General features: G+C 36.8%; 6 protein-coding genes across 16 annotated transcripts; 4 read left to right on the top strand and 2 right to left on the bottom strand.

Annotated features, from left to right (window-relative positions):
• The first annotated feature begins 21,819 nt into the window (after positions 1–21,819).
• On the top strand, positions 21,820–24,420 carry LOC141707651 (uncharacterized protein At1g03900). Its single transcript, XM_074510946.1, has 3 exons — positions 21,820–22,503; positions 23,402–23,689; positions 24,120–24,420. Exons 1-3 carry the CDS (start codon positions 22,018–22,020, stop codon positions 24,186–24,188), a joined length of 843 nt encoding a protein of 280 aa, XP_074367047.1. The 5' UTR covers positions 21,820–22,017; the 3' UTR covers positions 24,189–24,420.
• Positions 24,421–24,857: 437 nt separating this feature from the next.
• On the bottom strand, positions 24,858–32,923 carry LOC141707649 (protein CHROMATIN REMODELING 8). Of its 5 annotated transcripts, XM_074510942.1 has the most exons (9): positions 32,755–32,922; positions 32,632–32,671; positions 31,807–31,906; positions 30,677–31,210; positions 30,143–30,548; positions 28,679–29,516; positions 27,451–28,060; positions 26,701–27,168; positions 24,858–25,984 (listed from the first exon to the last, which is right to left on the bottom strand). In XM_074510942.1, exons 3-9 carry the CDS (start codon positions 31,900–31,902, stop codon positions 25,304–25,306), a joined length of 3,633 nt encoding a protein of 1,210 aa, XP_074367043.1. In that variant the 5' UTR covers positions 31,903–31,906; positions 32,632–32,671; positions 32,755–32,922; the 3' UTR covers positions 24,858–25,303. The 5 variants fall into 5 exon arrangements, with proteins under 5 accessions (XP_074367043.1, XP_074367044.1, XP_074367042.1 ...); XM_074510943.1 differs by having other exon boundaries at positions 31,807–31,911; positions 32,632–32,923; XM_074510941.1 differs by having other exon boundaries at positions 32,632–32,922.
• A 1,920-nt stretch (positions 32,924–34,843) lies between these two features.
• Positions 34,844–38,244, top strand: LOC141707648 (ABC transporter I family member 21). Its single transcript, XM_074510940.1, has 6 exons — positions 34,844–35,006; positions 35,829–35,989; positions 36,344–36,395; positions 36,544–36,680; positions 37,204–37,290; positions 37,619–38,244. The coding sequence occupies exons 1-6, from the start codon at positions 34,862–34,864 to the stop codon at positions 37,904–37,906; spliced, it is 870 nt and encodes a 289-aa protein (XP_074367041.1). The 5' UTR covers positions 34,844–34,861; the 3' UTR covers positions 37,907–38,244.
• A 623-nt stretch (positions 38,245–38,867) lies between these two features.
• Positions 38,868–45,595, top strand: LOC141707647 (uncharacterized). 6 transcript variants are annotated; one of them, XM_074510934.1, is made up of 15 exons: positions 38,868–39,019; positions 39,150–39,197; positions 39,843–40,079; positions 40,683–40,857; positions 41,426–41,509; positions 41,603–41,844; positions 41,954–42,173; positions 42,469–42,548; positions 42,743–42,827; positions 43,260–43,391; positions 43,486–43,599; positions 43,701–43,748; positions 44,163–44,247; positions 44,375–44,431; positions 45,081–45,595. In XM_074510934.1, exons 2-15 carry the CDS (start codon positions 39,166–39,168, stop codon positions 45,197–45,199), a joined length of 1,710 nt encoding a protein of 569 aa, XP_074367035.1. In that variant the 5' UTR covers positions 38,868–39,019; positions 39,150–39,165; the 3' UTR covers positions 45,200–45,595. The 6 variants fall into 6 exon arrangements, with proteins under 6 accessions (XP_074367035.1, XP_074367039.1, XP_074367038.1 ...); XM_074510937.1 differs by having other exon boundaries at positions 38,873–39,019; positions 39,745–40,079; XM_074510936.1 differs by having other exon boundaries at positions 38,873–39,019; positions 39,725–40,079.
• Positions 45,596–50,985: 5,390 nt separating this feature from the next.
• Positions 50,986–58,031, top strand: LOC141707646 (casein kinase 1-like protein 9). 2 transcript variants are annotated; one of them, XM_074510932.1, is made up of 14 exons: positions 50,986–51,564; positions 51,667–51,707; positions 52,568–52,637; positions 52,979–53,127; positions 53,205–53,300; positions 53,970–54,040; positions 54,502–54,563; positions 54,680–54,743; positions 54,837–54,921; positions 55,422–55,548; positions 55,660–55,733; positions 55,815–55,866; positions 56,655–56,779; positions 57,498–58,031. In XM_074510932.1, the coding sequence occupies exons 1-14, from the start codon at positions 51,489–51,491 to the stop codon at positions 57,765–57,767; spliced, it is 1,362 nt and encodes a 453-aa protein (XP_074367033.1). In that variant the 5' UTR covers positions 50,986–51,488; the 3' UTR covers positions 57,768–58,031. The 2 variants fall into 2 exon arrangements, with proteins under 2 accessions (XP_074367033.1, XP_074367034.1); XM_074510933.1 differs by having other exon boundaries at positions 50,989–51,564; positions 56,658–56,779.
• Positions 58,032–66,735: 8,704 nt separating this feature from the next.
• LOC141691346 (uncharacterized) lies at positions 66,736–67,299 on the bottom strand. Its single transcript, XM_074496076.1, has one exon. The coding sequence runs from the start codon at positions 67,297–67,299 to the stop codon at positions 66,736–66,738; it is 564 nt and encodes a 187-aa protein (XP_074352177.1).
• Positions 67,300–71,086: the final 3,787 nt, after the last annotated feature.

Here is a 71,086-nt window from a genome sequence, read left to right as displayed (position 1 = left end):
GAGCTCATCATTGGTGATGCATCTTCTAGAGTTCAAATAAGGAGAGAAACTCAAGAAGAATGTCTATATAGCAGCTTCGTATCTAAGGAAGAACCAAAGAAGGTAGAAGAAGCTTTTCTGGATCCTGATTGGATTTTAGCTATGCAGGAGGAGCTAAACTAATTTGAAAGGAACAAGGTATGGAAGCTAATACCCAAACCTAAAGGAAAGAATCCAATTGACACCAAGTGGGTATTCAGAAACAAGATGGATGAAAATGGCATAGTGGTCAGGAACAAAGCTAGATTGGTTGCTAAGGGCTACTGTCAACAAGAAGGAATAGATTTTGATGAAACTTTTGCTCCTATGGCAAGACTTAAAGCCATAAGAATTGTCTTAGCCTATGCTGCTCATGCCAATTTCAAGGTCTATCAAATGGATGTCAAAAGTGCCTTTCTGAATGGAGATTTGGAGGAGGAAGTCTATGTCAGTCAACCTCCTAGTTTTGAAGATCCAAATTTTCCAGAATATATCTACTATCTTTTGAAAGCACTTTATGGACTGAAGCAAGCACCTAGAGCCTGGTATGACACTTTATCAAAGTTTCTTTTGGAAAATCACTTCACAAGAGGTATTGTTGATAAAACTTTATTCTTTAGAAATGTTAATGGCTCTAGTACACTTGTTCAAATTTATGTAGATGATATTATCTTTGGCTCTAAAGATGAAAAACTTTGCAAAAAGTTTTCCAAATTAATGCAAAGTAAGTATGAAATGAGCATGATGGGAGAACTAACTTACTTTCTTGGTTTACAAGTTAAGCAAATTAGTGATGAAATATTAATTAGTCAAACTAAATATTTTCATGATCTTTTAAAGAAGTTTGATCTAATGGATTGCAGCACATCTGCAAAAATTCCCATGGCCACTGCAACTAAACTTGAATTAAACACTACTGAAAAGTCTGTGGATATTTCAAGCTATAGGGGCATAGTTGGCTCACTTCTGTACTTAACAGCTAGTAGGCCAGATATAATGTTTGCTACTTGTCTTTGTGCTAGATTTCAGGCTGATCCTAGAGAATCTCACTTAGTAGCTATAAAGAGAATTTTCAAATATCTCAAAGGAACTCCAAAACTTGGCATTTGGTACCCTAGAAATTCTGGTTTTGATCTAACTGGTTATTCAGATGTAGATTATGCAGGTTGTAAAATAGACAGAAAAACTACAACAAGAACCTGTCAATTTCTAGGAAACAAGCTTGTGTCTGGTTCAGTAAAAAGCAAAATTTAGTTTTTACTTCTAACAGTTGAAGCTGAATATATTATTGCTGGTAGTTGCTGTGCACAGATTTTGTGGATGAAAAACCAATTGTTGGACTATGGTCTACAAGTGGATAGAATTCCCATTTTCTGTTATAACACGAGTGCAAATGCCATCACTGAAAATCCAGTATAACATTCAAGAACAAAGCACATAGACATCAAGTACCACTTCATTAGGGAACATGTGATGAATGGTACCTTGGAACTTCATTTTGTTCCAAGTGAAAAGCAACTTGCAGATATCTTCACCAAGCCACTTGATGAATCCACCTTTTCAAGGTTGGTAAGTGAGTTAGGTATGCTTAATTATCCTTGAATCATTTCAGATATTTTTGCAAGTTATAATGCAGCCAGAAACTTAATTGATTTTTCTACTTTGGATAAAATTTTGGCTAGTCAAAATTTACATCCCGACGGATGCTCATTATCCATCGAGTTTGATCATCCGTCGGAATATTATTTATTAATAAAAAATAATTACTTTTCTAGATTATTTTATAACCCAACGAATAATTATTTTACTCTCATCCGTCAAATAGTCTCAATCTTAGCCGTTAAAACTCTGAACATTATCCATCGGGTATACTTACAGTCTGTAAGTATGACATGACGGATAATTGACAGAATTTTGAAAGTTTATTTTTTTTTAAACGGCTATTTTGATTGGTTACTTTATTTCACTTTATTATTTTTGACAGTTTATTTCTGAGATAGTATAAAAGCAGAATTCATTTTTATGATATTCTTTTATCATTCTCAAATCAATTGCTCTAACTTCTTTCTTCTCCAAAGCAAATACTCTCTCTGCAAATTTCCATACTCTAACAATGGTACCAGTAGTCAAAATCATGTCCTGGTCTAGATTCATCTATGAAAAGAACAACTTTGTAGCTCTTGTGAACAAGGAGATTTCACAATCTGGAGATTTTCACAAAATGATGGACTTTGTGAAGAGCTGTAAACTCAGTTATGCTATACTGGAGTCACCCACAATCTACTGTGAAGTTGTGGAGGAGATATGGACAACTGCTGTGTACCAATCTTCTGACAAGACCATAACTTTCTCTCTTAAATGTAAGCAGTTCTGCATTAATAGTGACATTATCAAAGCATGCTTTAAAATTCCGGATAACACTACCATTGTTCCACACACTGATGTTAATTTAGTTACCATGTTAAATTCTATGGGCTATGCATTTTCTACCTCTAAGTTAAGTGAGATTAGGAGGTTAGGTCTTAGAAAGGAATGGAGCTATCTGTGTGATGTGGTAACTAAGGTATTTTCTGGTAAAGTGAGTAATTTTGATTATGTTAACATTGCTATGCTTAACATGCTTTACATGCTAGTTATTGATAAGTACTTTAACTTCAGTGACATGATCATGTTTGAGTTAGGTTATAAGTTAGGAGAACTTAATAAGAGAGGTAAAAATGTCTAATATGCTAGATTCTTTATGATGCTTGCTAACCATCTCATTGAGAACATTGTTGTTGAGAACCCAACCAACAAACTGAATTGTTGGGTTCAAGAAAGGAGAATCATTGCAGATCTCAACAGGGCAAGTCAGCACAAAGAGGTGCCCCTCTTCTACTTTCCAATCATGGAGGGTCCTCAGGTAAGTGAGGTAAGCACCACTGTCTCCACTCTCCCAACCTCACAAATTTCTTTGCCTTCAAGTGTAGCTATGGCATCTGTGTCAATGACCCAACAGATGCCTACCCAAGCTACCAAATCAATAATTTTAAAATCTAAAGCTAAGAAAGCCCCCTCTAGTTTCTTTCAAAAGAAAGCAGTTGCAAAAACTATCAAGCACAAAGAGGGGAGTGTGAAGGAGAGTGAGTTAGGTAAGGGACAGGGTGAAAATCAAAGAAACTCTAAGGATAAGGTTGGTGAGATTAGTGTACCTAAGCCTAGCCACACCACAGTTTCCCAACAAATTGTGGTTGTTAATAAGGAAATCAGCTCAATTCTAGTTTCATCCTCCCAAAAGGATGTTACTATTGAAACAAGCTCCCAACCAGGAGCACAGGCCAAGAGGGTTAGGGACATAAGCTCACCACATACTTATGCCAGAAATAAAAGATCTAAAACCCTTGGGTATGCACAGGGAACGCACACAGTGCAAACTAGAGCTAAAGACTCAGTCGCTGCACCATCTCAAAGTCAGCTTGATGTGGCTCCAATAAATGTGGAGTCACAGCCAAAATCATTAATCATTGAAGCACCTGAAACACCAAATTCACCCACACACTCACTGGATGTAGACATAATTCATACATCACTTTCAAATTCTCCATCTTTAACTCTCTTGGAGAAGCCAAAAATCCAAGCAAGTGAGCATCATCTTTTAGATGATTTGTTGGCTCACTTGCCAAATCTTTCTAAATCTATTGAGACATCCGTGCCCAAATTTTCATCAATCTGCATAGAGTCTACAATAGTCTCCACTCCAAACTCATTCATTTCTTCTATCCCGGTGGATATTATTCATCCGTCGAGTAGTGATTGTATCCCGACGGATGTGCCTAACAGCAGCCATCCGTCGGCTAGCCAAACTACTATCCCGATGGATGTTCCTCATCCGTCGGTTCTCTCTGCACAACTTCAAATCCCAACAATTGTCACAAGTGCAGATGACCTAGTAGTAGTACAATCACTCTTAGGACTGAGGGCAGGGAGTGACTTGAGTGAGAGGCTGGGTTGCTCCCAGGCAAAAGGAGTGAACCAATACAGACCATTTCTTCAGGTCTGGCAAAAGTGAGTGAGGGGAGTCACATCTTAGATGGTGAAGGTGAGGGTGGGAAGCCAAGGGGAGCACTTGATGCAAGAACAAAGAGAATATGAGAGAAATACAGGTATTGGAGACATAAGGATGTACATCATTGTTAGTGAGTCAATGAATGTCAATGATGTAGACAAAGAGAATCTATCTCAGCATGATCAAGATGTCATAGATTCCATCTCTTTGGATGTTGAGGCATTTACTCATCCTGTTCCAGCATATCAACTTTTGGCCGGACATGGCAATGAAAATGCAGAGAAGATGTTGAACTTGGTGCATACCACTCAATCAATGCAAAGAGCAAAGGATGCCATCACACCCATACCACCTAGAGTTAATGATGATGTTGACTATGGTACTGGTGAATCTGCAGATTTCTTTGGAGATGATGGTGATGATAGTGGAGAGCTCATGGACATAGGGGGAGAAGAAGGCCCCAGCTCTAGATCTGGACTGCCTTCCTAGGCATTCTCCAAGGAATGTGATGTTCAATATTTCAAAACCACTCTCATCCATCAAATTCAAGATTCAAGCTTTTCAACACAATCAGGATGTCACTTCTATCAAAACTGAGATTGACCAAGTAAAGAAGGATGTCTCTGAAAGATTGGATGCTAAACTTCCAGATGCAATAATGTTTGACATTAAAAGACAGCTCAGGAAGAATTCTGATATTGCCACTAAAGTGGATTCTCTGGATACAAGGCTGACTGCAATGGAAGTTTCTCTAACAGCTATTCATCTTCATCAAGCACAGCAGACTCAGTTGCTGCAAAAGCTGGTGGATGCACAAACTTCTACCTCCACTCTACTTGATGATAACAAAAGGGGGGAGAAAGAATCAATGATCCAAGTCAGTCAAGCAGAGCCAACTAGTGAGGGGGGGCATGTGATAAATGTTCAGATCAATCAAGTAATTGTTCCAGAAATTACTCTGCCAAAGCCACCAGTATTGGACAGCATTGATATGATCCAAATAGCAGCTGCTAAACTTGATTCAAAGACAAATCTAAAGATGCTTGATGTTGCAGCTGTTGAGAAGGAACTAGATGAGAAATGGAAGAAGATTGATGCAACTATTCAGGAGAAATTTGGTCAGCTACAGAAGCCAGACAAGACTTTTCATCATCACTCTCAAGTCAAACAACTCTCAGTGCATGAAATGAGTCTGGGCAACTTGGAAAAAGGCCAAACATCATGTATCAAATCTCTAAAAGCTGATCTGATTCTAAAGCCTAAAAGAAACTACTCTAAGTTCTCAGACAAAAATCCTGTGGATATTGTGTTTGAGACACCTAGGCTAGATGAGAAGAAGTTGTTGGCTAGGTCAATTGTATTTTTCAAAGATCCAACTGATTCATCACTTAAAAGAAGGATTGCCAAAATCTACAGAAATGGTAAGGAAATCTGTGTGGCGGCTAGACACCCTCAATTTGTAGAAGCTAAGAAGAAAGAGAAGGAAAGAATCAGGCAAGAAAAGAAGCAGGCTGCCTTAGATGCTAAGAAGCTCAAACAAAAGAAGGAGCAAGCTGCTATCTTGGCCAAACTTTAAGCTGTGAAGACTACAACTGAGATCTCTGCACAACCATCTGTGATTGCTGAACCTCAAGGTCAGAAAATGCAACGGGAACCACAACAGAAAAGAAGATTCAGATACAAGCTCCATTCCAAAAGAAAATTGGACTTTAGTGATGAGGAAATGGAAGACTACATTCCCAAAAATTCTATAACTTCAACTCAGACATCCAAGCCCTCAGTGGTACATGAAGAATTCAAGGTGGATCCAACTAAGAATTTTAATGGTGAGTGTTAGATATATTTGAGATGTCATGTCTAATCTGTTGTGTTAGTTTCAGAACTTAATATCAGGACTTACTGGAAATCAGAACTTACTGAAGTCAGAACTTATATCAGAACTTAAGTCCGTCAGGATTTATATCAGGACTTAAGTGCGGATACTTCACATAAGGAATTCAGCTGATTTACAGGAGAGGATCTGGACTAAAACAATAGAAGATATGCATGAAGAATTGGACAGATAGAAGACTTGTAGAAGATAATATCTGATTGATATATTTTAGGAGACAGAATTATATTCCATATCAATTAGAAGATATCTTGTAACTGTGTACTATATAAACACAACTTAGGGTTTACACTATATGTGTTATCATTCACAAGGAAGATTATACATTGTAACCTAGCAGCTCTTAGTGATATTGTTCATCACTGAGAGAGAACAACTGTTCTATTGTAACAGAGTTTATTATATTGAATATACTTGATTACTGTTACATACTTGTGTTGATAAATCGATTTGATTGTACAAACACTATATTCAACCCCCTTCTATAGTGTTGTGTGACCAAACAGTGAGCCTATTATTCCCAAGGATGAGCCGATAGACTGGGAAAGTCTGCCAATTCCTGAGTTGAACTTACCTATCTTCAACAAGCCAAAGAAGAAAAAGATAAGAGCTACCAAGAAAAGCAAGCCTGTAACTCTCAGAACCAAGACCCTAACCAAATCTAAATCTGCAGTCAATAAGGAAGATCTGTTATACATCTGTGACATCAAGCAGTTTTCAGATTTAAACCTCTACTTGGATGAACTGATAGAAGTAAGAGGAATTGATGCTCATAAACATCTTCATGAAAGATTGGTGTTTAAGTATAAGACAGGGAAAGATTTCATATGGCCTCTTCACAGGATTCTAGAAGAAAGCCAATCTGTACTAATAAAGATCTACTCATCTTTCAAAAAGAACTTTGAATTCAATATGACTGCAAGGAGATTGGTTCTGAAGAAGATTGAAGAGCTAAGGAGTAATAAAGCCAAAGATCTATCAATTTCTTTCACTGGGAAGAGAGTGCATTTGAGGCTTTATTGGCTGATGGAATTCATGGATGATAAGGGAGTTAGAAGATTCTTCAGACTGGATGACCAATTGAGTATCTTTAGCAATGAGACTCTATTGAAAATGCAAGAAATGATGTATTTATCTGAAGCTGATGAACTTGAATTCCACAGACAACTCTAGAATCAAATAGAGGAGAACAACAGGAAGCTTGGGAAGAAATTCAGACAATCAAGGAAATAGAAATATCTGTTCAGACTAGAGGAGCACCTTGATAATAATTGTGAGAACTCTTTGTACACTTTGTTTTGTTCAATTTTCAATAAATCTTGTAGCACTTATCAGTTTTATCTACTACTTTTTAATATGTATTTTTAGGGTGTTTTGATATCATCAAATTTCTCTTAATTTATGGCTACAATTCCAGTAGACATAAATTGGGGGAGATTGTTAGGAATATGTTGTGAACTTGATGATAAGTTAAACAAAATACCTTAGTAGATTTAACTTAGTGAAATTTGTAGCACTCGACGGATGATCAAATATAGTCCCGATGGATGAACTTTATAGTCCCGACGGATGACAAACTGACATCCATCAAGGGAGTAGCTTATGTAACAAATAAGAACTGTAGCACATTTCTGCAAACAACTTGTATTAGTCAAGTAGATTGCTTAGGGTTCTGTAATTCATGTTGACTACTAGATTGATATGCATAATAGGTTGATTAATTGTAAATATGAGATGTCTTGTAATTCTGTATAAGTGAAATAGAGTCAAGTGGCAAATAGACTCCCGATGGATGATCTACAAGACTCCCGATGGATGATTTACAAGACTCCCGACAGATGATCAACAAAGCTCCCGACGGATGACAAGCATAGTCCCGACGGATGATTAAATTCAAATAACCGTTGACAGTGACAACACAGTCACATGCGTTGGGTGTTTGCAAAAGAAATGTGTCATCCTGTTAAGCAGGAATTTGAGAACAAAGAAGTATTACCATTTTCATGCAAGTGTGAAGATATTCAAAGATGCTGGAATAGAGTAGTGAAGCAGCATGGAGTTAGACTAGATATGTTTTGTTTTATTATCTTGTCTTATTGTCATGTAAACAATGAAACATTGCGGCAACCCCTACAGCATTGTTTCATTGCAGCTAGTGCAATGAAACATTGCTGGAGGACACTGTTTGCCCGCTTTATTTTTTCGAATTTATTTTTTTTGTTAAAAATGAATTTTAAAATATTTTTTCGAACTTATATTTTGATATTTTTGAATTAATATTTTAAACTAAAATATTTAAATTTAATATTGAATTTTAAAATTAATATTAAATTTAAAATTTTTGAGTGAAAATATATTTTTTAATTATTTTTTCGAAATAGTATTTTCGAATTTTTATTATAAGGGAATATTATGAGTTTTATGTTTTTTTTAATATTGTGAGTTTTATGTTTTTTTTTTAATTTTTCTTGTACTTGTCCAATTTAATTTATCAATTTTTAATTTATAGTAAACGAATATAATGCTAAAAATTGAAAATATGGAAAACTAAAAAAAAGTGAAATTTTATCGATTTTTCGTTAGCTATAAAAAATATAAAACAACTCAGCCCCGGAATGCTAAATATTTTTTCGTAACAAATAGCCGCAATGAAACTGCAATGAAACAATGTTGGAGGACGTTGTTTTAAATGTAACGGTTCTTACCCGCTTTATTTTTTCTAATTTATTTTTTTTAAATGAATTTTTAAATATTTTTTCGAACTTATATTTTGATAATTTTGAATTAATATTTTAAACTAAAATATTTAAATTTAATATTGAATTTAAAATTTTTGAGTGAAAATGTATTTTTTAATTATTTGTTCAAAATAGTATTTTCGAATTTTTATTATAAGGGAATATTCTGAGTTTTATGTTTTTTTTAATATTGTGAGTTTTATGTTTTTTTTTTAATTTTTCTTGTACTTGTCCAATTTAATTTATCAATTTTTAATTTATAGTAAACGAATATAATGCTAAAAATTAAAAATGTGGAAAACTAAAAAAATGAATTTTTATCGATTTTTCGTTAGCTAAAAAAAAATATAAAACAACTCAGCCCCCGGAATGCTAAACATTTTTCGTAACAAATGAAAAAAATACTCTCTATCACCTACATCATTGTTTTATTGCGGCTAGTGCAATGAAACATTGCTGTAGGTGGCTACTTAACCACCCGCCGCAATATTTTATATATGTTGGGGCTAGACTGAACACCTCTCGCAATGACGCATTGCGGGAGGGATTTTTATTATTATTTTGTCCTCATTTATTTTTTTAAAATTAAAAATTATTTATAAAAAATATTTAATTCATCATTTTATATTAAGGAGTACGAATGTGTTATTATACATGATTTTGACATATTTAAAATTTAAATTAAAATAGTTTGATTAGAATTTACTCAAAAAAGTTTAGAGAAGACGACACTTCGATCAATAAACAATCATACTTGTAATACTCCATTCATACATTTCAGTTACTATCTTAGGTTTTTTATTTTCTTTCATTAAAACTAATATTTTAATTTTTTTTTCGATTATATATCTAATTTATTTTTAAATTTGTAACTCATTATACAATTGATAATAAATGGGAAGTAGTAATAAAATTAGAAAATATAGAACAAATGATTGTTAAAGTTAATTATATATTTTCTAACTCCGTTATTATCGAAAAAAATTAATTCATTAAAATATAATTTTTTGTTATTTTAGATATAAATAAAAACAGGAATCCTGCCGCATTATTTCATTGTGGTAGGTACCTCCCTCAATGTCTCATTGCTGGAGGTCTGCTGCAATTAAACAATGCGGGGCACTGGTTAGGTTGTGTACCAAAACCTCATATATATACAGAAGTTCAGTGGTGTTATGAATTAAAAACTAATATATGTAATTGTTGTATTTAGTACTAAGGAACGTGAGCTTCAAGGCTCGATTTTGACTGCTCTTGTGTTTCGTGACTCAATCTGCCTTAACAAGATGCCTACGTACCTTGCTGATTGCCAAGGATCAAGTCAAAAAACGTAGTTCTGATTTGTGGGGTGAGGCCCCTTATATAGATGTGGGAGTCCTTGAATTGGACTTGGTATAGGAGACTTGGTGGTCAAGTCTCTGAATTAGGATAGACTTAGGAGTCCTAGGAAGTAAGAAGTTGATTCCTTATCCCATGAGGTTCCTTGGAGGCCAATCTACAAGGATTTATATCCCTACTAGGACTTATCTTAATAGCTGTTTTTCTCCCTTATTTATTAATTACGAAATTAATAAATAATTAGGGATCAGGTCTGATCAACATGTTAACCTTTCTGGTCTGAATGTCATACATCTTCTTATTGGGCCTAGCAGCCCACACCTTGTATAATTAATGCAATATTTAATTATACAATCACGATTTATTTATCCCTATCATTTGCCCCCCAACTTTTGGGAAACATTGACTAGGTTTTGCAGAAGTTAAGTCCATTCGTTCCCTTACATGGTTTCGTTTTTGCGTAAAGTGTGGAGCGACCTACACCTTTACCACGATCTACTTTTATTCCTTTTATTCAGGAATTATCTTAATTTCCAGGAATTTTTCCCTTTTCCCTAATTTTCTGGATTTTTCCCTTAATTTCTGGGATTTATCCTTTATTTTCTAGATTTTTCCCTTAATTCTGGGATTTTTCCTTAATTTCCTGGACTTTTCCCTTATTTTCTGGGATTTATCATTAATTTTCCGGATTTATTCCTTATTTCTGAAAAATATTAATATTTTTCAGAAAATATTTCAAGGAATTTCCTTATTCTTGTTCCTTCTTTTTTTTTATTTATAAATTTCGACCAGGAATCCCATTCGACCAGGATCCTGGTCGAATTATCCGTCTTTGTGTCCTGGTCGACAGCATTTCGAGGAGATTCCATTCGACCAAGAATCCTGGTCGAATTTCGGTCAGGATTTCTCCCCCCTCTCCTTTTTTTTAATATTTCGACCAGGAATTTTCGACCAGGAATTTTCGGCCAGGAATTTTCGACCAGGAATTTTTTATTTTGGTTAAGATTTTCGGTCAGGATCTCCATTTTTGACCGAATTAACCATCATCTCGTGCCTTGATCGAAGCTATTTTGAGCAGAATTGATTCGACCAGGAATATATCTTGTCTCCTGGTCGACAGGGTTAAGGAACAAATACTATTCGGGCATTTTGGTCGAAGAACTATCATTTTCGACCAAGAATTTTGGTCAGAATTCCTTTCTTGACCGAATTAGCTTCTTTTATCAGCCCTGGTCGAGGGAAATTCGACCTCAGACCATTCGACCAGGATTTCTCTGTGCTTTCTGGTCGACAGGGTCAAGAACATATGCATATATATTTTTTGTACATACTTGGATTTAGGCCCCTAATGTTGGGCTAAAACTTGGGCCCATTTTAACTGGGCTTATTTTCTTACTGGGCTTCACAGGCCTTTCAATTGGGCCCCTAGTTCTGGGCTTTCAATTTGGGCCAACATTTTGGGTTCAGGCCCATTTTTTAGCTAGGCTTCTTTTCACCCTTTTTTCCTAAAAATCAAGTGGGCCTCATACAGGGTTTTTTGTTTTTGGGCCTTGGTTTTTCTGAACTGGGCTTTTATTTTCTAAGCTAAGAAGCTTCTGGAACCCTGAGGAATTTTCTCAAAACCTTCTGGATTTTTCTAGAAACTCTTCTAAATTCTTCCAATATTTTGTAGATCATTCCAGAAGGTTCATGAACTTGGGCCCAAATGGGCTTTTCTAGGCCCATTTTCCCCTCTTTCCTCCTATATAAAGGTGGGGGGGGAGTGTCCTCACTCATACTCTTCACTCCTCATTTCATACATTTCTCAAACTTTCTCCTCTCTCAACTTTCTTCCCTTAGCTTCCAGCCTTCTTCCTTTCAAAGTTTCCAGGCTTTTCCAGCTTTACTAATGGCTGACAAGAGTTCCGAGAGGGCGGCCAAGATAGCCTCGGCTTCAAAACGAGGTAAGGATATCGAGATCCGTTCTTCGTATATGTCTTTAATCGATATGATTAACACTAGGGGGGATGAATATCCCTCTACTGCACATCTCGATTCTTTTAATCATTGTAATACTTGGCACAACATAGCTTTCGATAAACTAAATGCACGTTATAATGTCCTTCCTCCTCTTAGATTAGTTCCAGTCTCTGGTGGTGACCGTACTTGCCACTGGAGACCCGATACTCTCTTTATTTATACAGATGCCCTTAATGCTGGCCTTAGGTTTCCTTTCCACCCTTTTATTCCTCACCTTTTAGCTGATTTATAAATCAACCCGTGTCAGCTTCCTCCAAACGCTTGGAGGAATATTTTATATTTTATGGTCTGCTGCCTTAGGGAGGGTTTTCCCCTTTCCGTAGCTGTTTTTAGGAAGGTCTTTCAGTGTTATAATAGCTCTTCCAGTATTTGTGGTTGGGTCTATGTCAAGCAAAGGCCCAAAAGTAAACATATTTTTAACAGCGCCTCCATTCCTGATAACAACCAAAATTGGAGGAATAGTTTCGTTGGGTTACGTTGGGAGAATGGTGACTGGGGCACACTCTTCCGATCTTTCTTCGAGAAGGTCAGTGATGGTAGCCTCAAATCCATTCACTTAACTCCTGAGGAAACTATTATTTATAATGGGCTTACTCAGGACGACGGCACTACTACCAGCTGGACTCTCTTAGAGGAGTTCTCTCTCATTCACGTAGGACTATCCTCTGTTTCTCAACAAGGTATTTTTCTTCCCTTCTCAACTTTATTTCATTTCATGCATTATTAACATCACTTATTTTGTTTTTTGCCTTATTTTGCAGCTGCTAAGGAGATTAATGAGGACAACGTTCCGCCTGTTGAAGAGACTGCTAGGATGAAGAAAGCTCGGCTCGCAGGCCTAGACACCCGAGGAAAGGCGACAGAGCTTATCTTCTTGAGAAAGCACAAGGAGCCTATGGGGGAGGCTTCAACTGAAGGAGCTGAGGGCCATAGTGCTCCTATCACTGCTGCTGCCCCTGCTGCTGCTGCTACAGGCGCCTTCCGGCCTCTCTGGGGATTCCGCCGAGGGGATACCGTGGTTGGTTCCATGAAGCATGCTTGGGATTGGTCCTACCATAGCGTGACTCCCAAGGATTTTACTGACGTGGTGGCCACCCCTGACCTTGAGAGGATTAAGCTCATGGGATCTCAGTCTCTGGCTTCGGTATGCCTTTTCTTTTTTGAACTTATCTTTCTTTCTTATAGCATTCTCTTGCCTTATACTTTGTTGATTGCTTTGTTTTAGTCTAACGCCTATTTTTAAGGCGCTGTGAGGCAAGCCGAGTCATGGAAGCGGGCTTCCGATAAGGCCGATAATGCCCTCAGGAGGCAACAGAAGAAGTATGCTACTCTGGAGAAGAAGTTCAAACGCAAGGAGGAGGAACTCGGGGAGTCTAACGCCGAGCTGGTGGTACTTCGGGCGGAGAAGGACAAAGCTATAGATAGCTACCTGGACTCGGAGGAGTTTGCCCAGTCCATGAGGATTAGGGATGACTCAGTCTTTCCCGGGTTTTTTAGGACTGGTTGGGACACGGCCCTTGGGTCCGTGAACGAGGCTTGTCCTGATATTAACCCGGCGGATTATGTCTGCCCTGATGACGAGGCTTTGCTACAGAGGTTTCGTACCCGAGTAGTTGTCTCAGATCATGTTCCTCAGGATCCGCTCCTTCCTCCTCCCGAGTCTTCTTCCAGACCTGCTGAGGATGATAGCTCCTCCTCCTCCTCCGAGACGACAGAGACATCTAGCGAGAGCGAAGGGGATGATGACATGGATGCCGAGGGCACCTCAGCTCCTTAGAGCTTCTTCAGCCCTGCGTGGCTTGTTTTCTTTATCTTATTTTCAAGACTTTATTTATCGAACTCTTGTAATATTTATCCGATCTATTTTATTTATCACATTTATGCTTGCATTCATGCAATTTGTTTTACTTGTTAGGCCATAGACATTTAAACATACTTTGAAAACCTCATGAATTTCCATAAATTGTCTGGGATTCGTCCCTTACACAAGTCTTAATAAACTTCAAAATAAAACTAGAACATATAAATCCTAAGCAAGCAAAGCTTCAAGGTGCTTTTCAACCTACTCGCCATCTTGACAAGTGAGAATCGTATCCAACTGTCCTACACATAGTAAACCTTCAGGTTTTGTGCATGCCAAGTTCTCGGGACTTCAAAACCATCCATAGTCTCTAGCTTGTAGGTTCCTCTACCTTGAACACTCTTGACTCTGTACGACCCTTCCCAATTCGGGGTAAGCTTCCCTTTTTGTCCTACACCAGATGCTTCTATCTTCCTCAAGACTAGATCATCTTGTTTGAAAAACCTTTCTTTAACCCTTAGGTTGTAGTAGAATGAAGCCTTCTTCTGGTACTCTACTATCTTTACATGTGCCCCATCTCGCACTTCGTCGATTAAGTCCAGAGCCAACCTTTGTCCTTCCTCATTTTCCTCAGCATTGAAAGCCTGAATCCTTGGAGAGGAATGTGATATCTCTACGGGAACTACTGCTTCTGCCCCATATGCCAACATGAAGGGAGTTGCTCCGGTCGTGACTCTATAGGTAGTCCTATAGGCCCATAATATGGGAAGTATCTCATCCACCCAATTATTTCTTGACTTCTCGATCCTCTTCTTTAGCCCATCCAGGATTATTCGATTTGCTACCTCAGCTTGCCCATTGGCTTGTGGGTGAGCCACAGAGGTGAACCGTAACTCAATCTCATTTTCTTCACAGTACTTCTTGAATTCCTCGTTGTTGAATTGTGTTCCATTATCGGTGACTAGGATACGGGGAATTCCATATCGGCACATAATATTTTCCCACAGGAATTGAGCAACCTGCCTAGTTGTGATCTTGGCCAAGGGTTTGGCTTCAATCCACTTGGTGGAATAATCAATGGCTACAATCAGAAACTTTCTTTGTGTCGTGGCCATGGGGAAAGGCCCCAAAATATCCATTCCCCACATAGCAAAGGGAATGGGCGAGTTGATAGAGGTCAGCATCTCGGGGGGTTGTCTAACAACAGGTGCATGCTTCTGATAGCGATCACACTTCTTCATATATTCTTTGGCATCAGCCATCATTTCTGGCCAATAGAAGCCTAAACGGGTTATCTTATGAGCCAAGGCCCTGCCCCCCAAGTGTTGTCCACAAATACCTTCATGCGCTTCTTCAAGAGCCAAGCGGGCCTCATTGGGCCTAAGACACCTTAAATAAGGAACCACGAAAGATCTTTTGTACAGAATCCCATCTATCAAAGAGTACCTTAGTGCCCGAACAGTTAACTTCCGTGCTTCAATTGCATCGCTTGGCAACCAACCGGTTTGAATGTGAGCCTTAATGGGATCAATCCATGACGTCCCCAGGCCTATAGGAGCCACAAGCTTAACATCTATGCTTTGTGTCTTCAAAACACGGAAGTACACACTTCCTGAACTTTCTTATATCTCGGATGAAGCAAACTTTGATAATGCATCTGCCTTGACATTTTCCTCCCTTGGAATGTGCTCAACATGGCATTCATTAAATTGGGTCATCACAGCTCTTACTAGGCGGACATACTTAGTCATTGTATCATCCCTTGCCTCAAATTCTCCCTTTACCTGGGATATGATCAGCTTCGAGTCTCCACGAACCTTTAAGTTTTTGACTCTAAGTGTTCCAGCTAGGCCGAGACCAGCTATCAGAGCTTCATATTCTGCCTCATTATTTGTGGTTGGGAAGTCTAGCTTCATGGCATACTCAATCAAGAACCCGTCAGGGCTTTGTAAAACCAATCCTGCTCCACTGGAGTTTATTTTTTATGCTCCATCAAAATAGAGAACCCAATATTCTTTCTCCTTATCATCCTTCTCTTTGTCCCCATTACCGACTCCCTTGTCTTGAGGTATGGTATCTTCCTGCCCCCCGACTTCTTGGTTGGGTATGGTACATTCCACCACGAAGTCAGCTAGTGCCTGGGCTTTTATTGCCGTATGTGGCTTATACTTGAGATCGAACTCTCCCAACTCTATTGCCCACTTAATCAATCTCCCACTTGCCTTGGGACTGTGAATGATATTTCTCAGGGGCTGATTTGTTAGCACCTCAATCTGATGAGCCTGAAAATAAGGACGCAGCTTTCTCGAAGCCATTACCAAGGCTAAAGCGAATTTCTCAATAGTTGAATAATTCAACTCAGCACCATGCAGAATTTTGCTGACATAGTATACGGGTTTCTGGACTTTCAGTTCCTCCTTAACCAACACCGCGCTCAAGGCACTCTCTGAAACAGCCAAGTACAAGAATAAAACTTCATTCAAAACTGGCTTGGCCAACAACGGGGCCTGGGCCATATACTTCTTTAACTCTTCGAATGCCTTCTGGTTTTCCTCATTCCATACAAAGTCCTTGATTTTCTTTAGCGACTTGAAGAATGATAAACACTTGTCTCCTGACTTGGAGATGAATCGTCCTAGCGCAGCAACCCTTTCTGTAAGTTTCTGAACATCCTTGACGGTTTTTGGTGGTTCCATGTCTAGGATTGCCTTTATTTTGTCGGGGTTAGTCTCTATCCCTCTCTTGAAGACCATCAATCCCAAAAAATTTCCAGATCCTACTCCGAAAGCACATTTTGTAGGATTTAACATCATCTTGTGGTACCTCAGGACCTCAAAAGCTTCCCTCAAATGGGTTATATGATTAGTCTTTGCTAGACTCTTGACTAACATGTCATCAACATAGACTTCCATAGTCTTACCAATAAGGTCCTTAAAGATTTTATTTACCAACCTTTGATAGGTGGCTCCTGCATTCTTAAGACCAAATGCCATAACAAGATAACAATAAACACCAAAGTCAGTGATGAATGATACCTTTGGAATGTCATCTTTATGCATCTTGATCTGATTGTATCCGCTAAATCCATCCATGAAACTCAGCATCTCATGCCCAGCAGTGGCATCAATAAAAGTATCAATCCTTGGCAACGGAAAACAGTCTTTAAGGCATGCATCATTCAGATCAGTAAAGTCTATACACATCCTCCACTTTCCATTAGCCTTCGTCACCATTACAGGGTTGGCTAACCACTCCGGAAATTGAATCTCCTTGATGAAACCAGCCTCTAAGAGCTTTTCTACTTCCTGTTTTATAGCTTCTTGTCTTTCCGGGGCAAAATTTCTTTTCTTTTGTTTCACTGTCTTCCGGCTTGGATCTACGTTTAACTTGTGAGTAATCAGCTCCGGGTCTATGCCTGGCATATCAGCTGCTGACCATGCAAACACATCACTATTTTCTTGCAAAAATTTCACCAACTTCCCTCTAAGGGGCTCCTCTAATGTGGCTCCAATGAAAGTCATCCTCTCAGAATTCTCGGGGTCTAAAGGAATCGGAACCAAGTCTTCTGCTGGTTTTCCTCTCTTCTCATCATTTTCTTGGACATCCGTATCTTCAATAGGAAGAACCTGCCCCCCCCCCCCGACTCAATCTGCCCTCAAAGAGGCCACATAACAGCTTCTAGCCATTTTTTGATCTCCCTCTCTTCTCCAATCCCGTTCCGGGTGGGAAACTTCATGACTGAATGGTAGGAAGAAGGGACTGCCTTGAAGGCATGTATCCATGTTCTTCCCATGATAGCATTATAGGTTGAACTAGCTTTTACCACCACAAAGTCCAACATCTGCGTTGCTTGCCTTGGTTCCGTACCTATGGTGGTTGGCAACTTGATTATCCCTTCTACAGGACATTCTACTCCAGCAAATCCATATATCGGCATGTCGGTTGGTGTTAACTGGGAGTCGTTATACCCCATACTTAGAAAGGTGTCGTGGAGCAAGATATCCACAGAAGCACCATTATCCACAAGGACCCTCTTGACCGGGCTATTTCCTATTACCGATGTTATGACCAGCGGGTCGTCATGAGGAAACTTCGCACCCTCTAGGTCAGAATCATCAAAAGCCAATGTTACTTCTATCCTGGCCCTCTTCGGGGCTTCTCCAACAATATGCATAACCTCTCTAGTATATGCCTTTCTGGAATTTTTGGACAATCCAGCAGCAGTTTGACCTCCAAAGATCGTGTTTATCACAGGCCCTCGAGGTCTCGGCCCTCCATTAATGGTGTTTATAACTGGTCCTCTAGGCTGGGGGTTTCGCCCCTGATCGTCTTGGTCCCTCCTACGATCCTCAAAGTTCTTCCTTCCATTATTATTCCTGTCCCCTCCTTCTCCAGTGTATTTGTTCAATCTTCCTTCTCGAATGAGGAACTCAATTTCATCTTTCAGCTGCCTACACTCATCGGTGTCGTGACCAACATCTTTGTGAAATCTGCAATATTTGCTTTTGTCCAGCTTGGCAGGATCAGCCTTCAGGGGCTTAGGCCAACGAATATCTCAATATTTCTCGATTTCCATCAAGATCTGGCTTCTAGGAGCATTCAGCTTAGCGTATTCGGTGAACTTTTGCCCAGGTCCTCCCTTCTTGGGGGTTGAATCGGGGTTTTGCTCGGTTCTAGGATACTTATTCTTAGCGATATACTCCAGATCAGTTTTTCGCTTCTTGCCTCCAGTGGGCTCATTACTTACTACGGTCTTCCTCATGCTTTCTTCAACTTTGATATACTTCTCTGCCCTCTCCTGGAGCTGCAACATGCTTTCAGGGGGGCGTTTGGCCAAGGACATCTTAAAAAACTCATCCCTAGTTCCTTGTTGTAGCGTTATCATGGCTACCTTATCATCAAGGTCTAGGACTTTTAAAGCCTCCTTTGTGAAACGATTCAGGTAGTCTCTCAAGGATTCTTTTGCCCCCTGCACAATGCTCATAAGAGATGCAGAACTTTTCTCATGAACTCTTCCACTGATGAATTGCTTAATAAAAGCTTGGCTTAATTCTCTGAACGACCCAATAGAGTTTGGGGGCAAGCGACTGTACCATCTTTGAGCCATACCCGACAGGGTTTGAGGGAAGGCCCGACACTTTATAGCATCATTCACGGGTTGCAACAGCAGTGCATTAGAGAATGTCCTAACATGATTAGCGGGATCTCCCGTGCCATCATAGGCTTTGATGGTTGGCATCTTAAACTTCCTTGAGATATGGGCATTCATTATCTCCTCAGTGAAGGGCGGAGTAGGATCATCAGGATCTCCAAGGGGAAGAAGATTGCTTAGATCAGTTCTTGGAATAACAGCCCTTCTCTGTACCGGACCATCCAGGTCTATGACAGGAGGAGGATTTCTCCCCTAGGAGGTATTTGGGGTCTGATGGCCTGGTGCGCCTCCAAGTCGCGCCTTAGTCTTTGGATCTCAGCCTCATGAGCCCTGATCCTTTCCTGCACTTCTTGGGGATTCGCCCCTTGGGTGCTTTGAGGGCGTTGTCTTCCATCGGCCATCGGCTCTTTGCCAGGACGCCTCCTTCTTGGGGCCACTTCATCATCCGAAGATTCGGAGTCTCTCTCAGTATAAGGACCAGAAAATTCCCGATCCTCGGGGATAGGAGCCAAACCTCGTATATAGGGGGGCGATTGCCCTCGTGCCTCACTTCGCCCAGCATGTCCACTTCCTCCAACCTCGGGGTAAAGGGGCATCCCATAAGGGGGGTTAGTAGTAAGAACAGTTGAATATTCATACCCGACGGGTCGAGAATTCACAGGTACATGTACTTGTTGAACTTGAGGATTCGTACCTTGAATAGTCGGGGGAGTCGTCCCTTGTGGCTGAGGTTGAGTTGCCCCTATCTGGGCTTCCCCTTGAGTAGATGCATAAGTTGAGTGGGGAGGAATCTCCACGGTTGACGAAATCACCTGGGTTGTCCCCGATGGTGTTCCTTCCTCCAGAGCTCTAATTGTTCTCCGTGTTCTCGCCATGGTTGTTGTTGTGCTTTCCCACAGACGGCGCCAAATGTTATGGATTAAAAACTAATATATGTAATTGTTGTATTTAGTACTAAGGAACGTGAGCTTCAAGGCTCGATTTTGACTGCTCTTGTGTTTCGTGACTCAATCTGCCTTAACAAGATGCCTACGTACCTTGCTGATTGCCAAGGATCAAGTCAAAAAACGTAGTTCTGATTTGTGGGGTGAGGCCCCTTATATAGATGTGGGAGTCCTTGAATTGGACTTGGTATAGGAGACTTGGTGGTCAAGTCTCTGAATTAGGATAGACTTAGGAGTCCTAGGAAGTAGGAAGCTGATTCCTTATCCCATGAGGTTCCTTGGAGGCCAATCTACAAGGATTTATATCCCTACTAGGACTTATCTTAATAGCTATTTTTCTCCCTTATTTATTAATTACGAAATTAATAAATAATCAGGGTTTTTGGGTCTTCTTTGTTCCATCAGGCCTGATCTGGTCCATCAGGCCTGATCAACATGTTAACCTTTCTGGTCTGAATGTCATACATCTTCTTATTGGGCATAGCAGCCCACACCTTGTATAATTAATGCAATATTTAATTATACAATCGGGATTTATTTATCCCTATCAAGTGGAGTCCGTTTTTTATTTGGAGACCTGAAGTCCCGTTTATAGGCCGTTAAATGAGATGAAATGGAGGTATAAGATTACATTAGACGTGTATAAAATAAAATCTTAAATTAACGACCAGTATTTTATATTTTATAATGTTAAGTACTACATTTTATTTATAAAGTTCTACAATATGTTCTTCACTTTTTTAATATATTTTTTTACATAATATTTTATTATGCATGTTACATTATATTTTTTTATTTAGGTTTAAAGGTACTACATTTTATAATTTGAAGTACTACACTCTATACGTTTTGCGCTCTATTTTTTTAATATATTTTTTTCACATAATATTTTATTCTGCAAGTTGTATTATATTTTTTATTTAGGTTTAAAAGTACTAATTATTTATTTATGCATAAATACTTTTTTTATCATTTACTGCACATCAAGCATATTACACTCTAATTTTTATTAGGCTAAGTTATGCACTAGAACTTTATTTTTGAATATATTTTTTAGATAATATGTGTTCTGCATGTTAAATTATATTTTTTTATTTAGATTTTAAAGTACCACATTTTGTTTATAAAAAAATCTAAAATATGTTATGCACTCTATTTTTTTTAATTTATTTTTCACATAATATTTGATTCTGCAAGTTGCATTATATTTTTTATTTAGGTTTAAAAGTACTACACTTTATAATTTTAAGTACCACACTCTATTTATAAAATTCTATTATATGTTCTACCTTTCATTTTTTTAATATATTTTTTCACATAATATTTTATTTTGCAAGTTGCATTATATTTTTTATTTAGATTTAAAAGTACTAAATTTTATAATTTGAAGTACTACACTCTATTTATAAAGTTGTACGATATGTTCTGCACTCTATTTTTTAAAATAATTTTTTTACGTAAGATTGTAATCTTGTTACATTATTTTTTTATTTAGATTTAAATGTACTACACTTTATAACTTAAACTACAACACTCTATTTATAAACTTCACCACTCAATTATTTTAATACATTTTTCACATGATATTTTTATACATGTTACATTATATTTTTGACTTAGGTTTATAAGTATTAATCTGTATGTCACTATCCATTCATCTCTAATCGCACAATATAGGTCTCCACGGTTTCCAAATATTTCCACTGAACCCAACTCATATATATATAAAATTAAATATAAATATTAAAGGAGACGGGATTTAAACTAGTAGTAATTCAATACTGAAGGAGCACTAGAAACTCTAATTTCCTACCCTCATTTTTCAAGCAGAGTGTAGAAATTGCTAGTCTATTGGACTTTGGTGTAATGAATGAAACTCTGAACCACTGCAGTAGATAATTGAGTAGACGGTAAAACAAATTGTCACCGACGGTCATTTCTGAGTAGTTGCACAGTTTTGACATCTAACGAAACACGCTTTGAAATCACGTCTCCTCCTCCTCCCCTACTCTCTCTCTCTCTCTCCATTCCAAAAATCAGTTGTTTCCTAATCTCTCTGGCCAAAGTTTCGATGTCGTTCGAAGAAGACGACGAGTCATTCGAGCACACACTCCTCGTAGTCCGCGAAGTCTCGGTGTTCAAAATCCCCCCTCGCTCCACCTCCGGCGGTTACAAATGCGGCGAGTGGCTCCAATCCGACAAGATCTGGTCGGGTCGTCTCCGGGTCGTCTCTTGCAAACACCGTTGCGAGATCCGTCTCGAGGATCCCAACTCCTCCGATCTTTTCGCCGCCTGTTTTATCGCTCCTGGTCAGCGTGAAAATGCCGTCGAATCAGTGCTTGATTCTTCCAGATACTTCGTATTGAAGATTGAGGATGGGACTGGGAAGCATGCGTTTATCGGGTTGGGGTTTGCGGAGCGAAATGAGGCGTTTGATTTTAATGTGGCCTTGTCGGATCACGATAAGTATGTTAAGAGAGAGGGGGAGAAGGAGGTAGGAGAGAGTAGTGACGATAATCATATCGATATTCATCCCGCGGTTAATCAGAGATTGAAGGTATAATTTTTCGGAATTTTGTCTTGTGATTATCGAGGTTTTAGTCAAATTTATAGATGCCTGAGTATTTTAACCTGAGTTTATTAGTAATTGATTATAATGTGTATTTCTGGATTACAGTGCCATGATTAGTAGGGCTACGCAAGTAGAATTAATTAAAAACATAACCAAGCTGGATCGTTTTAGTTTTCTTGTTGTTAGGAATAATTTATATATAGATATATTAGGATGCCACGTGTTAGTGAAGTTCCGTGTTTGTGTGATTTGTGTAATGTATGTGGTGTCTGTTATATTGAGAATGTTTGTTAGAATGGTAATGGTGTCGCAATATTGAGTAAATTATATGAGAGGTGCTTGTTGACGGAATAAAGAGGGATTTGAAGTGTATCTTTGTGGTAAGATTTGCACGATAGTGTATGTTCTGACAATTCGGGCAACAAAATGTTTATTAACTGTGACTAGATGAGGTAAGACCGGGAAGCTTTGGATTTTGTAACTTATGTCGTTATGGGTTTTTTTGTTATGTGTCTCTGCGTGTGATTGTATACGTGTCAATGAACAATTATCGGTTCTTAGTTTGCAACTTGCAGTTAAGTTTAGTTAATTCCAAATTGTTTACTATTTTGTATGCTAGAGTGAGATCAAGTGTGTTTGGCAGTGGGATTGAATAACTGTTTGTCCTATTTTATGTACTTATCTTTTAAGGGGGAAAACAACTCTAATACCATTTAATATTTTTTTTATTAAAATCGGACTCAAATTAGTTCCTTCCATTGATTTGTCATCGGCTAGAAGAGCGTGTACTTTTGTAACGGGAAAAAAACATTTAGTGCAATAAACGACATGTTTGGGCCTTTGTAATTTACTCGTTTTTAACTTGATATTGGTGGCATTGTAGGACGGTGAAACCATCAGGATAAATGTGAAGAACAAACCATCCAGTGGAACTGGCATGCTTTCAGCTGCAGGTTTGTCTGGTGGAGTTTCTGCATCTGGAAAACCAAAAATGCTTGCTCTTGTGCCTCCACCAAGTGGTGCAGTAAAACTTAGAACTCCATTACCACCCCCACCAAATGATCCTGCTGCTGTTCGTATGACTTCTTCAATTCACGATACTGCACTTAAAGGGCCCAAAGAAACGACTAGGCGTTCTGCTGATACTTTCACAGATCTATCTCAACTTGAGGTACCCTTGTTTATTTAATCTATCTCTAATATTCTTTTGCTGGTTTATTTTACTTGCCCTACAATACATAAGTTTAAGTCACTTCAATTTATCTGAAATTATGAATTTTAAATTTACATTACTATCGTAATCAATTTCTGTGACTGATTATATATGTAGCTGCTTTTTGGTTTTGCAACTGTTGCATCTTAGCTGTTGTATTCCTACATTTTAATCTTTGTTGGTTGTCTCAAACATAGTTGGCAGGAAGAATGCACTAAATTCTTCATATATGTTGTCTAGTTTCCTGATAATTAAATATTTAAATTAGTGTGCTGATCATTCGAGGACTTTGTCAGCTAATTTACAACTGTGGGTTCAGAAAGATATATAGAAATGTTTATATTGACCTTTCAGCTTCTATAAACTTGTAAATTTATGGCCTTTGTAGAGAAATCTTCCATCCACAACTGGATCTGGATCAACTAAAAGCAGTGGGGCTGGATGGGCAGCATTTTGATCCTGCAAGGCTGCTGGCTTTTGTTGATTACTTGAGAATTGAGATCTTTGTCTGATATCGTGTTTGGGAAGGTGGAAATTTAAAGCGGTAATTGGAGAGAGAGAAAACTTAGGCAATTACTCCATTTTTGGAAAATAATTGTAACTTGTGAACATGTTTATCACATCTTTTTCACATGCTTTTAAATTGTACAATATATACATGATAAAAAAGTTCTTCCTATTTTCTCGAATCTCTGTTATGGTGGATTCTTCTTATATCTTGTCAGTTAATTTACAAAGTTATAATTTAGTGCTGATTGTTGAGACTGTATTATGCTTTTGATATGAAGTCAGTGACATGGAACACCAGAAACAGTTCGGTTTTATATTTCTAACCTTGTGTTTCCCAGAAGTGGATGGGTTGTTCACGAGTTCAGGTGAAAAGAATGCTTGAAGCATGTTGTTCATGACATTAATACCTCTTACTGGTTAACAGATACCAAAAATTCTACTCAAGCATGTTCATGACATTAATACCTCTTACTGGTTTACAGATACCAAATATTCTACACGATTCTTAAGTTTAAGGTGCAAGAAAAAGTTATAGAGCATGTGAAACCATGCTGGGGATGAAAATTACATTGCGTGCATAATGGCAATCCGTGAACTCCATCTCTAAGACTCCATCTGAAGATATAAACCTTTATTAAAGCTTTCGACGGTAATTAAATAGCACCACTTCCGGTGGCAAGACAAGGAAGTAGCAACCTCTACACTAAAGTTTATGAAAAAGTGACATCACTTGCCTGTATAGTAGAGCTATTTTTAAACCCCAGTAAATAACTATGTTTAAGCTTGCGGAAGGAGAGTCGTGGACCTGCGTTTTACATAAGTTCTGAAGCATTCCTTCTTCCAGCCAGAAATTACAATAACCCGAATTATCCAAGAAATTTAGTAATTATAACCATAAGGCTACAACTAAATGAAGTTCAAAATTGATGCAGCCCTAACGCAAGAACAATATACACAAAAAATTTTGAAGCCCAGAAACTAAAGGCAGCTCCAAAGTCTACTCTTTGCAGTACTTGCTGTAATCAAGTTCATAAAATTTTCAGTATTTTTTTCAATTATCTATTATTCCTCCTTATACTCTGGCTTAAGAACCCAAGAAGATCCACTAGGATTTTTCTCCAAAGTGGCGATTTCCTTCAAAAGATTCTTGAATAAAGGAAGGTCTTTGGAGGGAATCCTGTCCTTGAAATGCTGTACTATACTCGCTGAAACGGTTCTCCCACCTCTTTGTTGTAAAAATGTGCAGATCTGACGTATTAACACTTCTGGCTGTACCCCAGACAAGTTTGATGACTTCACAGCACTATTATTTCCGAAGTTTGCTCTTCCAGTAGAGCTTGAGGCCTGGCCAAATTGCTGTTCAATCCCATCACCCGCTGCTCTTTCTTGGTTTCCTCTAATCCTCGCCAGCAACTCGGATGAAGTTAATGCTTTGCCATTAGCTGCTCCAGCGGAAAGACTCAACTTTCTCCCTTCACTGTTCAGCAATCCTTCAGAAGGCCGAGAACTACCAACTAACTGAGTATTAACAGTTGACCCAAACTTTTGACGAACAGATGATGGTGCCCCAGCAGCTCCTGATTTCCCAGTCCAGGTTGGGACAGCTATACTCTCCCGACTTCTAATTACCCGTGACTGGCGTAATGCTTCAGCTGCTCTCTGTGCAACTTGAGAAGCTTGTTCCTCTAGTTTCAGCTTCTCTCCATCGTTAGCATTCATGATTAGATCATGGTTCACCGCACTCTGAGATAAAAGGATAATCACCGTTAGTTGTAACCAAATATCAAACTAGATTAGCTCCCGGGCAGATGCCCGATTATATAATAATTATTTTATTAAAAATAATATCGAAACGTTAATTTATATTTTTTATAATTTCACACATGAATCTATATGCCTTAATAGACACATTTCTTATTTTATTTAAATATGTTGAGTAAAGATTTATAATGATATTAAAGAATAACTGAGACCACCATGTGAAATTAAAGAAATGTGAAAATGAAGAGAGAGATTTGTGGATGAAAGAAAAGATAATTAAGGAACATAGAGAATAAGTAGAGAAAGATTTTTTTTTTTTTACTAAAATAATAAGTGGAGATTGCCATCTAAGCAACTATTCTGAAGGAGAGATTGACATGTGTCAAATTTAATGAGAGAGTGAGACATGTCAAGTTTGTACTCTCTTTTTTATAATAGTGTAGATATGCTAGGGTAGCATTCAGTTCATCAGGCTTGAAATTAAATTATTGTACTGGAAGGACAAGGGAGAAGATCAATTTAGAAAATAACTACATGTTGAATAAAATCTTCTGCAACATACTGAATTACATACCGTACAGTACATGTTAGTTTGGTTTTTTACTTTCTTAAGTTCATGGAGAGATCAGGCATATAAAGGAACATGAATAAAAAATCTCTTCATGCCTGACAGTTTCATCGATGAATAAAAAACTTACATGAATCCCATGAGCATCAAAAAGAGACTGTAAGATATTTGATTCCTCGTCAGTTTCTTTGCCACTATTTTCAGCTTTCTCTTTGCCCTTATTGGATAATTTGATATTTGAGTCATTTCCAATCTCACTAGCATCATTACTTAGATTTGATGCAGTTGGTTTGTTCACATTAGCATTATCGTCGTTGTTTTTATGAGTCCCGACAACATTAACATCCTCAGCTAGCTGGCTAAATATGCTAGAGGTTTCAGTAAAGCCATGCTCTCCATCGTCAGTAAGTATAAAGAGATCCTTCATGTCACGGGATTTAAAGAATCTTTTCTGCTGCGGATTCTTCAATATTTTGTTAGTGAGAAAATGCTTGTAAATTTGCCGGTGATACACCTTCTCTTCAATTGTTCCACGAGTTATCAATCTAAAAACCGTGACATCTTTTGTCTGACCAATACGCCAAGCACGCTCCCTGGCCTGTCATTAGCAACAACACACGTGATATCAGATAAGATAATAAAACACTACAGGCTACAGCAGATTGCTAAATGCTAAACAGCTTCTACAAAAGGGACAATAATAATAATAACAATAATAATAGAAAACCTTAAGTAAGGAAACCAGATATTATCTACAAAAAAAAGTTAAGATTTTTTATGCTCCAAACATTGGTCACGATATCAATAAACAATCTAGCATAGAAACAAGGTAAAGTTTTCAGTAGATCTGTAATAAAATGTAATTATTCAAAGGCCCAACCTGCATATCGGTTGAAGGATTCCAATCAGGGTCAAATATTATCACCCTATTGGCACCTGTAAGATTTGTTCCCAGACCACCAACCTTAGTTGTTAAAATGAAGATGAAGACTTCATCTGAATTGTTAAATTCATCTATTAATGTCATTCTCTGTCTTACAGGAGTGATGCCATCCATTCTACGGTATGTATAGCAACAAGCAATTAAAAAACTCTCCAAAATGTCAAGCATTTGTTGAGTTTGAGCAAACAGAAGAACACGATGACCTTGCTGCTTCCATACTTTGAGAACTTCAGCAACAACTTTCATTTTTCCACTGCGCTCAGGATTTCCATAGTCAGGGTTCCCATAGGAATGTTCCCTTTCAAGCAGATCGGGATGGTTGCAGATCTTTCGCATCACATCAATTCCATAAAGAGAATTCCTGTTCCCATTAAAGATCTGCTCAACCTCAGCGCTAGCAAGAAATGCCCTATACACAGATCGCTGCTCTGAAGTGAGGCTACAGAAGAGTACATGTTCAGTTTTCTTTGTTAGTTGGGCATTGACATCAGCCTTCATACGCCGGAGGAGGTAAGGCACGATTAAATCACGCAAAACAACAGCACATCTGCAAATAACAACTTCAGTGATTGGATGCGATAAAAAATCAGATCATCCATGTGCACCAAAGATGTATACCAAAGATACTGTGTCACAGTGAAAAAACATCTAATCAACGTTAATTTCTGAATTAGACGAGGGCTTAATATTCAATTTTAAACCAATAATCCCTAATTTTAATTATTATTATAATTTATTAAGCCGTTTGTTAGTTTGTTCAACAATTAACAGAAGCAACTTGTCTGTGACTTTCCTCACACTTAGGCTTGTCACCAAAGACAATGCCTGGGCAGAATTGCATGTACAATGGTAACACTACTCATTATTATTTTATCTCAGTCTTTTCACCTGATTGGATAAACTGGGTCATCACCTTTAAGGTAATTTAATGGGGAGCACAATCGATGCATGTGGAGTCCTAGATAAATAATCCTGTCAAATGGTGTGCAAATAATAATAGAAAGTATTGAATAACACAGACCATTATTGTATTTAAATGAGCATATATTAGAAACCATTAAAGCTTTTCTCTTTTTTCAAAAACAGAAACCTAAAAGTACTGCTGATTATGATGTATCTAGGCCAGGCAATTTAGGATGGGTAGAAGTCTTTTGTCTCAACATACCTATAGGCAGTTGATACTTGCAAAGGTGAGGCATTAGCATAACCACCAACGGATATGGGAACCGCAAATTCAGCTTCAAATATAGGAAGCACACCCAATTTTCCAGGGAATACAAAATCAAACAGAGACCATAGTTCAGACAACTTATTCTGAATCGGTGCACCAGTCATTATTATACGATGAACGGTATGTAGCTGTTTGCAAACTAGAGTCACTTCGGCATTCGGATTTCGGATTCTATGGCCTTCATCAAGAACTGCATAACCCCAGCCAATATCAAGAAGTTTTTCCCCTAGCAACCGGAGCTGCTCGTAGGTGGTAATTAACAATCCAGAATCTGATTTCAAAACACGACTTATCAAAGTATCCCATTTTTTGTTGTTCCGCCTAGATGAATTTACCCTGACCTCAGACTCACTTTCATAATCACTCTCATCAGATTCGACTGGCTTCTTCCTGGTAGAAGAGTCATGAGCGGAATCATGTAATATTTCCACATGAAATGCTGGGTACCATTTTTGTGCTTCCCGCTTCCATTGACGCAATAGAGTGACAGGACAAACAATGATGCTTGGTTTGTACAAATTACTTGAATGCAATGCTCCAAGAAAAGCTAGGACTTGAATGGTTTTACCAAGCCCCATCTCGTCTCCAATAATTCCACCTACTTTCTGGCAATGAAGTTCCCAAAGCCATTGAACCCCCACCTTTTGGTAGTCAAAAAGTTTGGTGAAAATGGTCTCTGGAATATTTAGCCCACCTTCAAGTGTCACAAATGACGGTTCATCGTCTACAGACTCTTGGTTATCTTCTTCATTACTAGAGGTTCTTAAATCTTCTGCAAGATTATCAACTTATAATCAGGACCATCTATACTTCTATCTAGCTATTCATGCAAGGAAGAGAAGAATGCAAGTTTTCCTTTATTGAAGAAGTTGTGAAAAAGGAAAAGCATTAGTTGTTATATAACACAATACTTACAACACACACATTTACACACACAATTTTCTATTCCAAAATGAAATTTGATAACACTGCTTCTCGCTTTTTCCCATCTTTGAACTGCAGTGGTTTCTCAAACTGTACAGAAAACTTGACCTCCAGATGTCAGCTTTCTGTCACCGGTTTAGAAGTAACTATTTGATTTTACATTTGAGTATCCATCATCAGGACGGGGAGAAAAGCTCTTGCACTTCAATAATGCAATTCTGGTATTGCTATAAATGGCCCTTCGGTTTTCTTTTATCAGAAATGTAAAATAACGTAGAGAATTTAAATGTCAGTGGCAGATCATTTAGCTAGGAATGTTCATTAAAAAGTAGACCGTGTTTTTTCAAGTAAAGTTACTAATTTTCCTATGCCTCATTCAGATTAAAATCAAGTGTAAAATTGTTGATGGGACTCAAAAGTGAATAGCAACATTAAACTGTAAGAGACCATACACATTTAACAGACAGAACATACCAATTTCTTCTAGATTTGAAACTTCTCGAGAAGTTCCCTTTTTCCATTTCTTTCCGGGTGAAGGCCTTTTCTTTTTCCTTCTCAAGTCTTTGTCAATTTCGGGCGCATTTCTAAGAGACTGAGGTATTCTTGGCGGTGCTCTAAGCCTTTGAAAAGGACGAGTTGCGGCGTCCAGTTTAGGTAGATATTCCGGATCTAAAAGCTTGGTTGTTGGGCGAGCTTCTGCGGCCTGTGATATTGATCTAGCAGCTCTAGCTATGCTAGAGGAAGCAAAATCATCTGTATTGTCTACGTCCCCAGGCAAGTATTTCTTACTAGATGGCCCTGTTTCTTGTATACGACGCTCAAAACCCTTAAGCTTATGAAAGGGGGTTAAAATTCCTTTTCGAACTAATTCATCCCTTTCCTACACCATCAAAAATGAATAGTTAACATTTACAGTCCCAACACAGTACAAATAGAAGAAGTACCTCTTCAATTCTATTAGAGTCTTACTAAATGAACTCAAGAGAGTAGATCACACCATCAACTTACAGTTTCAACAAAGCCTACAGATGCTGCATTTAAAACTGAATCAAAGTCATCGTCATCGCCAAATGTAACTGCCTTCCTTCGCTTCTTTTGGTTCCCACTTAATTTTGGATCTTCTTTTCGCTTACGCTTTGGCTCTTCCTGAACAACATCTTGTAACAGCTTCTCATAATTATTACCGTCAGCCGATTTGCCCTTACATTTGATGAGTTCGTCCTCAAGTTGAATCTGTGTCTTCTTCAGGCTTCTTAATCTATCAGAAGCCAGAGCTTGCTGAATTGGATCACTGGACCAAGGATTAGAAGAACTTTGTTCCTTTCCAGTGACTTCATCAGAAGCATGATCATCACTCTTTACAAAGTCTATTTGTTCAACAGTTGACGCGACAGCATCTATTTCAATATTTACAGCCCTCAACTTGTTATAGAGTTCCACATGTCTCAAAGATGATATTGTATCAGTGTTTTCTGTTGTATCAATAGCTTTGTGATCCACAGTTCCCCCGGATTCACTGTTTCCCCCCGCATTGCTTCTTGCCTGTTGTTAGATATATTTAATATTATTTAGTGCAAAATATATTATATAGGGTCCAAATCACATCTGCAAAGAAAATAACTGAAGTGCTAAAGTTGAAACACTTAAAGTAATATAAGCCGTCACTTGTAAGCTATCAAGCAACAGCAAAATTTCAAAATGCCGTGCTTCCTCAGATCCTCGAATAATTTTCATCTTCATGTAAATTTTCAAATAAATCAACTACAGCATCTAATCCATACATTAAGAGACAAGTAGACAACCCTAGCAACTAAAGATAACAAGGAAGAAAATAAGATGTTAACTTGTAAGTTGTAACTACTTCCACAACAAATTCGTCAAAAATATTACAAATTTTAACTTTTGTTCCAACAAACATTTGTAAAAACAAGATAACTGATAACTTGTTGCCAAAAATTTATAAAACCCAGAACCAATTCTGCACTAGGAATGCCACCCTACAAATTACCAAGATCATTTGATCATGTTAAATGTAGTAGCATTTAAACCACCAAAGTAACAGAAGTAAGATTCCACAAAAATTAACACAATCATTTCAGAAGACAGAGATATATATTTTATGCACTGCGGTTTAGCACCTGTTGTAGTACATCACGCTCGATATCTTCGGGGTTCGCAGATGTGACACCCAAACTACTCAAGAACGCATTATGTTCTTCTTCTTCTTGTTTCATTTATCTGCACTAACAAATCAATAACGTCATGATACAAAAAACAACAGAGCAACTAGACGGCAACATAATATTTCAACAATTTGTCTCAGATAAAGCACAATAGCAAGGTCTAAACATCAAACTCAACCAATTAAAAACCATCTTCGGTACAACTATAACCAATAAAGTTGTCTAATCCTTGACTAACAAACCATGAGAAAGGTAGGTCAAGACATGCAAATATCTGTCAAAGGAAGGGAGTATCACCTCAGAAATAAATTCGCATATAACAACAAACAAAGACCGCCGAAATCTACAATAAATATTGATTAGCAAGATTAACTTTGTATGTTAATAAGCCAACTTGCATAGCTACTACAATGTAGATTATATGAAAACCCTAAAAATCATACAAGTGCTAAAACCCCTAGAGACAATCCAAAGCTAAACACACATATTACTGTTGAGCTGTAAGTTACACAAACAAATCATTTCCGACATGACCAGATTAATACACAAGCCATCAAACCCTCAACAATAGATAGCTTAAAAAAACGAAACTACACTTACACTACAAATCACAATTTAGAAACACACAAAAAACAGATAAAAAAACTTAATTACAAGTATGTAATAAACTAAAAAGTAACTCTAGAACATATAATCATCAATTAAACATACGATTCTTAACATTTGTCATGAATATAAATAAATTCAATCACATGACGAAATTGAAGTTGAGAATCTAACCAAAATCTGGTGATTCAAACTCGCTGACTCGGACTTAAATCTACAAAAGTGAAAATAAAAATAAAGATAAATTAGGGGGGGGGGATAATCAGATAAAAAAAAAAAGAGATGATGATTATAAACCCTAATATTGAGATTGTGGGATTAAACGGCAATGATGATGTTTCGTGTTTACAGTTGGTGTCTAATTCGAATTTGCTTCTGTGTCTGTTTTAAGTTGGGTTTGGATGGTATCTAATGTTAACAGCGGGTATATAAGCCTCTTAACCTACGCACCACATCGGTTTTGTGATGTGAAATTACATTTTTGGTCATGGGAATGTAAGTGGCGGTGTGTTTATTCTGGGGTGGTGGTTCGTTTGGTTTTAGACTTCTAGGCGTCTGTTTCCCCCAACTACTTTCGCGCCCTTTTCTTATGGGTTAATTACCTCTTTTCTTTTTTGACAGGGGTAATTATCTTTTTAACTTACAACTTTTTTTGTTTGATTTTAGATTTTTATTTTTCTTCTGTCAAAAATGTATTATCTTTTATTTTTTTGTGAATTATTATTATTATTATTATTATTTGAGTCATACAATATTTATAAGCAGCTTAAAAATTTAAGGAAATTTATCAAAAATATATTCTTTTGTAATTTTTTTTACGATTTTTCAAATTCCTGAAAAATTTACAAAAATAATATTTTATCCTCAAAATATTTATAAACATAAGATGTTGTATTGATTTTGAATTATATACTTTTTTATATTACATTTAGGATTATATTGTATGTTCAATTTTTTATTATATATTATGTTGTAAATATGATTACAAAATTTGCACAATATATTTTCCTAAATATTTTTTTCTCTAAAGATCAGTTGTAGACATGTTTGCAAAATGGTTTCAAAATTGTAGAACGTATTTTTGTAAATGTTTTTAAAAAATAATAACGATTGTAAAAAAAAGTTGAAAAACCTGAATATTTATAAAAAAATCCCAAAATTAAATTCTTTGCTTTTGTTTTCAATTTTTTAAATAAAAAACTCAAATCAAATATAAAAGATCAAAGAACGGCGCCTTAAGAAATTTCAAGTTAAAAAGTTCTATTTTAGAAACAATATAATTATTGGATATATAGCAGTGTTTTAAAAATATCCTATTTTTAAAAAAATCCCTGATTAATCCCTACTAAGTATCCGACCGATTCGATCTTTGAAATCCGATTTATTTTTACGAATTTTTCTTTATTGCAGTATATATATTTATTTATTAAAATTAAAATAATATATTAATTTAAAAATAAATAATTATAAAAATTATGATATAATACATATATATTTGTTAATAAATAACTAATATAATCATAATAATATATTAAATATAATTTAATATTATAATACATCCAATTTTTACTCCGATTAATCCCCGATTTTCAATTAATCCTAAATCGGTAGTTACACCGATCTTACCCGATTCCCGATTTTTATAACACTATAATAATTTTGATATGTGAAGGTGCCATATAAAATTATAATATAATGAAATTTATAGTAAAATTATGAGTAATTATTTCAGACACGTTATTTATTTGAAATTAAAAGAAAACATGTTTGAATTTATCTTATTTTCTACATCAAGAATATCAAATTGGGCCAAAATTAGAGTAAAATTTGGGGCTAACCTGTTTTATAAATTTAATAAAAATAAGAATTACCGAACATCATACTACTTTAAATATATAAAATATTTTAATGTTGTAGCTTAAAATGGTTTTGGGAGTGAAAAGAAAAGCAATAAATTTCATGTCAAACTTGAAAAAACCCATGTAAAACTCGATTTTTATCGACTGCATTTCTACTGGAAGTACTTTATTACTCCCTCAGTCCTATTAATTTATATATATATATTATTTGCACGTATTTTAATACTTCTATAAAATATAGTTTTATAATATTTTTTAAAAAAAACTTTTGTTTCAATACAGAAAAAAAATTAAAAAATTATTGTGAAATTATATTTTAAAAATGTATTGAAAAATATGCCTAAAAGTAATGTATAGAATTCAACAGGAGAGAAGAAGTATTTTTTTCTTTATTAATTGAGTTCAACAACCTCATTGCACAACAGACGTGGCCAGTTACAGGACACCCACGTATCAACTAGAGAAGTATCCACGTAGGTATTTAATTTAATTTAAAACGTATAAATACAGACCAATTAGAAAGATAAAAAATTGAACCAATTGCAATGGCAAATGAAGGTGAAGAAGGTAATGGGATTCGGGTCAAGGGAATGCAATTCGGGTATGATATTCAAAACCCGTTATTTGTTGACTTCACCCTTAATATCTCTCCCGGATCTCGATGCCTCCTCGTCGGTGCCAATGGATCTGGTACTCTCTCTCTTTCTGGTTCATTTTGGTTGTGTTTGTTGTAAAGATTGTTGTTTTTTGCTCAATTAGGATGATTTTGATCATAATGTTATATTTGTGGCTATTATAGTGTGTGTTCTTGGATGATGAAGGTAAATTTAACTGTTAATTAGGGGTAATTAGTTTGAGGAAATTAGGGTGTAGTTATATGTATCTAGCAACATTATCAATTCAACCATGAATAATTCAAGTTGGTCTAATCTAAAAGAAACTTGGGTGAGTTGGACCGAAAAATTAGTTAAATATGGAATTCTTTGGTTGCAAAATGCAACTATATTTTAGCATAAAAAATCCTGACTATAACCAGTTTGCATCTAGCATCTGACTTGCTTTGTAATTTGGTAAAGCTGTTGTTTTGTTTAAACTCGGGTCAAGAACATTTTGGGGTTCGCCTATATTAAGCATTATGAGGATTGTCATTTTTTTCGTGATTCTTCAAGAATTTGTTTTCCAAAAGTTCAGGTCTCTGTGAAAATGTCACTATAGGTAATATCAGGGTCTCCAGAAGATATATTGCGTATGTTTGGGTTGATTTTAAATGCATTGTGGATTGTATAACTGATTTCAAATCTTCCTTAGGTAGCTGTTAAGAAGGAAAAATAAATTTGTTCTACAGATTGGTGCTTCTGATATTTGCACTAATTTGAGCCCGTTTGATACATTTATACTATTTACTAACAGGGGAAAAGAACATCTTATAGCTTCATTTAAGTGTGTCTCAAAAGTATTGATATGACATTTCTCTCTGCTGCTACAGACCTGATGCATTTTAATGTTTTGCAGGGAAGACAACTTTGCTGAAGATTTTGGCTGGAAAACATATGGTTGGTGGAAGAGATGTAGTGCAGGTCTTGAATTGTTCAGCTTTTCATGACACACACCTGGTTTGTAGTGGGGACTTGTCCTATTTGGGAGGATCCTGGACTAAAACAGTGGGCTCTGCAGTAAGTTCTTTATCTATGTTATCTGTATCTATTTGTAGTTACTATTTAGTGTGATATATACTTGTCAGTTGCTGTATTTTATCAGTAGGATTCATGGTGTTAGGGTTTTACTGTCACTTGTACCGCGATAGTGTGTATTCATGTATACTAATCATGCTAATGACCAATGGGATATATAGTTTACTAAAAGGTTTTAAGATGGATCCAGAATTGAATTGTACACAACTTTCGTGTATAAAATATATTCTTTGCATCTCTTGACTGGAAAATATTAGCATATGTGAGTGTGAGTGAGTCTGAGTGTGAGTGTGAGCGAGTCAATACTCAATATAACGAGTCATTATATACATGCAGGGTGAAATCCCACTTCAAGGAGACTTCTCTGCTGAGCACATGATATTTGGAGGTGAAATAGCTTTAGTTACAAACTAATCTACACTTCTAATATCTTGTGGATTTAGATTAATTTTTTTGGCATAACCAAGTAATTGGCTTACAAGTCAAAGAGAAGTTTTGTTTGTTATTATATTTTGCTATCTCATTGGGTGACGCAGTTGAAGGGATTGATCCTATAAGACGTGAGAAGTTGATTGAATTGCTTGATATTGATTTAAGATGGCGTATGCACAAGGTTTCTGATGGTCAGAGACGCCGAGTCCAAATCTGTATGGGGCTTCTCCATCCTTTTCAGGTAACTTCACTGCACTTAAGCTGCAAATCTAGATTAGTTGCATGTATCTATTTATTTATGGTACAAAGTTGTGGTTATAATATAGTAGCTTCTCAAAAATGGTGGTGGAATATATGTGCAAGGTTGAACCCAGTAAACAAGAGTAGATGATACAGAAAATATCATAATATTGTGGAACTGCGGATGTACTCAAAATTTGCACAAAGTGAAGAGGAAATAGTTGACGATCCGAGGAACCTTTCTTCCTTTCAAAAAATTTGATATAGCTGGGATGGTTAAAATATCAGAGTTTTACTTGTTTAATAAAATGCAAGGCTTTTATTGACAGTCCATTTATAGTCATGAAAAGTCATTTTTACGTGCTTTGCCGTGTGAGTGCATGTGTAAATTAGCTTGATGCCGTTAATATGTGTATTGTTTATGCATTGGATTATCTACCACTGTTTAGATTAACCTAATAACCTGTATTGAAGTTATAGGGGTGAAGTTTGATTTATTATTATCTGAACCTATGCTTGCCCAGGTTCTTTTGTTAGATGAGGTTACAGTTGACCTAGATGTTGTTGCAAGGATGGATTTGCTTGACTTCTTCAAGGAAGAGTGCGAGCAGGTATAAACATCAAGATTTGTTTACATTGAATTGGGATTAATTTTCGTTAGAAAAAACCTTATATAATGTTGCACACACATCCATTTAAGATAAACAAACAATTTACGTAACTGCATATAGCATGCCATCTATAATGAGTTTTTGCCAAGTGATGATAAAATTTGAGTTGAGTGTAAGTGCGCTTCTTTCTTAGTAAAGGCTTCAACAAATAGAGATATTGCTGCAGGTCATGTTATTAAAATAAGGTTGCAGTATTCATTACAACACTTAGTATCATGCTGATACCGGGATGTCTGATATATCATATCCTTATTTGATTAAATAACAGAGAGGAGCTACAATTGTGTATGCAACACATATATTTGATGGATTGGAGACATGGGCCACGGATCTGGCTTACATACAAGATGGAGAATTAAGGAGGACAGAGAAATTATCAGAGCTTAGTGAGTTAAAACACGCTGCTAATCTGCTTTCAGTGGTTGAGTGCTGGCTGCGTTCTGAAACCAAGATAGAGAAAAAGAAACCTGCTAATAATTCGTCCCAAGTCAAGAAATCATCTCCTTTCGATTCTTCCCCTTTTAGATCAACTAGACACATGGCTTACTACCGCTGATAAAAAAGAACCTACTGCCATCAACTCTGTGCGTGTAAAGTCGCGCTATTCCAACCTAAAGCATTACACAACTTTTCTACATCAATATAGAGTTGTATTTTCCATAGATTTTGGGAAGTTAAAGTGTTGAGGCTCCCTAAGAATTTTCTTTTGAGTCTAGAATATTTAACTTCATTTTATCTGATATTATTTCTAGAGTAAGTGTGCAGTGTATCTAATATGTTGCAAAGTTTGTTGATTAAAATTTGTATGATTTTCCAGTGATGATGTTAACATATCATATTGTGATTTCTTTTAAGAGTGATGCCATATTTTATATGCATTTGTATGATTGTTGATGATTGTTGTATAGGATTAATATATACTCAGAAACTTTATTTCTTCATGTTTGATACATTTATTTAGCTATGCAAACTTGTCAAAGCATGGCATCATTCATTGGCTAACTTTTACATGTAAAAGTTGATAAACAGTGAATAGTTGACATTCATAGTGATAAAGTTGTACCATTAAAGCCAATAAAACAATAATAAAACTGAAAAGAACAGTTCTCTAATTATTGGACTGTAGATTCAGTCAACTTGTGCATAAACACATTTTTTTAATGGTAATAACTCAAGCGAGATCAAGTTAGCATATTAAACAAAAAGAAAAAGGCATGTTAAAACTTTTTTTTTAATACTTGTATTAGAGTACAGACTTATTATGAATTTATTAGTAATATGGTTGTGCTAGGCATACAGCCGGAATTATGTATGTTTTCTCACTAGGAACGAAGATATATAGATGATTTAATATTCATAAACATAGTATATATTAATACTCTAATTAAATTATTATATGGATTAAATTAAAAATTGAAGAATAAAAAAAAATAAAGAAAATTATATTGTCAGTGTCATGTTGAGTGGATCCCCTGTCCCTGTGATCTGTTATTACAAATACGCACACACGCAACACGCTTCAATCTATAAAATACATTCACCCCACACCGGACCGGGTTTCTACATACATACACAAATCCATATACACACAAAAAAAATATATGCCATTTTCAAGATATTAACGGATCCAAACGCTGTATCTCTCTCCGACAATCCCCTTTTTTTGGCGGTAATACGATCTCTATGCCCCCCCATTTTTCAAGATTCATCTCTCTCTTTTTTTTTTAATTTTTTTTATTTACATACAAGTTTGTAAATTTATGATTTCATGTTTCATGTTTTTTGTTCTTGCATGACAGTCTGTCTGAACAGTATATGGATCTCATTTGTATTTTCAGACCAATATTGTAAGTTTCTAAGATGTTTTTTTTTGTGTTGAATTGTATTTTATTTGATTCAAGGTTAGATCTTTTGGCATTTTAGATTATGGGTTTCATTGTTTTTTTATGAAATTTTAAGTCTTTTTTTTTACTATGTGAATGTTTATTTTGTGGCCTATTGATTGAGTTGGTATGTTTCATTGAGTTGGTATGTTTCATTGAGTTGGTATGTTTCATGTATACGATATTGTTGGCATCACAGATGATGTTTTATTTGGTAGTTTGCACTTTGCATTTAAGGGGAGGAGGGAGTGATGATTCCAAGTTTCCAACCCCCTGACATTGTGCCATGCTAGGGGGTTGGGATGAGGCCTTGGCACTAGATTAACTTGAATCGATAAATTGTTTCTTTTACATACATATACTATTCTAAGATGTAATTTATGTTGAAATGATTTTTGGTTATGTTCAATTTGTTTTTATGTATGAGTGTAGATTGAGTTACCTGGTTGACTGTTGACCTAAAATGTGTTGTTAATTTATTTATTTTGTAGTTTTCTTTCTTGCTGCACAGTGAATTTGTTAGACTGTTCTGCGATCAAGGACCGTATTAAATCAAAGCTATAGTTTGAGAATTGATTGTTAGTTGTTGAAGAATTTTTGTGAAAGCAGAAACAAAATGGATTCGGCTAGGGGATGGCTTCAAAAGCTTCAGCCACGAGATCGGGCAAAGTCTTCAGCCAAGAAGAAGGGATCTGCGGAATCTGAGGAGGATGAGACCAAAGATTCAAAACCATTAACAGAGGAAGAAGCATCAAATGTTACAAAACAAAGGGTTTCAGCTGCAAAACAATATATTGAGAATCATTATAAGGAACAGATGAAGAATTTGCAGGAGAGGAAGGAAAGGTAAGTCATGTGTGCAGGAACTTTTGCCTGATTGCATAATAGACACATATGTTTTATATATTCATATCCATTTTTAAAAATTAAAAAAAAAATTGAGTTCCTTGCATTTTTTGACCCATTCATTGTACCGCAGGTAGAAAAATCGTTTAGGAGTTCAAAAATATCTGTAACTTTTAAATTTCTTAGAATGTTTGGCACTCCTATTGGTGAGGGTACAATAATTTACTTTAACTTGTATTATTGAAATTACTGGCGGGAACAAATTAATGAGTTATTAAGTTTACTTATTTTCTTCATTCAATTTGGTAGTACTTGTGATTTCAAGACCTATTTTCCGATTCTTGTTCAGATGTTGGGGAACTGCAAGTTCCTAACAAACTTGGGCATAGCAATTAATTTATGACAAGTTTCTTGGGTGATAAAAGACCTCAAGTTCAACATTCCGATGCAGTAGAACTTATCTGAGATATATGTGTTAGAGGAATTGAGCTAGTCTTCATGTCACCCTTTTTCTTTTTTGGATAGATAGAAATAATAAGTTCTAGTGAACTTTTAGGCCGCAAAACATGTGATTACTCACCCCTTCGTTGTTTCTTCAAACAGACGAAATTTACTGGAGCAGAAGTTGGCTGATGCTGATGTCTCAGAGGAAGACCAAAATAACCTAATAAAGTTCCTGGAGAAGAAGGAAACTGAATATATGCGTCTCCAGAGACACAAAATGGGATCGGACGATTTTGAGTTGCTCACAATGATCGGAAAGGGTGCTTTTGGAGAGGTAAACATTTCTAAATATTGGTGCTTGTATTGCACCGGTGGTCTCTCTTTTTCCTCAAGTTAAACAGTGAATAGTTTTCATTGGTTAGCAGATACATAGTATACTTTAGTGGTAATTCATATTCTGGCAATTCTTTAGTTTATTTAAGGAGTCACTTGTTGCGAGCTTTTATCCTGCATTGCAAAGTGTAGCACGATCTGAAGGTACAATTTGCAATGAATGGGGTACAAATACAATGTATAATACAGAGAATTTAAAAGAAAGCAATAGAGTTTATCATGTTTTTTTTCTACTATTGTTGAAGACTAGTACTGCATGCAATCTACGTTGTTATATTACTACCAGAATCGTAAGTTAAAGGAAATATCTCAGAAGTCAAGTTTAGTTGCCACTTGGTGTGCAATTGTCAATGGAGATAGCATAGTGATTACTCTCTGAAACTTAAAAGCCTGAGACTTCATCATATGATGCTGTTGATTAAATCGGAGCTATCTTTCAACGTTATGTATCTATATTGAAATGGGATTCTGGATGTAACTAAAAACATGCATTGGTTGATCATGTTCAGGTTCGAGTCTGTAGGGAAAAGGCAACAGGTCATGTCTACGCAATGAAAAAGCTTAAGAAATCTGAAATGCTTCGTAGAGGCCAGGTACGTACGTGCGTGTGTGTTTCTTTTTTTGGTGGTCTCAGAAGTTATTCTTGCTTCTCTTAATTATTTTAGCTAGCTTTTACACTCTTATAGGTTGAGCATGTTAAAGCTGAAAGGAATCTGCTCGCAGAAGTAGACAGCAATTGTATTGTAAAACTTTATTGCTCTTTCCAAGATAGTGATTATTTATATCTTATCATGGAATATTTACCTGGAGGAGATATGATGACACTACTTATGAGAAAGGATACCTTGACTGAAGAAGAAGCCCAATTTTATATTGGTGAAACAGTCTTGGCCATTGAGTCTATTCACAGAAATAATTATATTCATAGGTTTGTGACTGCTTTAAATCTTTGATGCATCACCTTAATACTGTGTACTTTGTGAAGTGCAACTGTTGGATTAATAGATATATTGATATAATTGATGCTTACTTTTCAGAGACATTAAGCCCGACAACTTGCTACTTGATAAACATGGTCATCTGAGATTATCAGATTTTGGACTATGTAAACCTTTAGATTGCAGTACTATAGAAGAGAAGGATTTATCTTCAGCAGTTAGTCCAACAGGCAGTTCAAAAAGTACTGTACGGTCTCCACCTCTAAAACGAACACAACAGGAGCAACTACAGCACTGGCAGAAAAATAGGCGGACTCTTGTAAGAATTTTGTAACGATTCCTGGCTGTAGTTTTTTTCATTTGCATTGCCTTACCATTGTCCATTTGATGACACTATCTACCAAGAGTGTCTTCTCTTATAGGAGGATGATGGGATTCAGACAATATATTTATTAGGTTGCATTGTGCTCTAGATTTCATTGAAAATGTATATTCTGCTTCCACGGGAAGTTCAGCCGCTTCTCTGCAGTGCAATCATTATATGTCTAGAAACAAATCTCGAAGGCGTTGGGTTTTCCTCATCTTTCTTGTAAATTATTTTCTGGATATTGCAGGCATATTCAACTGTTGGCACACCAGATTATATTGCTCCTGAAGTTCTTCTAAAGAAAGGATACTCATTGGAATGTGATTGGTTAGTTCTTGCATGTAAAATAGGAGAGCCTGAATCCCTCGAGGAAATGTTTATATATATCATAAGCATCGCTCTTAGAAGCTAAAAGAAGAGTTTGCCTATATGAAATTTTAGGGCATGGCTGATAAAGTCTGTCCTTTTCTGAATTTGCTTTTGCTAGGAGTCTCCGGACTAATGGTCTTATTGGTCTGCAGGTGGTCACTTGGTGCTATTATGTTTGAAATGCTCGTGGGATACCCACCTTTCTATTCTGATGATCCCATGACAACTTGTAGAAAGGTAGGTTGTTTATGCATATCTGTTTCTTAAGGAGTTTTAGCAAATTTGTCACTTGTTAAAACTGATAAATATAGAATGAAAAGTTGATTGAAGAACATCACAATTTCTCTGGACCAAGTCTGAACTTACTGCCTATAATTTTATAAGGTCAATATGTCTAGATTGGCAATTACCATTTGCCAGTCAAGACTCAAGAGCCAACTGATTCGCCGAACCAGCAGTCCTCAATTTTGCTTCTTATCTTTTTTCTCAATTATGTAATTCTCTTTTCTTTTCTTCGCCTGTCATTCTTCTTCCCGCTTCTGGCTTCACTGTTTACTGGTAATGAGTGCATTGCACGGTATCCTTGCTTCATTAAATATTTGCATGGAAGTGCAAACTTTACTAGAAACACCAAAATATTAATTGTTACAATTCCTCGAACTCTTGCAGATAGTTAACTGGAGAACACACCTGAAGTTTCCCGAAGAAGCACAATTGTCTTCAGAAGCGAAAGACCTAATTAGCAAACTACTTTGTAATGTAAATCACAGGCTGGGTTCAAAAGGTGCAGATGAAATTAAGGTGTTGTATGGTGTGTCCTGTTCTATGTTCTTGGACTTGTTCTGGAAGTGCTTAAGAAATAGAGTGAATTACTTTTTTGAACTATTTATTTCAGGCCCATCATTGGTTTAAAGGTGTTGAATGGGACAGATTATATGATATGGAAGCTGCTTTCATTCCCGAGGTGAATGATGAATTGGACACCCAAAATTTTGAAAAGTTTGATGAGGTAAATGTGTTTTTTATTCGTTCTTATTTGAGTTTCTAAAAGCGTGCAAGTTTCTTTGCAGTCTATGCTTATTTGTTTTTCCTCTTTCTATTGCCTTGCAGTCTGAACACCAAGCTCAGGCTTCAGCAAGATCTGGTCCGTGGAGAAAGGTAATCTCACTTGTTGATTTACATTTTTTATAACTTATAATGATTATGTTTAAGAAGCATTCCAACTTCAGTTTCTGCACTTCCAGCAAATCTGTTGCATGTCAATGTACATTTGGCTCCAAATTATTTGTCACCAGGTTCCTTTGAATTCCGTGTCATGTGAAAATTGATACGGTAGAAAGGGTATGGTGCTTATAGAGAGCTGCCATTATTGACAACCCTGTATAACAGGACTGGGAGAGAAAACCCTGGATTCTGGATTCCTAATTTGTAAAAAAGTGGACACTGGACAATACTGAATCTGAATTGTTATCTCCACTAGAGTAGTTTACTTTCAGAAGTGTTTACAATGTGCAAAGCATAGTATAAAAGCATGTATATAGTTGGTTCTAATTCTTCTTTTTAAATATACAGATGCTTTCGTCGAAGGATGTTAACTTTGTTGGTTACACTTACAAGAACTTTGAGATCGTCAATGACTATCAAGTTCCTGGAATGGGTATGTCTCTCACTCTCTTTATGTGTGTGTGTCACCTGATTTTTCTTTTTCATATATTATAATGCACAAACTTCACTCATTTGAGGCTTTTCATTGATCTGTTGTCATTTTGGTAATTTTTTTGCAGCTGAATTGAAGAAAAAAAACACTAAACCAAAAAGACCGACCATCAAATCACTCTTTGGTAATGCACTTTAAACTCGCAGTATCCTGTTCTTAAGTTCAATCTGTTGGCAATCCTAGTGTATAATCTCTAATTATGTATACCATAATCATCTTGTGATAGTTAGAGGTATTGGTGGCACCCACAACAAGTGTTGATAATTAAAGTTATTTGTGAGTTGTTTGATATTGGCTCGTAAAATACTCTGATTCGACTTGACAAAAATAATTAAGCGGAACTCGAGCTGTCCAGATTACTCGACTTGTTAATGTAGGGTTTGGAAGTTAAAACAGTTTTCTATTTCTTACTCTAAATTATAATTGTTCAGTTATATGTATTTAAAATAATATATCTTTCCTTTGAGTTTTAAGCTTTTGAGCCGAATTCGAGCATATCAAATTTCCTTTGAGTTTTAAGCTTGGGGTTTATGCCACAGTCAAGCTCGAACATGAAAGTGTTCACCTCAGTTTGACTTGATTACATGTGCCAATTTATCATGACTTCATTTTTACTTGGACTTCATGGATTATTTAGTTCTTAGTTCTAACAATAGAAAATATGTCCCTGACAAACTCTGTGGGCAAAAGTACTAACAAGTTGATTGGATAAGTTTAGGTTAGCATGCATCTAAAACCTTTACATTCTCATCATATTGGTGATCTTCTCACAGAGGACGAGTCTGAAACATCCGACACAAGTGAAGAACGCAAGCCTCAAGGAGGAAGCTTCCTGAATCTCTTGCCTCCTGAATTAGAAGTCTCTGACAAGCAGAGTAGCAAGTCCACATAACCGGCTGATCTATGTCTAACATGTGCGATGGCTAGGTATCCCAGCCCCATGATTGAATTGGTAATTTCAGTTTTTGGTATCGATTAGTCATGGTGCAAGTTAGAGTCTGCATCACGGGGGGTCTTGGTTGTAGTACAATGTCATATATTCCAAGATTTATTTGCATCTCAAAGCTACAGATCAGCTGCAAGCTCCCCTACCCCTTTCAAAAACAAAGAGACGCAAACCCACTAACTTACTATTTATGTAATCCGTCTATAAAAATGCTGCTTAGGACATGTGAAATACAGATGATATTGACGTGCCACTGGTATGGTTTAACTGACGCCCATGTCACTCTTGTAATTCTGCAAGAGAACATTTTGAATTTCTTTAATTAAGCAAAATTTAGCAACATTATTAGCATTTTTGATTAATTTTTCTGTCTGTAAAATTTGTATGCAAGTTATTTTGTTGATCAAGGTTTGAGAAATGTTGGTCCGATCTGTTTTGTATAGTGTCCGGTAATGCACGCCTGATGCTTCTACTCTGCGATGACTCCAAAGTAGGAACTCGATCCTTTTTATTAAAAAGGTGAGCAGAAAAAACCGAAACCGACAAAATAACCGAAAAACTGATAAAACAAATTAAAAAAAACCAAACCCCTAAAAAAACCGAAGAAAACTGAACCGACAAAAACCGAATTAGCGGTGCGGTTTCGGTTCTGGTTTTCAATCAAAACCGAACCAAAATTAAACGTACCGCTATATATATATATATATAATATGGGTTAAGTTCTATGGAGACCTTGGAGACCACTTGTGTTCTGCAAGTTAAATATTGCATAAAAATATTGCAAAACATATTATTTTGCGAATCATGCTCTACAAAGATCCTTATTTTATTCAAAATCTTGAATATCATATATGTACCGCATATAAAACCTTACAAAAATATTTTATTCTGCAAAACATGTTAAGTTTGCAGAACATTTTTTCAGCTTGCAGAACATACACATTCTACTTATTAAACTTAAATGATCTTCAATAATTTTAATAAATTAGTGATACTCGTAAAATATACTTCACAAAATAATATATTTTATAGTGTTTTGATTGCAGAACATATGTGGTCTCCAAGGTCTCGGAAAAGTGGTCTGCATAAAACTTTCCTCTATATAATATTATGTATATATATGTATATATTATCATAACCCGGCTCTTATATTTTATTGATTAAAATTATACTTAACATTAATATGATAAGATATCATAAATATTTAATTAACATTAGTATAATTGTATAATATAATACCATACATTAATTAATACATTAATTAAGATTAATATGTAAATATTCTTAAATCATAATTTTTTTAATATGTATATAATCAATTTTATCATATGTTTTGATATACTCTTTTTTCATTGTTGTTAACATATATTTTTATCATATTTCGTATCTATTATTTAAGATAATATGAATTATAAATTCAAAAAATAACTTATGAAATATATCCAATTTATTTAATGAATTCTAATGTGACAAATATGTGGTGATTAATTTAATATTATCATTTAACTTGATGTTATTTTTTTATCCAAAACATTACCAACAAAAAATCGTACAAATAAAAAATGTCTAAAAAAACCGAATAAAAACCGAAACCGATGAATGGTTAACTGAAACCAAAAAACCGTTTAAATGGTTTGGTGACGGTTAATAGTAATTAACCGAACCGAACCGCATATATTGGTTTGGTTACGATTAATGCTAAAAATCCCACCAAAAAGCACCCTACATACCGTTACTTTTTAATCATAAAAGATCATTTTTATTTATCGTCGAACGGAATCTCTGCATATAGGCATGTCAAACGGATAATTCGAATACAAATATGCCAGATCCGTATCCGCATTCGCAATCATCGGATTCGAATACAGATAATATTCGTTTTATTCGCTTTTTTCGGATACGAATGCGGATATTTCGGACGAATATCAGATTTTTGATTTTTTTTGTTGCCCCTACCGTTTTGACGCTGATTATAGAACATTTTCCATGATAAACGGAGCCCTGGAGCAACTGTTCAATTCAAATTAGGCCGGTCAACGGAGCGGGGGTCTGATGCTATCTGGTCCGATCTGAGTCTTAATAGATGAATATGGATTGTATAAAATTAAAACCGATTCGATAATCCGATCTGATAAGAATCCGATCCATTAAAAACTGGATAAGGATTTTTACTCATCTGATCCGATAAACACCCGATCTGAAATACTAAACTTATATAATTATAAATATATCTATACTATATTATAATAAACGAAACACTAAAAGTTTGGTAGTCAGTCGGTGGTACCTGCTGAAATTATTTAATTACCCTTACTTAATTGTTCTAATTATAATCACTGGGTTGATCAATTCTAATTCTAATTGATATTTAAGTCAAATTCCTCTATTAATTTACCAATTTCAATTTTATTTTATATCGAACTCTATATTACTATAATTTATGTTAAATTCAACTTCTTCTACCAATTTAAATTTTAATTCATATCGAGTTCTATATCATTCTAATTTGTTAATTCGGGCTAAATTAAATTTAAACAAACTAAATATAATTCTAATTGATATTGAAGCCAACTTACACTATTAATTTACCAATTTCATTTCTATTTTATATCGAACTCTATATCACTATAATTTATGTTAAATTCAATTTTTTCTACCAATTTAAATTTTAATTCATATCGAGTTCTATATCATTCTAATTTGTTAATTCGAGCTAAATTAAATTTAAACCAATTAAATATAATTCTTAAGATTTGGTTGATATATAATGTGACTCGAATTAAGGTAAAATAATAATAGTATCAATTCTCCTAAAAAAGTTATGAACTTGGATAAACAAAATAATATATTTTATTTATCCAGGATAAAAAAATATATTATATAATTGATTCAGACTAACACATATTAAAATAAAAATACAATTCGACCAACAAAAAAAACATATATACTAATTATTTAGTTTAAAACAAAATTATCTTATTAATCCGGAATTCAAAAAAATTAAAATTAAACTAAATATATTAGTTTGATTTGGTCGATGTATTGGTCAGCACGCTAAAATAAAATAATATAAATCATTGATCCGAGATAAATAAAATTAATATTAGATTAAGTATAATTCGTATCCTATTCATGTGAAATAAAAAATCAAATTTTATTTAAAAATATTTTTTTTAAAATACACTTAGAATTATCAATAAAACTATATGGTATTGCATTTTTCAAATATAATTTATAAAGTTATAGTTAATCAATTAAGTAATCACCATGCTAAAATAATAGTAGTTTTTTAAGGTACCAACATAATGGAGACATTATATTTTTACCCTAAATAAAATAATAATTTCATTATAATAATATTTCACCCCTTACTATATAACCCGTACGATGTACGGTCATTTTTATCGTTATATTTTATAAATTATAATTTTAATAATATGGTGCTTGTTGAATTTGATCTTATATTACTTAAATAATAATTTTTAAAATTATATTTAACGGTTTTCATCAATTTGATCTAACGGCTCTAGATTAGGTGACCAACGACCAACAACCAAACTTTTAATTTTTCATTTTAATATAATAGTATAGATATAGAAGGCTATTTTAATAGAAATCAATTTTAAAATAAAAACTAAAAAGCATTTTTTTTAAATTACTTCGAAATATAACACATCAAATCGATCGTTGAGAGATGTTGAAAAATATAGCGAAATCGGATTTAAAAAAAAAACTTACAATTTCAAAGGAAAAATCAAATTAAAAACGGAGGGGAAAAAGTGAAATTGGGTGTGAGAGGACGGAGAATAGTTGGGTGGAGTGATTATAACGTACCAATTATTTTTGGTTGATCTAGTGGTTGATATTAGTTCAAAATTTATATTTTAAATTTGGTTTATATTTGATCATGCCTATATATATATTAATTATAATAAATGAAAATAATTAATTGTATATGTATCAATATTAATTATATTAATTTTATAATTAATTTAACTTTTATCTCATCATAATAAAATTTCTTGTACACACCATATGTTATCATATTCTAATGAGTGAAGTAAATTATTTTCATATATAAATTTTTATTCACAATTTTTTTTATTTTAATTTTTGAAATTGACATATAGAATTATTTTCAAATATTTATCCAATTACATTATTTTATTTTTATTTATTTATTTCATAATTATTTTGAACTGAACTCTTTTCACATATTTTCATTTTTTTCACAATATCTCTTACTATAAAATAGCTTTTTGTTCTTAAGTTTTTTTAATTATCGAACCGTGTTAAATGAATATTATTCATCTCAAAAATTTTAAATGGATGCAGAGTCTGATCCGATAATCCGAGATATTAATAAATTTGGATGTGTATTATGTAATTAAAAATCCGAAAGTAATCCGATCCGATCCAACAAATTTAAATGGATAGCAATATGAATTGAGTCAAATCTATCCAAATTCGACCCGTCAAGTCTAATAGCTTTTGATTTACCAGCTATTTTATTTATTTTATGTGATTTCCATAAATGCATATCATGTATTTTTTATTTTCGTTTAATTTATTCTAAATATAATGCATTTAATTTGTATTAGTCCCTTTGGAGTCAAAATTATTTATTTTTAGTAACTTTTTATCATAAAATTAATTATGTGAATTTATACATGTACACTTTTGTTTTCGCGTTTACTTTTTATTTATAATTTTATTTGTCCTTTTCGCAACTAAATAATTTACAATTATTATTTATCAATTATTTTATTAATATATATATGAAATAATTGAAATATATCATTTTAACATTTTTGAAAATTGAAATTATTTACATTAAAACATAAAAATTTGGTAAGCGCTGTACAATGGAAGGTAAGTGAAAATCACAATAGTTAACTTTTAATCATATATTTTTTTTATCAGGGGGACATTGTACCTCATTTTAGTATTTTCATTGAGCCATCAAAATCTGGTGTAGGCGTCTAAATTGCTCAGATGATGATCGAATTTATTTTTAATTTAAGAATAATTATTTTCGTTATATTAAGTGATTCAAAAATAAAATGACTAATTATTTAATTTATTTTTCAAATTACTAGTTGGTTGAGAATTTGTCTCAAGCTAAGTTTTTTTCAAATAAATAAAATTTGCTTTAAATTTGTCAAAAAAATAAATTAATTATTGAATTTGTATGAATCATTTTATTAGTTGAAACAAAAAACTATGATAATGTGCTTTCATTATTTGAAATTACATTGACTAAAAATTTAAGTATATATTTTAAACTAAAAATATTAAATCAATTTTATCGAAATGTGATTTAATAATATTTTTTAAACTAAATTAAAGTTTCGATTAGTTGTCAAAACAATAAATAAATTTTGATTAGTTGACTTCCTAGAATTTTATTTAACCTAGTAAAATAATAAAATCAAAATCAGAATGAAAATTACGTAACATACTTCCTAAATAATTTGGTATCCGCAAAATTACGGTAAAAAAGATCAAAAAAACTGTTTTGGGGACTTTTATACATCGCTCAACTAAACACAAAGACAAACACAAATGAGTTGATGACTGGTGTTTATTGTTTCAATCATTTAGGAGAGTAGTTGAGTAGTATATTCCACAATCTCAATTTTTATTTATTAAAAAGGATAAAAAAAACAAAATATTATCTTCCCCACTTTAGCTTTGCTTTAACAATTCAATCCCCACAAATTATTTCCTCTTTCTATTTTATTTCCTTTCTTTCTTATTTCTTCCTCATTTCTCTACCAAAATTTCATCTTTTTGATCATTTATGTATTTTCCTTAATCATATTTGCCATCTTACACAATTCTTACATTATAGACGTGCACATATAATTATTACATACATGTTTTGTTGTGATCAATAATGTTGAAAATGATATTCCAAGAATCAATCTTTTTATTCATCATTGTTTCTTGATTGTCTTTTAGGTTGAACTAATCAAAGGATGTAGTTGATTTATAAGTTGGTTCTTGATGGAGAGTTTTCTAGTTTAATCTTGATCATAAAAATCTCATCTTTTTTTTTGTAGGCGTTAGAATTTCATAAAAATTTGATCTTTTTATTACTGGTGTTAGAATTTCCAGGGTTTCATAAGATGAGGGTATCTCAAATTGGGTCATTTTTATTGGGCTAAATTACGTTGGCTTGATTGAAATTAGGCATAGATCTGATTAGGCTTGAGAATAGGATTGTGAAATCATGGATCATGTTGTGGGTGGAAAGTTTAAACTGGGAAGGAAAATTGGAAGTGGTTCTTTTGGTGAGCTATATTTAGGTATGTTTGTATACATGTTTTTTGGTAAAAATTTCTTTTGATGTGTAATGATGATTTTGGTAAAAATGTTTGTGTGTGTAATGTGTTTGCTTATTAATGTAGGTATTAATATACAAAGTGGAGAAGAAGTTGCGATTAAGCTGGTACTTTTCTTGCTTTTGATCAGTGTTTTATGTGATTTATGATGTGGCTTATTTGCATGGTTGATGTGGTTGTTTCATCGATTAGCTGCCTGAGCTGTTATGTTTTAAGTTGTTCTATTTCGGGGCATTTATAGTTCTATACAGTAATACTTGAGTTGCAGTATAATGATAATCTTGTGAGTACATTTAAGTATGAAAAAAATATTAAGGCTTAACCTGTGCCTGTTCCCATAAAAAAATATGTATGCTTTCTGGGGGAAATACATCATCATATTACCAAAATAAGCGAAAAAGTCTTTTGTTGTTCGGGGGATGGTCCCTTGTTCCACAGGCGCAGCATGGAGGGGAGAACGAATGACTCAGGAATCGTCCGATTCCGAGTAGACTCGTGGAACTGCAGTCTGGATTCTTGTAGAATAAGAGGATTTTATCTGTATTTGGGAAATTATTTTCATTCTTCCTATGTTGCTTTTACATTTTTAACAAAAAGATTACCCTTTGATATTTCTATTCTCTTCTGTAGTCATAAGTTTCATACTCCATTTGTGTTAGTACCTCCCTTATTGTGCATTCTCGGAAATGATATGATGACTCGAATAAAATCTTTTGGTATATGTGAGCTAATTACTTTGGTAGTCAGCGGAAGATGCCATATAACCTCAGAAAGCTGCCAACCCTATCATTAAACTCGTGAATTCTTATATTGATTACATTACTTGCTGTCATGAGTCGAAAGTAATGTTTGGCGTATCCCTTCGTTGAGACGACCATGACTCCATGATTACTTGTTTCAGTGATTTATTATTTGTTTTTTTGTGGTATTAGCTCCGATCCTTTGCTTTTATGTTTATATACATCAGGAATCTGCCAGGACGAAGCACCCTCAACTTCACTATGAATCAAAAATTTATATGCTTCTGCAGGGAGGAAGTACGTCTCTCTCTCTCTCTCTCTCTCTCTCTCTCTCTCTCTCTCTCTCTCTCTCTCTCTCTCTCTCTCTCTCTCTCTCTCTCTCTCTCTCTCTCTCTCTCTCCCTCTCCCTCCTTCACACACACTCTTCCCCATCTCTCCCTCCTTCACACACACACAGAAATGAAGCAGTGACAGTTGGGTCACCAACCATATCCCTGTGTCTGATACTTGGACACGCGTCAGCATTTCCGACACGGGGACAGGGTTTACTTCTTTTTCTTAATGAAATATAAGATAAGGATCTTAATTTTCTTTAAAAAAATATCTCGTCTGATCATTTGAATTTTTTTTGGGTATAGCGGGAATTCCCAACCTCAAATGGTATGGGGTTGAGGGCGAGTACAATGTCATGGTTATTGACCTTCTTGGCCCAAGCTTAGAAGACCTATTCAACTATTGCAACAGAAAATTCTCACTTAAAACAGTATTGATGCTTGCAGATCAACTAGTAAGTATACATCACAATTATTTTTTATTTGTATGTCCATGACATCCATCTAAGTCTTTGTTATGCTACTCGTGTAGATAAATAGAGTTGAATACATGCATTCAAGAAGTTTCCTTCACCGTGATATAAAGCCAGACAACTTTTTAATGGGCTTAGGGAGAAAAGCAAATCAGGTAATGTTTGAGCTGCTTCTAATCTTTATGTAGCACATATAGTTTGGCATCTACAAGCTTGTTTACTGTCATTTGTTTGTACATTAGTTGACTTGCTGCTTTTAGCAGGATTTCAGAGAAATGAGATTTAAAACAGAAAGTATTATTATCTTTTAGATGTCTTTTACATCTCACCAATGGTTTGACCATTTTTTCTCACCTTTACCAACCTGGGCTTACCGTTTTTAAACATGGCTAAAAAACAGATGGTAAATTGTACTAGTATTTATAGAAATTCTTGCGTAATTATTTAAACATTAATAAGCCAAAAAATAATAAATATGTATACTTATACATTGGCTGGAATCATCATTTGATGCAACCATGTCTTATATTTGTTGTATATGGTAACCTCCATATACTAATTGTTTTGTAAGTCATCTTAATTATCAAATTCCGACATGGTGCACAAAAGATCGGCTATTTATAACAAGGAGACTAGGAGAGTGTGATTTACCTGTATTCTTGATGAGTGGTTGTGTTAACGTGTGTTGGCTACCAAAAATATTCTTCAATGTCTATGCAGATTTCCTTTGTTGCATTTGAACAATGAAATGAAATTTTTATATATTAAAATCGCTCCTACATTATGCCATCTCATTACTCCACTTTGGCTTAAACTCGCTACAGGTTTATGCTATTGACTTTGGCCTTGCAAAGAAGTACAGGGATCTTCAGACCCATAAGCACATACCATACAGGTACTTAAGCTAGATTACCTGCATGCTATTTTCTCTGCACTGAAGTGTTAAGCGGACTAGGTGGACATAAAAAATGACAGGCTCTAAGGTGGCACACATATCAATTCATGCTCATAATGCACATAACCTATGATTTCTGACTTGTGAGAGGTATATAATATATGCCAAATAATTTTAAATTTATAGCAGATACCATAAGAATTGAGAGGTACAGAATGCGGACAGTGTACATCATACAAATTCATTGAGCTATAGAGCTCTTGAGGCTTCTTGAAAGTAGGCAGTTCAGGACTATTATGCCTGGAAGGGGGGAGGGGGTTGATGTCCAGCCAGTGATCCATATTTCTTCTCACTTTTTATAACATTATTTTTATGCTTCTTTTTATTATAATTTGTTTGAATGTACTTTAAAATCGGATTTTGAAATAATGGCATGTACACTCACTAAGCTTCCGTTTCAGGGAAAATAAAAACCTTACAGGTACAGCTCGTTATGCTAGTGTTAACACACACCTTGGAGTTGGTGAGTGATTTTATTGCATTAATGTTTGTGTTAGATGTAGTTCAATATGGATTGTTACAGAGTCTTGTCGATTGCAAACTAATTTTGTAGACTCATGGTTGTTATTTGTATGGCAGAACAAAGCAGAAGGGATGATCTCGAATCTCTTGGTTACGTGCTTATGTATTTCTTAAGAGGAAGGTTAAATATGTCAATCGGTTTTTTCCTTCAAAAACGTAATTAGTGTAGTTTGAGTAATTTTTTTAATGTATATTGAATTTTCCTTTGCATCAGCCTTCCATGGCAGGGACTGAGAGCTGGCAACAAAAAACAAAAATATGACAGGATTAGTGAAAAGAAAATGGCAACGCCTATAGAGGTACCTTTTTTTTTGTCGTATCTCTGCTTGGTTGTTTTAAATGTCAGGGCAATTCTCTCCTAGACTGTTAACATCTAACCATCTTCTTTCCATAATTAAGTGCATTGTGAATGTTTAATTTTTTAAGCAAGATGCTGCACATCATGTGATATTTCTTACAAATGGTACTTATTTAAAAAAATCACATATTTTCTACCTATTTTGGTACATGTTAGGTTAACAGATTCTGTCACTAAAAAGATATTGTTGTCATTGAAAGGAAGAGGGAATTTATTTAGAGTGTAATTGCTATTTTATTTAGAATGCTGATATTGTGGAACTGAAAATATTTGTAGGAGTAGGGAGTGCATCGTATATTATGTGGTTGGATCTAGAGTCAACTAGCTCTTAGGCAATGACGGTTTTGTTACCCGCATAACCGATTAAGCCTACTGAACTTTTATTTTCATTGTCTGACGAGCTCTTTAAAATTTTATATTTTCTGCTGATGTCTTCAACAGGTTCTATGCAAATCTTATCCCTCTGAGTTCATATCATACTTTCACTATTGCCGATCTTTACGTTTCGAGGACAAGCCAGATTATTCATATTTGAAAAGGCTTTTCAGGGACTTATTTATTCGTGAAGGTAAATAAAAGATCACAGTTCTTGTGCATCTGAATGTTCTTCCATCTCAAAGCTTCTTTCGATATATGATTTTATTTTTTTTACTCTGCAATTGAACCTTTCATACTACAGGTTATCAATTTGATTATGTTTTTGATTGGACCATTTTGAAGTATCCTCAGATTGGGGCTGGTTCTAGAGGAAAGGTTTGTGCTTCTAGAATCCTTTGTTGTGGATATTTTGGCTTCTAGCAACTGTTGCTCAGTTTTGTCTACATCTGTCCTCAGAATCCCAGTGGGAATGCAGGACCATCTGCAGAAAAGCCAGGAAGGACCTCAGGTATTGTCTACAAAAGAACAGTACAAGATTGAGTTGCTACTTATTAACACTATATCTTAACATGAATGACCTTTAGTTGCACAGTACTTTTTCGTTTCCACATAATAAGTAATCCGGTTTTATATGTTTTGGAGGTCAGTTCCTTTGACACCGCATTTTTAGTCTTACGTATGAACTCGAGACGTTACAGGATCTCAACGCACCATAACATGCATAAGATCATCACACAATAAACGTACTCCCAAACTTCGCTCAAGAACAGAGTAGCATGTACCAAGGTCCTAATTCAACTATAATATAATGCACTGGTAATACTAGTCTTCATCTATTTCATAATGCACCAGTAATACTAGTGCAAGCTATGTATAATTTTATATTAATTTAACTATCAAGGTCAACTAGTTACCGCAAGACGACATTACCAATTTTCTACTTTTCTTTGCACATTCTTGCCCCCCTTCCAAATCCAGGCTTAGTTGGTCGATATATCAAGGTGAGCAAATACAAATGTTGAACAAGTATTACCATCATGATACTAAGAGAATGTCAGGTAGGCTGCAAGGTTTGATATACAAATTTGGGAATTATGTATAGATATTTGTGAATATCCCAAGATTTGAGAAGTTAACATAGAAATTATTTTTAGATATATTTTTTTAATTAATCATATATTTGTAATTATTTTTGGGCTACTACAATTTCCTCGCCTTTGCTGAATGAAAGTTTCAATTTAGTTCTCTCTAGTAAAATTTTATTACATCCTTCAGTGGTTTCTTTTCTTGATCTAGCAGGTCAAGATATTAAAGAAAAAACATCAGGCGCTGTTGAAGCATTTTCCAGAAGAAATCCTGCTCGGCCTGGTGAGCTTTCCAGACACACACGGTCAGACGAAGTAACTTCTTCCAAGGATGTGGTAATGTTATAATGAACTTTTTTCGGATTAGTTGGGTTTTATCTTTCAAATTACATATTTGATAAATGATGCCATCATGCTTTGCACCTATAGGAAGACTTCAGTACCCTTCTCTTCAACAAAGAGCTTTGTTTTTTTTCCTGTTAGTGGCCTACGCTCCTCGATCCCCATGTTTAAAGGATATTAAGAAATAATTCATCGGTCCGTATGAAAGGAAGACTTCATCAGATTAATAAGTTCTGTTAAGCAATTTTTTTTATAAAATTTAAGTGTAAATATTTGTGAAGGTTATACATGGTTAGTATTCATTATTCAACATTAGAATCAAAATTTTACCTTGTGATGCATTAGTATGGTTAGTTTTAGAATTATTTATGATAGTTTACATGGGGTCTCCATGGAATAGTGACATATATATAACTATTACAAGTATTAAACACTATATTATTTTTGTTCCAATTATGCTCAAATGCCGACCGACCAATCTTTTAATGTTCTAATTTTATAATAAAGTGTGTGCATATATACATATATATATTAATTTGGTTTCTCGTTATGTAAGAAAAATGCAAAATATAAAGAGGCCCGACATGAGCTTCCGCTTAATTATTTCTAATTGATGCAAGTCTCTAACAGCAGAATTAGATGCCTATACTTGTACACTGTACATACTAACTTGTAATTATGTCTGTTCTTAATGATTCTATCAATTCTACAGCTAGCTGACTCTGAGAAAGGACAAACTTCCCGAAATGGCAGCTCGTCAAAAAGAGCGGTGATCACAAGCAGCAATAGACTTAGCTCTTCTGGTGAATTTGCTGAGGGGCGCTCAAACCGGTTGGTAACAAGCCTAGGTAGATTGTCTACTTCACAGAGGATTAATTCTGGATCAGAGTCTAAACCTCCTGCATATTCCCGCCACACAACTACCAAGGGTGCTCGAGATGACCCTCTTCGCAGCTTTGAATTCCTTTCAATCAGAAAGTAAAGATGAATACAATGTTTGCGGTCTGTGAAAATGTACAAATAGTACTCTTGTCTGATGATATTGTAGAATGTTTGAGTTTTGTAAATAGGACAAGTTTCAAGTTGAAGTAAAAGTTGCCTGATCTGACAACATGTTTTGTTTTTGTGGCAGATCTTTTGGCAACATGTTACACCTTTTAGATTCATCAAAGAAAGGCGATGCTATGTAATTGAAATTTCATATTGGGCGTAACTATTTTTTATTAATAACTAAATCACTCTTATATTTCCGGTACTTTTGAACAGGGAAATCAAGAACATACCCAACAAATTATGCCATTTCTTGAAACCTGATGAACTGCTGCTTTCGAAAACTTGTTTAAGATCAATTCATTGGTAATAAATAAAGAAGAAAGAAAATGTCAGCAAGATGTTATCAGCTTAAGCTTCTAGATCGATTGATACTACATAGAAAATCGAAAGAACCCCGATCAAAAGACTCGCTCAAGATAGCACGAGCCTCATATATCGATATAATGCAACTCTCATCTTGTAATCAACAGTATAATATCACGGTAAAATCTCAGTAAATTTGTACTCTATAAATTAATAAGCTCTTCAAGTTAATAATTTGTACTCTACAAATTAATAAGCTCTTTAAGTTAAAAATTTTCTCTGATTCCGGATTGTGTCGATTAAAAGAATTATCAATATCGATAAGATAAAATGATAAGATAATAATCTTTTGAAAAACCTAAATGATCCAAAAAAATTTACTTATTAATTATATACTACTGTATTATTAAGCCTTAGGATGCTATATCAGGTGAGGTGACATGACCGAAATTCGAAGGCCGGCCGACTGCTACATCAGGTGAGGTGACATGAATTAAATTCGAAGGCCGGCTAAGGCTGCTAAATCAGGTGAGGTAACATGACCGAAATTCGAAGGCCGGTTGCTAGGAGCCTAGATTGGTACACTGACCATTTGTATGTCAATTTTAACATGGTACTTTTCCTGCTAAATAAAGATAATATTAGTTCTATCTGACCTTTTAAAAAGATAATATATTCGGGAGAGAAATAATAGAGTTTCAAAACAGTTCCCAACACCTCAAATGCTGATGTATAACCTGCATATTTGAAATTTTTTCTGATAATAATGCGTTCGTGACAAATATCAAGTCACTTCGGGAAAGATTCTGAGAAACGATTTAGAGTACTAGCCTAGCACTGCTCTATTCAGAAAGATGCATAGTTGCTAAACAAATTATAACTCTTTCATGTATAAAAAGACACATGGATGCTACTTACAAGCAAAAAAATATTTACGAATATGAGTACTTGTGTGAAATTCAATAGTACTGCACAGAATTTAAACTTTGAAAATGACCACAGAAGTCCGGGTTAACTAATGTGCTCTCAGTGTACTGTGAAGCATGCAGACCCACTACAAGTATTCGTGATTGGATGAAGAACTGGTAAAGATGTAAACAGATAACAGACATGTACCTGGGAAGACGAATAATTTCAATGCAAACTGGACACATATAATTTCAACGTTGGAGACAGTAATGTAAATATATTGTTGATGGAGGAATCTGGTAACAACAAAGATTGAGGTTTCTCGCCGGAACTAAGATCTGTGACGGTGGTTCTTTGCCGGAAAATCGAGCGGTGTGTGGTGGTTTGTGGTTGATTTAGGCTGAGATTGATCAGAATAAGTGGTGGCTCTCTTATCAGCTCTCAACTTCTTACCCTCTCAATGTGCCTACGTACCCTTTATATAGGGATCAAGCCTGACGTAGTTCTCATAGAACAAGAAATCTAACGGGCTTAGACTTTTTATTCCTAGATCCAGTAGAAGCCCATCCAAAGTCTGTCTTCCGCTAGTTTTAGGAATGTCCAACTTTGAGGCCCAACCGCGAAGGCCCAAGGCTCGTCCGTAATCGCAAGACTTCACGGATAGTGCATCTCCCTGCACAAGGATAACACTCCGCTACAGCTATCTCCCTTGATTTACTGACGCAGGTATAGCCACGGTTCACCCTAAATGCCGGATGCATCTCTGTCCCTCGAATGAGGATAACCCACCAGATAACAAGACAGGTGATCCCAAGCTCTTGGGTGCAAAGTGCAGGATGACTCCAAAGTTCTCCAACAAGGACACCCGTTGAATGCAAGAACAGAGTTCCCAAAGCACACACCAAAGTTAACCCCTCATCCCCAACGAGGACACCCGTTGGATACAGGAGGAGGCCTTCAATCATCAGGCATACCCCTGGAGGCCTTCAAGCTTTTCACGGACACCCCCCTCCTTGACCGTCTCAAGGAGGGAATTCTTCAAAGAGTACCTGCAACAAATACATCAGTAAAAATAACCTCCATTGCTCCTCTCCATGCAAGCTTTGTCCTGAAATCACCATTGAGAACACATAGACCAATCACAGGACACGTCCTCAGAATCTGGGCGCGTCCTGACCTTTATAAATTCAACCCTTTTTCTTCCTCAACCATTCCTTACAGCATGACACAGCTGCAAGACGCGTCCTAATAGAAACAAGCGCGTCCTCCAATTTTCATTGCCACAAGATCACACTAGCAAGGTACTTTCATCATGATTGACGCGTCCATATAACTTGGGCGCGTCCTTCCTTGATCATGCACTCCCATGCTCCCTCATTACGAGTAGACGCGCCCTGTAGGCTTAGACGCGTCCTCACTTCCACAATGTAATACCGAGTTTGACTGTAACTAGCCCGCGTTTGACCCGAGTCAATTCAATGCCAAATTTTGGGTATAACAACTACCCCCAAATTCCATTTACAGTTAACAACAAAATTGGAATTTTTATCCTTGAATCCGAGTAACGAAATTTGGCTCAAAACAATTGGACGCGTCATGGCCGTAAGACGCGCCTTGCTTTCACCTTATACCTGTGGCGTACAGCTGTCATCCACGTAGCCGTCCTCCTCCTATAAATATCCTCCCCAACTTATAGTTATACCTTATTCTCTGTCTTCCCGAAAACCGCCATTGCCGCCCTTTCAAGCAGGAGTTTCAAGGTCCAACAATCCGACGATATATCCAGCCATTTCCCGATTTTCTCAGCTTAATCAAACCCCCAACTTACGAGGTACGTAAAACCATCCTTCATTTCTGCATTTGGTCGAATAACCCCGTCAAAATAAGTAAAAAAAACTTTTCGTATGCTTCGTGCTTATCTCAACTGTTCTTGGCTTATCTGTACATATATCTGTATGTATATCTGTATGTATACGTGAATATACCATATTTAGCTTCCTTGATTCTTGAATTGCATGTTTCTAGGATTTTATTATATTTTCTCAAAATTACTGACAGTCGATTAGAATTCCATTGCATTGAAATCGTACAGGACGCGTCTAAGCCTACATGGCGCGTTTTATATTCCCTTATTAAGACGTACGTTTTAGTCGTTTTAACCAAAGGTCGCATAGGGGCAACACTTTACTAGGACGCGTCTTCGTAGTGCATTTCGCACGATAGATTATTAGGACGCGTCTTCGAATGTTTCTAGTATCTTTCTTCTTCATCATAATTCATTTAATTTTCTTCTTTCTCTTTTTTTTGTGGACGCGTCCTCAAATGTTTATTCCTTCTTTTGCAGTCGGAGTACGCGTCATCTTCTTCTCCTTTCCATCCATTCAAGGTTCTCAATAAACGTCTTGGGATCTACTCCCCACACTTAATCTCTTTCAAACCCGATTTTCCTGAATTTCACAGGACGAGTTCCTTCCTTAGAGCAGAAAAACGCGTCTTCGGTTCCCTCAAATCAAGAAGCTCTATAATGTCTGATTCCAGTTCTGACTCCATGGATCATGTCCCTATAAGCTCTAGAATGAAAAAGTAGGGGACTAAAAGGCAGAGGGCCCCAATTCTCCATACTAGAGCCGCCATCGAAGATTGGACGGACGATGAGATTATACCTACCACAAGCCAAAAGTCCCAACGCATGACTGTTTCAGGCTAGGACGCGTCTAACTCTCAGGACGCGTCAGCCTCCCAAGACGCGGCTCATTCTCAGGACGCGTCCCCTCACAGCGTAAGCGAGTTTGAAAGGAGGGTTCCTGACCCCGAGACATACCCAGTATCCCCCCAGAAATCTGATTCTCCCCTGGAACATTGGGAACCTTCAGATGTTGAAGTGGATTGTGACTGGGCAAGGCTTGGTACCCTGACTGAAGCAGAGAAAAATGCCAGAAAGAAAAAAGAAGGTAAATTGGCCTATGTAGCTCTCGATTCAACTGCAACTGACTTGGAGATTCAGTGGCATATGAAATATTACGACATGGAGGGAATCTGGGTGTGCCCTCTTCGAACCATGAGGCCACACATCTTCAACATTGGGAACCAAAGGATCCCTAGAATGGTGCTTACTCCAAAATTAATTTCTCTAGGCGTGGGCGCGCCCTTGCACCCATATATAAAAAAGATCTTGAAGTGGTATGACGTTGCCCCAATCCAAATGTCTCCAAACTCATATAAACTAGCTTGGGCTTTGTTCATGATATACCACAACCTCAGACTGGGCACGCCCTCCATGAAGGAATTCAGCTTTTTTTACAGCATAAGAAAATCAATTCCTGGTTATCACTTCTTTGTAGTCAACAAGTGGCTGAATAACAAGGGATTTAATGAAGGCAAGATCAGCCACGAAAGGGATTGGAAAGAACCTTTCTTCTATATCTATGACGTCAAGATATCCCGAGTTCGTTTCAACCTAGAACCAAGTAAGTGATTCGCAAAGCATGTCTTCATAAACTGGACGCGTCCTCTAGAAGGGGCGCGTCCTCTCTTGATTACTTTCTTTAACAAACTTTTCCCTCCCCTTTTAACAACTTATCACTATCTTTTATCTCTAGACAAAAGAGTTCAGAAGGAATTAACAGGAAAAAGGAAAAAGAGAGCAGATAAAGTTCTTCAGTATGCAGAGAAGCACTTTAACCTCAAGGATATGATCACAGAAGACAACCTCAAGCTGGTGGGCGCGTTATCATCCCGGGTTGGCTCTATCTGCAAGTTCCGTGAATTTCATAATGGCAAACCTGTTCTCACAACCTCAGAAAAAACCAGGGGCCTCAGCGCCGCGGAGGTGGTCGAGATTGACATTAATAAGCAATTCAACTTAGAACAAGGTAAGTTTAAGTGAGGGAGGACGCGCCATAAATGTTGGACGCGTCCACAGCTATAAAATTAGCTCCCCATTCAAAAAATATCAACTTACATAAGTTTTATGGGTGTTTCATGCACACACATCTCTGAAGTTGGGCGCGTCTTGCTCAGAAGACGCGTCCTATTTTTTGTCATTTAAGACTTGTACTATATACCTATGACTTGTGCTTTTCCCATAACTCGTTATAGCCAATATGTCCTTAGATAGGGCGCACAATATATGTAGGACGCGTCATCCTTTATTTGACACATACATGTATTATTCATGTTTTACACTTTTCTTGTCATATCTTCACGCATTTATACGTTTTAATTGACATCTTTTCATGCACCTTCCTATTTTTAACTGTATGCACTTATAATTTTAATATTATAATATGGGCGCGTCCTGTTATCTGGACGTGTTTTCTTTATTTCACTGACATCTTTTATGTTTATATCATAGATATGGCCTCTCTTCCCAAAGGATTCGTAATTGGAGCTTCCAAAAAATTGAGAGCCAAAAAACCCACTCATGTGAAACCTGATCTCAAAGCTAAGGATCCTACTCCCACCGTGACACCTTCCCCTCCGCCAAAAATCATCGACACCAGCTGGACATCCCCGAGAAGGAGGACGCGCCCACAAAGCGTCAAAGGACTGTTCCTGACGACCAGTCTTTCATTCTCAGATATCTGGGCGCGTCCTCGGTTGGTGACTTTTCCGAGGATGAAGTCAGAGGTTGGACTTTCAGGACTGAGCAACAAACAGAGGAAGCTATGGTCAGGGCTGCAGCCGAGCTTCACTTGCATGCCAGGCAGAGTGCTAATATGTCTGCAAGGCTCAGGGCGCGTCTTGCCGTCACTGATACTGCCAAGAGCCAAGCTGAGGATAAGGTAAAATCTTTGAAAAAGTATATCAATTTGCTTGCCCAAGAGAAGGATGCTGAGATCAAACGCCTGGAGGGGGAGAGGGCGCGTCTTGAGGCAGAAAAAGCTGTGTTAGAAGGTAATGTCTCCTCTTTGGAGAAAACGATGGACAGTGTTATCGCACCGAATTCCACCATGCAGCTGGAGCTTGACACTCTGAACGATGACAGGCTGCATGGATGGACAGAGGAGAAAAAGTTGGTTTACCAACATGGCTTCCAGGATGGGTTTGAAGAGTGGTGCTCTGGGTTTATTGCAAACGACCCGGAGTATACCTTTTCAAAGTTTGATGCAGACACCCAGATTTGGGTCAAGGATTTTAGGGTCAGGGCCGCGGATTCCATCAAAAACAAGAGGATTTTTCTGGGCTTAGAGGATGAGGACGCGTCCCCTGCTCCTGCTCCGCTTCAGACTCAACCTCCCCCTGCGGACGACCAAGAAAAGCCTTAGGACGCGCCTCCTGCCTAGGACGCGTCCTATGTAAATTGTACTCTACTTGAACTATTTTAAGGGTGCGGGCCCATTGAAGCCTTGCAAATTATAGTATCTATTTTTGAACTTCATTCACTTGTACTTTTTTATGAAGCCTCTTTGCCTTACCCATGCATATTTTTAATTAAGTATTCTATTTTGTCATTTATATGGGCGCGTCTTGTGTTGAGAACACGTCACCTTTGAAATATTGCTGTTATCTCTTCTACTATCACAGGTCAAGAAAATGTCCGTTTTGGGCGCGTCCTGTCTAATTGAACGCGTCTTTGTTTGTTTTGGAAAGTACATGAGCATGTCACTATGTTGTACCTGTGTATTTAGTCAAGGCACAAAGCACAATGGGGCGTGTCCTAATATTCTGACGCGCCTAACTTTTATCTCAAAGAAATACTTCGTCCCCCAGGAAGGACGCGTCCTTAGTAAGGACTTGTCTTCCTTTTTTAGTTTGTTTTGTAAAAATTAAAGAAACATTCAACTGAAAGAGCATCAACCAAGATAACTTGGGCGCGTCCTTGGAAATAGTACACATCTTAGTTCCATTTTTACTTGAGTTTTGTTGTTCCTTTTGACAACCACTACTTCAATTAACATCTGTATAGAACTATCACTCAAGGCGCGCCCTATGGCTAGGACGCGTCATGCAACCATGCAAACCAAGCAAATAACATTTGGAAAATTCAAAATTTTCATTTATAATACGCTCTGGTGTCAAAACTGCACCAGTCCCACAGCTACAATGCTCTGTGGGGAAATTATTTCAAAAAATATTGACCCTTCAACTAGTTCTAAGGTAAGTAGTACATGCACTACCCCCCCTAGGCTAGGAGGAATTTATTTAATTCTAGCCTATAATCCGGGCATAGCCCTAAGTATATAATAAAAGAGGTATGTAAGGGGCCAAAGCCGCGCCTTACTGGTAATACTTTCAGAGATGTTTCGCGTTCCAAGCTCGCGGAACCAGCTTCCCTTCCATATCTTCAAGGTGATAAGTCCCTTTCCACAAGACGGCCTTTATTCTATATGGTCCTTCCCAATTAGCTCCAAACACTCCATGTTGGGGGTTCTTCGTGTTGGGCATCACTTTCCTAAGTACCAAATCTCCCACCTTCAGCAATTGTCCCTTTACCTTCTTGTTATAATACCTTGCGGCACATTGCTGATACGCTGCAAGCCTTAGCTGAGAATTTTCCCTTGTCTCCTCTAAGAGATCCAAATGAAGCCTTTGATTAACCTCGGCATCTTCCTTCGTGTAACTATCTCTGCGAAGCGATCCCGATCCAACTTCCACGGGGATCATAGCTTCATAACCGTAACTCAACATGAACGGAGTTTCTCCCGTAGTAGATTGTGGTGTAGTGTTGTATGACCACATTACCTTCGGGAGTTCTTCAGACCAATTTCCTTTACGTTCTTCCAGTTTGGCTTTGAGGGTATGCTTTATTATTTTATTTACAGCTTCTGTCTGTCCATTGCTTTGAGGATGATAGACCGCTGCAAACTCCTTCTTAATTTTCAACTCCTCACATAGTTGTCGCAACTCCTTGCTATCAAATTGCTTTCCGTTTTCAGAGATAAGCTTGTGAGGGATTCCAAACCTGCACACGATGGAGTTGAAAACAAAATCCCTGATTTTCTTTGCGGTGATAGTAGCCAATGGCGTAGCTTCTGCCCATTTAGTAAAGTAATCGACCGCAACCACTGCATACTTGACGTCCCCTTTAGCTTTAGCTAATTCTCCGATAAGATCGATTCCCCACATGGCGAATGGCCATGGGCTTACCATAGGCGTCAAGAGCGTTGCCAGCATAGACGAGTAGTTTGCAAAGCGTTGACAGCGATCGCATGCCCTGACAAAGTTTGTAGCATCCTCTTTCATCGTAGGCCAATAATACCCTTGGCGCAAAACTTTCATTGCCAACGAGCTACCCCCGAGTGATTGTCACAGATTCCCTCATGTACTTCCCTTAGGATGCAATTTCCTTCTTCTTCGTCAACACATCTAAGCAGAGGTTGATTGAACCCTCTCTTGTACAGAACTTCGTCATATATCACATACCTTGCAGCCTGATAGCGGAGTCGACGAGCCTTAAACTTATCCTCGGGGAGTGTTCCCTCGCGAATGTAAGCCAGAATGGGCGTCATCCATGTTTCCTCGGGAGCCTCATCCACTTGCATAATTTCTATCTCTGGGATACTAGGAATCTCCTGGATTTCAAGAGGGATGGATCCTAACAACACAACCTCTTGTTGCGACCCCATTTTTGCTAGAGCATCCGCGTTACTGTTCTTCTCCCGCGGAACACATTCTAACCTAACTTCTTTGAAGATTCCAATCAGGCGCTGTGTACATCTCAAGTATAATTCTGTTCGCGGGCCTCACGCTTGAAATCCCCCATTCACCTGGTTCACCACCAGCTCTGAGTCACTTCTTGTAATTAGGTTTCGCACCCCTATTTCCAAAGCAATCTTCAGGCCATTAATCAACGCTTCATACTCCGCATCATTATTCATTGCATAAAACTTGAAATAAATTGTGCTCATCAGATGATGGCCTTCGGGAGACACAAGTACTATACCCGCACCTGCTCCTCCATTGTTAACTGCCCCATCCACATGCAAAATCCACCAGGGATGTGGAAACTCCTCCACAGATTCCTCCATATGAGTTGGATGCAGTGTCACTAAAGCTTTTTCATCAACTTCAGAATCAAATTCCAACAAGAAATCAACTAAGGCTTGCCCTTTAATCGCTGTGCGGGGCACATATTCCAAATCAAACTGTCCCAACTCCACAGGCCACTTTAGCATTCTTCCTGACGACTCTGGTTTATGAAGGACCTGCCGTAGCGGGTATGCCGTACGGACTTCAATTCTATGTGCTTGGAAATACGGCCGCAATTTTCTTGATGCAAGAATCAGGGTGTAAACCAATTTCTCCATGCTTGTGTAGTGAGTTTCAGCGTCGTGCAACCGCTTGCTCACGTAGTACACTGGTGATTGCTTCCCATCTTTCCTCTCTTACCAGAACTGCGATGATCGAATATTCAGACACTGCGAGGTACAATATTAGAGATTCTCCATCCAACGGTTTTGACAGCATGAGAGGGTTTCCCAGTTGCTCCTTGATTCTTTTGAAAGCCTCTTCGCATTCTGACATCCATACAAAGTCTTTCCCCGCTAACTTAATTGCCTTGAAAAATTCCTTGCATCTATCCGACGACTTGGAAACAAATCGATTTAACACGGCGATTCTTCCAGTCAAACTCTGCACCTGTTTCACATTAGTGGGTGACTTCATATCCAATAATTCCTTGATCTTTGGGGGGTTGGCCTCAATTCCCCTATGGTTGACGATGAATCCGAGAAACTTGCCCGACTCCACGCCAAATACACACTTTTGTGGGTTTAATTTCATGCGAAACCTCCTTAGGATGTCGAACATTTCCATCAGGTGCTTGATGTGGTCATTTGCCACCTTAGACTTTACCAGCATATCGTCCACATACACTTCCATGGTTCTCCCGATTTGGTTCTTGAACATCATGTTTACTAACCGCTGGTAGGTTGTGCCAGCGTTAATCAAGCCAAACGGCATTCCTATGTAACAGTATAACCCCCTGTCACTAATGAAGGATGTATGCTCTTGATCAGGGCCATACATCGGAATTTGATTGTAACCGGAGTATGCATCCATAAAACTCAGCAATGCATGCCCCGCTGTCGCGTCAACCAACTGATCAATTCTTGGGAGCGGGAAGTTATCCTTTGGACAAGCCTTATTGAGATCTGTGAAATCCACACATGTCCTCCACTTCTCGTTCGGCTTTTTCACAAGCACTGGATTTGCAAGCCATTCGGGGTAGAACGATTCTTTGATTAGTCCCACCTCCAACAACCGGTCTACTTCTTCTTTTAATGCTATTACCCTTTCCTCACTCACCGGGCGGCGTTTTTGCCGTATGCCAGTACAATTCGGGAAGATATTCAACCTGTGACACATTACTCCTGGGTCGATCCCTACCATGTCTGAATGACTCCATGCGAAGACATCAAGATTTGCAATTAAGAAGCGGGTAAGACTTTCCCTCATTTCATCATCTAACTGGGATCCCACCTTTAAAACCTTGTTCGAGTCATCTTTGTCAACCGAAATAGATATTGTGTCTTCGGCCGGCCCCGTCTTTTCTGCGGGCATGGGCATCCTGGGATCCAAATCGAAATTAAAGTCTCGGGGATCCTTGACTTCCACTTTTGCATTTGAGGGCGCGTCCCAATAAGCGGGAGCATCCACCTCAAAACAGGGCATAGTTTTGTGCAACGCGGATAAAGGGGGCGCGTCCTCATTTGGAGGAGCATCAACCTCAATTCCATTTTCATTCTTCAAGGGCGCGTCCTTCTTTTGAGGAGCATCCACCTTGAAGTTATTCCCGAGACCTTGCAAAATCTCACTTCTTCCTTCCAATTTTTCCCCGTTAACCTCCTTCAGTATGATCTCCTTTGCATGGTTCACCACCACTTCTTCCATGCTACGGATCTTCGAAACATTCCCCAGCGTCCAAACAGAGTTCCCAGAGTCATAGGTTTCTTCCTCTCCGGGGCCTTCTACAAAATAGTGGGCATGAACCTCTCCGCTTGGTTTTGTATGAATATCTTTTACATCCTCAAATGAGAGACCCTTTCGTTCGTACCTTCTCCTGCGGAATTCTTTAACAGCCTTATGATAGCAGTTGCGTGACTCATACTGCGACCCTCTCAGACTGCCCACTCCGTTTGGTGTTGGGAACTTTATCATCAAGTGATGTATCGAGGTTATCACCCTGAACGCTCGCAACCAAGGTCTGCCAACCAACACATTGTGCGTGGAATCCTGATCCAGCACTTTGAAGTCTATCATTTGAGTGACTGACAAAGCTCCTTCCCCGAGCGTGACGGGAAGCCTGATTGAACCCATAACTCTCACTGCTTCCCCAGTAAAGCCATAGATGTGCGCATCTTCAAAATACATGTCGCTATCCGGGAAACCCAGCTTTTTGTAAGTGCTGTAGTACAAGATATTCGTAGAACTCCCATTGTCCAAGAAGACTCGATGTACGTTCATTGCCCCAATAAGCATGGTAATCACCAGCGCGTCGTTGTGGGGATGATGCACCCACCTTGATTCTTTTTCCTTGAATGTAATATCAACGGACTCTCCCTTAAAGACCTTCGGAGGTCTGTCTTCTAAGCTGTGAATATTGTTGAGCGGTGGATGTCGCGCTTCTCTCACGTTTCTTTCCAGTGCTCGATTGCTATCACCAACAAAAGGGTGTCCTCTAAAAATTGCCCTGATACTGCCAGCCCTCTGAAACTTAACTTCTGCTATTTTTTCAACATCTTCCGCCCGCGGGGGCTGTCTTTCATCCTTACCCTTGTCATCTATTCCCCTACGTCGCTTCACCTTGTCAATCCATTCTCCCAGGTATCCAGCCTTGATCAATTCCTCAATTTCATCTCTCAGGTGACGACACTCATGGGTGTCATGACTGGTAGACTCGTGGTAGTCACAATACTTTTTTTTTTGTCTCTGCTCTGCCATGAAGTTAGACGGTCGGGCTTCTTGAAGATTCCTCTATCCTTATTTACCTCAAAGATATGATCAATGGATGCCGCCAGCTGCGTATAATTGCTGACCCTCCTCTGGTAGTTCGATGGCGGGCTCCATTCTCTCCGCGTGTTCACGGTGTTCACTCTATTGGGGCTTCTGGCATTCCGCCGATAATCTGGGCTCAAGGATCTATCCCTTCTCTTGGATCGCCCCTTGGGGTTATGTGTGTTGTCATTCTTTTTTATTTCTGTAAGCGACTGTTCAATTGCTTTGAATGATTCCGCCTGCGCAAGCACATCAGCTAGTGACACAGGGTCTTTCCCTTGCAGGTGCTTCCGGAAATTCGTTCCCACACGCAATCCAGCTATAAGAAGTATTTTTAGTGTCTCATCAGTTGCACCCCTCACCAAAGTGGATTCTGCGTTGAACCTTTTGAAGTATGAGGTTAAACTTTCTCCTTCCTTCTGCTTCATATTAGCTAGGGTGGTAACGAGTGGTGTGTACTTCACTGCAGCTTGAAATTGTGTCAAAAACAAAGTTTTCATCTGTTCCCAGGATGTGATCACACCTGGACCCAGTTTTTGGAACCACTGCTGAGCGCCTTCCCTAAAAGTGGCCGCCAGGAGACGGCATCGAGCTAAATTGGGTACTTGATATACATCCATTTCAATGTTAAAACACCCCAGGAATTCCACAGGATCAGAGTTCCCATGAAAATGCAAGTCATTGATTGTGTTCTTGTATCATGCGGGCAATTGCGCCTCCCTCACAACAGCAGCAAAAGGAGAAGGAGCTTGCGCAGTCGCTGTTACTCTCCCCCCCTCAAGGTGGTTGAGCAACCTCTTGAGATTGTTCACATTAAACGTCCCTACCCCAGGAATGGTTTGAACATTAGGCTGTTGGGGTTGCTCTGCGACTTGCTGTAATTCCCCTTGATTACCCCCGGGTGTGGCGGTGGATCTCGCCGCCCCTCGCCCTGAGGCTGCGACTGTGGCAGGTTACCATCTTGGTTTTGAATATTCTCCCGTGCGCGAGGTTTCTCTTGACCGTGTCACGGAATTTCATCATTGTTTTATATTCTTACTTGAATTCGCCCGCCGTCCTGGTCATGAGGACGCGCCTTGGACCCATTACCTGTAGCAC

Source organism: Apium graveolens, chromosome 2 (assembly GCF_009905375.1).
Source record: "Apium graveolens cultivar Ventura chromosome 2, ASM990537v1, whole genome shotgun sequence".
Taxonomy (NCBI): domain Eukaryota; kingdom Viridiplantae; phylum Streptophyta; class Magnoliopsida; order Apiales; family Apiaceae; genus Apium; species Apium graveolens.
This window is presented reverse-complemented; position numbering and strand designations above follow the sequence as displayed.

Coding starts and splice junctions, on each gene's coding strand:
- LOC141707651 (XM_074510946.1), top strand. CDS start 22,018: ATGTCGTTCGAAGAAGACGACGAGTCATTCGAGCACACACTCCTCGTA. Junction 22,504..23,401: donor CGGTTAATCAGAGATTGAAG/GTATAATTTTTC, acceptor GTGGCATTGTAG/GACGGTGAAACCATCAGGAT. Junction 23,690..24,119: donor CAGATCTATCTCAACTTGAG/GTACCCTTGTTT, acceptor TGGCCTTTGTAG/AGAAATCTTCCATCCACAAC.
- LOC141707649 (XM_074510943.1), bottom strand. CDS start 31,902: ATGAAACAAGAAGAAGAAGAACATAATGCGTTCTTGAGTAGTTTGGGT. Junction 31,211..31,806: donor AGCGTGATGTACTACAACAG/GTGCTAAACCGC, acceptor ATCTAACAACAG/GCAAGAAGCAATGCGGGGGG. Junction 25,985..26,700: donor TTGATGCTCATGGGATTCAT/GTAAGTTTTTTA, acceptor CTTTTATCTCAG/AGTGCGGTGAACCATGATCT.
- LOC141707648 (XM_074510940.1), top strand. CDS start 34,862: ATGGCAAATGAAGGTGAAGAAGGTAATGGGATTCGGGTCAAGGGAATG. Junction 36,396..36,543: donor TGAGCACATGATATTTGGAG/GTGAAATAGCTT, acceptor TGGGTGACGCAG/TTGAAGGGATTGATCCTATA. Junction 37,291..37,618: donor TCAAGGAAGAGTGCGAGCAG/GTATAAACATCA, acceptor ATTAAATAACAG/AGAGGAGCTACAATTGTGTA.
- LOC141707647 (XM_074510934.1), top strand. CDS start 39,166: ATGGATCTCATTTGTATTTTCAGACCAATATT. Junction 41,845..41,953: donor AGAAATAATTATATTCATAG/GTTTGTGACTGC, acceptor CTTACTTTTCAG/AGACATTAAGCCCGACAACT. Junction 43,392..43,485: donor AAGGTGCAGATGAAATTAAG/GTGTTGTATGGT, acceptor TATTTATTTCAG/GCCCATCATTGGTTTAAAGG.
- LOC141707646 (XM_074510932.1), top strand. CDS start 51,489: ATGGATCATGTTGTGGGTGGAAAGTTTAAACTGGGAAGGAAAATTGGA. Junction 54,744..54,836: donor ATGTATTTCTTAAGAGGAAG/GTTAAATATGTC, acceptor CCTTTGCATCAG/CCTTCCATGGCAGGGACTGA. Junction 55,867..56,654: donor AAAGCCAGGAAGGACCTCAG/GTATTGTCTACA, acceptor TTCTTGATCTAG/CAGGTCAAGATATTAAAGAA.
- LOC141691346 (XM_074496076.1), bottom strand. CDS start 67,299: ATGGAGAAATTGGTTTACACCCTGATTCTTGCATCAAGAAAATTGCGG.